This window comes from Tamandua tetradactyla, chromosome 16, assembly GCF_023851605.1.
Source record: "Tamandua tetradactyla isolate mTamTet1 chromosome 16, mTamTet1.pri, whole genome shotgun sequence".
NCBI classification, from domain to species: domain Eukaryota; kingdom Metazoa; phylum Chordata; class Mammalia; order Pilosa; family Myrmecophagidae; genus Tamandua; species Tamandua tetradactyla.
Genome location: NC_135342.1, coordinates 1,070,280 through 1,142,368, shown reverse-complemented (window position 1 = coordinate 1,142,368; position 72,089 = coordinate 1,070,280). Strand labels below are relative to the sequence as shown.

Here is a 72,089-nt window from a genome sequence, read left to right as displayed (position 1 = left end):
CCAACAAAATATGAAGGAATTTATTAACTCTGAACAAACAAAACTTCAGAATGTGCACCTAAAAACATAAGCCATTAAAAAATGAAAATTGAAAGTGGAAACAACAATGACCATCAAAGATGATGGGGTACTTTTAAAGGAAGGGTTCAAGTGTTGTTGTAAAGTTCTTCAGACACTAGTCTTTGAAAAGTTTGCACAATTTCCCCCTTTGCATAGTAAGAAAACAAAGAAACAAACAGACAAACCCCAAACACCCTCACATTACTTGATGAAACACCACACCTCTATGGGATTCGTTCCATAACATGCACCTACACATACTGCTCATTGGCTTGTAGGAACAGCTTTATTTCAGTGGGCTCATGCGGTGTCCCAGAGTCCTCAAGAAAGTCAGCCCAATTCTCCTCATTCAGGTATTAATATTTAATGCAGCAAAAGTATAGCAGGTGAAATGGGAACTTGTTCTCACTTAACACTCTTGTTATGTTAACAACAAGAAATGGTGACATGCTTGTGCTTTGAGCTCAAATGAATAAAAAGGAGTATTCACTCACAAAAATTAGCAAATGAACAGCATGTGCAAGAAAAAATGCCTGAAGAGTTGGAAACTACATAACTTAATGCCACCCAAAATCATTATAACCCATCCTTTGTGATGGCATTATTTTTCATATTCATACTCACATAGTTTAAAGCTTATGTACTTTCCATATGCACACAAATAATTTAACATTGGAGCATAGGTTTGGTTACCTGTGAAACTGCCAGTGTAACAAAAAGCACCACTGACATTTGCCATATATACACAATATTTGGAGACCACTGTGGTCTGATTTAAAACATAACATCGCACACTTACAATGTTGCATGTGAAATGCTCAAAAGCTAGCAATAGAGATTTGACTTTTGTAATCACCATGTGTTGTTTTTTCCTATTATGTCACCATGTTATCTCTGGAATAGTGGTGAAATTAGTCTGGTGTACTGAGCAGCTTAGTATCTACTAGTGAATAGGACCCAGCAACAGGGAGACACTAAACGATACAGCAAAAGGAAGAGATGCTAACTAAGGTGAGTTTCCTCCAAGTTGAAAGAGCCATAGCCAGTACGCAAAGGAATAAAACCTTTATCTTATATAGCCAGGGTAGGCTGGTAAACCTGTAGACAGCCCTGTAATTACAGTATAAACAGCTAGTTCTAGAGAAAGACTACATACTTGTGTAGCACCTATTTCTCAAAAAAAATAGTAAAATTAGGATGTTAGGCATGACATATTGTAACAGAAAAATTAGGGTTTCTGCTTTGAGTGTGATAGTTCCAAATTAAAGATAACTTGGGAGAAAAAGACCCATTGTTTAAGTAGTGTATTTTTAGGAGATAATCTTTTCCAAAGTTAAAGTTGTGAGACTGGAGTCATGACTCCTGCTCAAAAGAGACTTTGAGCTAAAGCTAGCAACTGCTTCAGAGTCATAGGGAAGTGAACAGTACAATTGCATGTCCTATTCTTAAAGGAGGATGGGCTCCTTGGGAGCCTTCGGTAAAGCTCATCTCTAGATGGATACTCACTGCAGTGATCATGTACAAGTCTTAAATTCTAAAACAAAGCTGGTACCAAATTTCTTTATTAACTTATTCACTTGCATGGAAGCTATCTTGACCATAAATAGAAGAAGTCAGTGAAAGTGAAGGAAACTCGGAGGGACTTGGGAACTCAGATTACATCTGAAAATCTGTTTGGAAGGAAAAGAACGTGCTGGGAGCTTTTTTATTGTTCCCATGGAGATGTGACCCAACCCAGTTGTGGATGGTAGCTTTTGATTAGATGGTTTCCATGGAGATCTGTCTCCACCCATCCAAGATGGGGTTGCTTACTGGAACCCTTTAAGAGGGAACCATTTTGGAAAAAGCTTTAGAGCCCACACAGCCAGAGAGCTTTGGAGATGAAGAAGGAAAACATCCCCCGGGGAGCTTCATGAAACAAGAAGCCTGGAGAGAAAGCTAGCAGACATCGCCATGTTCACCATGTGCCTTTCTTATTGAGAGAGAATGCCTGAACATCATCGGCCTTCTGGAACCAAGGTATCTTTCCCTGGATGCTGTAGATTGGACATTTCTATAGCCTTGCTTTGCAGGACATTTTCACGGCCTTAGAATTGTAAACTAGCAACCATTAAATTCCCCCCTTTTTTTAATGCCGTTCCATTCTGGCATATTGTATCCCTAGAACAGGGAGCTTGCTGTGTGTGTTCCTCAATTTTTCCACAGCCAAGACAAAAGGACAGACAGCTTGTGGTTGTCTCCTACATCCAGGGGAGTCTCCATGGAGTAAGCTGATTGCCTGTGGAGGTGAAAAGTTGGAGAGAGTTGACTCTGAAGAAGCCAAGTGTTGTCTCAGGGTCTACATAGACATTCAGTTTCCTTAGATCAGAGAGAAGTTGGAACAGGCTGGCTCTACCTCCATGTACCTGGGGAAGGAAGGCGCCATGGGGTTCTCAAAGCTGACCACAGAAGGGCTTTAGGGAGTGATCATGTGGCTTCCTCACTGCAGCAGGAATCACCAGGCGGAAAGCTTTGAATGAAAAGGTGGAGAGAACGAATAGTTACTGAGACATGCTAGAAGGCTTCTGGCAGAATCTTTAATGTGGGAAATATTTTACCTTTCTTAAATGAAGTGCAAATATGTAACTTCCACAGATTGTGTCTGAAGAACAGAAGCCCATGTGCCTGAAAGAATCAGTGAAACCTCACACATCTAGCAGCATGGAAAGAGGGAGGCACAGCTGTGTCTCTTTCCCCCCACACTTCAGAAGAGATCAGATTTACATGTGTATCAGTTTGTTTGTTTTCCAGAATACATCTTATCTGTGCAATGCCCAGTTTAAAATACAGGTGTCCTTGATTTATCTTTTCATTCTCCTATTATTTTACAAGGTATTCTGCCCATTGATTCTCTCTGGAAAAATAGATGGAGTAAATTCCTTTTAGCATTCCTAAGCAGCTATTGGTTTTCCCAGTAAATCAGTGCATGTGTTAGTGGGAAGGGCTGTTAGTGCACACTGGCAGGACCTGGAACCACCCCTGCCTTACATGCACCAACTGCTTGCACCTCCCCACCCAAGGGTGTACTGGACTCAGGACCATTCCCTGTACCAAGTCCAGGAGTGCCTGAAGCAGCAGGGAATGAACCCCCCAAATTGACCCTCAGACCATCAGGCACAGGTCTGGGTGGGCAAATAGCCAATGCCCATGTCCCTGAATGGAGGGCCTTAGGTGCTGCACATCTCTCACATGTAGCCTGTGTTTGCAAATCCCAGTTTTCCATAGCTTACCCCCGTCACTTATGCCCCCTTAATTGGCTTTCCTCCCTTCCCTGTCCCTCTTCCCACTTTCTCATGGGACTCCCTGGGACTTCCTGCCCAATATTTCATCTCCTCAAATCCTTGTCTTAGTGTCAGCTCTGGAAGAATTTAACTTAAGGCAATTGAACCCTAACGGGGGGTCCCATTAGAGAGAAGAACTGAGTTGTCAGCTAAGACTAGTTGGTTGAGAATCAAGCCTGGGGTCTCAGCACATGCACAGGGAGCAAAGCAGTTCATAAAGGCAAAGGAATGAAGAATTTCTGAGAATTCAACCACCAGTCTGAGGAAGATAATACCCACATTTAAGTTACAAAACAGTCATTTTAGAAGATATTGGGGTTTTAATTCTTTCGAATTAGGGAAATCTAGAGACTGGAAAATAAAATTAGGTTACTCTCACTAATGCAGAAATGTCTTTCATCACAAAACCTCTTATTCCAACTGAATAAGGAAAAGAAAGAGAAAGAGAAGAAAAGAAGAGGCCTCTTGTAATACACACAATGATATATGCAATTCAGAGAAAAGGATAGGTTGCCCCAGTGGAGGATGATGAGGGGAGCTCAAGTGGGTTGAGGCCCCCAGAGACCTCTCAGTGATGACCGTGCAGAAGGCTGGACACCAAGGAGCCTTCCTGCCAGGACGAGGGAGGAGCTCACAGGCGGGACTTCCCCTGGTTCTAAAGGCAGGGTGCGCTTGGCCTGCTGGTTTGGGCAGCCACGCAGTCAGGACCTAGTGAGTTGGTGGGAGGGTGGAGTGATGAAGACACGAAGGAGGCAGTGTCTAGGTCAGGTGGTCTTAGAAGGACAGCTAGTGGAAAGTGGCTTTTGTTCATCTGTGATTAAAAACCTTTTGAAAGAACTTCTGGGCCAAGATGGTGGCTTAACAATGTGCACATTTTAGTTTTTCCTCCAGAACAACTAGTAAATAACCAGAAACGGTACAGAACAGCTCCTGGGGCCACATAAGTGACTGGACACTCAGTGCACCCCAGTCTGGACTAGCTGGACCAGCTGCGAGCCCCCCCAGAACCCAGGGAAAGTCTGCCAAAGTTAAAGGTACTGCATCATCTTATGCTGGTGGGACCTGCAGGCAGACAAGCACCACATACTGGGCAGTATAAGAAAAACAGAGCCCAGAGACTTCAGAGGAAAGTTTTTCAATCTGCTGGGACTTATCCTCAGGGAAAACTGACACAGGTGATTCTTTCCTCCTGATAGGAGGCCAGCTTGGTCTGGGAAAATCCAGCTGGGGTCTATAATACCTAAGTTGACCCTCCTAAGTGTGTGTTGGGGGGAATGGCACCATACAAGCAGGGCAAGAAACAAGAAAACAAGAACTGAAAAATTCTCCTCTGTTAAACAAAACTTAAGCTAGAGGTCTAGAATAAGCTGAACTGAATGTCAAAGAACAGATAGACAACAAATTCATCCAGCAAGAAAACCCTAGGTAAAAGAAGTGAAAGCAATCTCCAGAATAAACTAATTAAGATAATTAAATGCCTAGACGCCAGCAAAAAATAACAAATCACACTAGGAAATTTGAAGATATGGCCCAGTCAAAGGAACAAACCAACAATTCAAATGAGATATAGGAGCTGAAACAATTAATTCAGAATGTACGAACAGACATGGGAAACCTCACCAAAAACCAAATCAATGAATTGAGGGAGGATATAAAGAAAGCAAGGAATGAACAAAAAGAAGAAATCGAAAGTCTGAAAAAACAAATCACAGAACTTATGGGAATGAAAGGCACAGTAGAAGAGATGAAAAAAACAATGGAAACCTACAATGGTAGATTTCGAGAGACAGAACATAGGATTAGCAAACTGGAGGATGGAACATCTGAAATCCGGCAAGAAAAAGAAAATATGGGGAAGAAATGGAAAAATATGAGCAGGGACTCAGGGAATTGAAGGACAATATGAAGCACACGAATATACGTGTTGTGGGTGTCCCAGAAGGAGAAGAGAAGGGAAAAGGAGGAGAAAAACTAATGGAGGAAATTATCACTGAAAATTTCCCAACTCTTATGAAAGACTTAAAATTACAGATCCAAGAAGTGCAGAGTACCCCAAACAGAATAGATCCAAACAGATGTACTCCAAGACATTTACTAATCAGAATGTCAGAGGTCAAAGAGAAAGAGAGAATCTTGAAAGCAGCAAGAGAAAAGCAATCCATCACGTACTAGGGAAGCCCAATAAGGCTATGCATAGATCTCTCTGCAGAAACCATGGAGGCAAGAAGACAGTGGGATGATATATTTAAATTATTAAAAGAGAAAACTGCCAACCAAGGATTCTATATCCAGCAAAATTTTCCCTCAAAAAATGAGGGAGAAATTAAAACATTTTCAGACAAAAAATCACTGAGAGAATTTGTGACCAAGAGACCAGCTCTGCAAGAAATACTAAAGGGAACACTAGAGACAGATATGAAGACAGAAGAGAGAGGTGTGGAGAAGAGTGTAGAAAGGAAGACTATGAGTAAAGGTAAGAAGAAGGAAAATTAGATATGACATATAAAATCCAGAAGGCAAAATAGTAGAAGAAAGTACTACCCGTGCAGTAATAACACTAAATATTAACGGATTTAACTCCCCAATCAAAAGACATAGACTGGCAGAATAGATTAAAAAACAGGATCCATCTATATGGTGTCTCTACTCAAAAGACATGAGGGCAAGGACACAAATGGACATTTGCACACCAATGTTTATAGCAGCATTATTTACAATTACCAAGAGATGGAAACACCCAAAATGTCCATCAACAGACAGGTGGCTAAACAAACTGTGGCATATACATACAATGGAATATTGTGCGGCTGTAAGATAGAATAAAGTTATGAAGTAGGTAACAACATGGATGGACCTTAAGGACATTTTGCTGAGTGTGATTAGCCAAAAACAAAAGGACAAATACTGTATGGTCTCACTGATATGAACTGGCATTAATGAATAAACTTGGAATATTTCGTTGGTAACTGAGACCATCAGGAGATAGAAATAGGGTAAGATATTGGGTAATTGGAGCTGAAGGGATACAGATTGTGCAACAGGACTGAATATAAAAACTCAGAAATGGACAGCACAATACTACTTAACTGTAATACAATTAAGTTAAAACACTGAATGAGGGTGGGCCACGGTGGCTCAGCAGGCAAGAATGCTTGCCTGCCATGCCAGAGGACCCAGGTTCGATTCCCAGTGCCTGCCCATGTTAAAAAAGAAAAAAAAACAAAAACACTGAATGAAGCTGAATGTGAGAATGATAGAGGGAGGAGGGCTGGGGGCATAAATGAAATCACAAAGAAAGATAGACAATAAAGATTGAGATGGTATAATCTAGGAATGTCTACAGTGTATAGTGAAGCGACTAAATGTACAAATTTAAAAAATGTTTTTACATGAGGAAGAATAAAGTAATGTCATTACTGAGGGGTGCTGAACATAGATGGTAATTAATATTTTAAAATTTCAATTTACATGTGAGACTAAAGCAAAAAATGTTTATTTGGTACAAAATTTATATTTTGACTAGTGCATCTCCTAACATAACTTATGTAGGTAGTTGGTTGAACACCATAGGTACGTGGAACCTTGGGTGGGACATGAGATTTTGTTGGTTTGTCCAGAGTGATGCCCCGATGAATCCCAGAGTGATTTGATCAGTGAGTGGAAAAGTATTTGCAAAGTCCCCTTTGGGGAATGGTGAGACAGGGGGAAAATTCAACCTCCCCAAGTTGAATTCTTGATATTCTCACAAGCAGTGTGGACAACCAAAGCTATAGGCTGAGCCCCCAGTCTTGGAGTTTGTTCATATGAAACTTAACCCCACAAAGGATAGGTCAAGCCTACTTAAAATTAGGCCTAAGAGTCACCCCCAAGAGAGTCTCTTTTGTTGCTCAGATGTGGCCTCTCTCTCCAGCCAACACAACCACCACCCTCCCCCTGTCTACATGGAACATGACTCCCAGGGTTGTGGACCTTCCTGGCAATGTGGGACAGAAATCCCAGAATGAGCTGAGACCCAGCATCAAGAGATTGAGAAAACCTTCTTGACGAAAAGGGAGAAGAGTGAAATGAGACAAAGTGTCAATGGCTGAGAGATTCCAAACAGAGTCCAGAGGTTATCCTGGAGGTTATTCTTCTGCATTAAGTAGATATCACCTTGTCATCCAAGATGTAATGGAGAGGCTGGAGGGAACTGCCTGAAAATGTAGCGCTGTGTTCCAGTAGCTATGTTTCTTGATGATGATTGTATAATGATATTGCTTTCACAATGTGACTGTGTGATTGTGGAAACCTTGTGTCTGATGCCCCTTTTATCTATCTTGTCAACAGACGAGTAGAACATATGGAATAAAAATAAATAATAGGGGAACAAATGTTAAAATAAATTTAGTTTGAAATGCTAGTGATCAGTGAAAGGGAGGGGTAAGGGTTATGGTATGTACATTTTTTTTTCTGTTTTCATTTTATTTTTCTGTTGTCTTTTTCTTTTTCTGAATTGATGCAAATGTGCTAAGAAATGATCATGATGATGAATATGCAACTATGTGATGATATTGTAAATTACTGATTATATATGTAGAATGGAATGAGCATATATTAAGAATGTTTGTATTTCTTTCTCATAATTTTTTTAATTAATAAAAAATTAAAAAAATCTTTTGAAGGTTTTCAAGCCATTAACAGTCGTGTACCTTAAAAAGGGTTACTCAGAGGGATGGCACGGTGGCTTTGGTGGAGATGGCAAATCTTCCAGGTCCCTTCAACAAAGGATCAGTGACAATAAAAAGAGACATCATCGGTTCTTATCTAAGTGACCCATTTGCCCCCTGAGCCCCACAGTGGTGAGAAACCAGGGTGGCCAGCAGCTGTGGGGAGCAGTAGAGGGAAGAATGTGGGGAGATGGTCATGCACCAAAGCACTAGTTACCCAAATAGCAAGAGCAAGCACTCATTCCCCAAGGGAACTGTCTGCCTTGGCGTAAGCAGATCTGAGAACAAACAGCAAACCTATGAAGCGCCAAACCTACTCCCCCGTGAGGGTGAGTGCCTGTGAACAGCAGTGACATTGGGGGACAGGGTGGAGATGGATACCAAGATTCAACAATCTTTCCAAATGAACCTGTATTCCACCCAGAAGAAAAACTGGATGGGAGAATTGTCCAAATTGATCAGGGAAAAACTGTGGAGTAAAAGCAGAGAACACATTCATATTACCGTGGTGGGTAAAAAGAGGCAAAGCTAAGAAAGCACTGGGAGATGGCTACAAGAGGTTGTACTTGTGAAACTCTGCGATAAAACCTGGAAACAATACGTCCAACAATTACTGGAAGGCAATGGAAATTAAGGAATAGAGTCCAGACAACAAAGAGTCCTTGACCCAGGAGGGAAGGCCCACCCCAAAGACAGCACATGATGTTGAGAGCAGAGAGAGAAACAGAATCATCAGGCAGACCTGCTGTGGTGGGATGGGATTTAGGAGTCATAGAGGGGCTGTGTTTAGTTTGTTGGCACTGAACGCCTTGGGAATGATCCAGCAGAGAGGAGTAACACAGGATTGCAGTCACCGAGGCAGCAAAATGGGATGGGAAGGTGAGCACAGAGAAGATTTTGCCTTTCCCAGGACCAGGAAGCATTATCAAATCAGACACCTTGGCCTGACCATTTCTCTTATGAAACTCTTGTTAATGTCCAAACGTTCTGGCCCCTTTATGATGAACTATTTTATTCTATTTGGAATAAGGAGGTGTTAAGTACTCAAACAAGAGAATGGTGTGATCTTGTTGATGCCTCACAAGATGGTGTTAGCTATCTGATGGAATGTGGAGCCAACATTTGCAGAAGCATCAACAGGAATGTCAGAGTCTCTATTTCCAATCTAAGGGTGGGGGCTCAATATCTTCCTTCTAACACTGCTAGGGTCACAACCATTCCAATCTCAGTTGCTGCTAATTTCACACTTCCAGTTGCCGAGCCCCTCTCCTACGGGTGATCCATAGCGCATTCTTTTTCTCAAACCCTATGGCAAGACCTTCAGGAACTCCTGTTGGCACAACTTTCAAACCGTATCTAGAATCTGACCTTGTATTTCATCATCCCTGTCCCTGACCTGGCAAGAGCCATCCCGGTCCCCCTTGCCTGGATTTCATCAGGAGTCAGCAAGCTGATCTACCTACTGCCAGCCTTCCTCTTCTGTAGTCCATTCTCCATTCACCAGCCAACATGAACCTCATGACATAGGAGTTAGAAAACATCCACTTTTTTTTATCAAAACCCCTAACGGCTTCCAGTTTTACTTAGAAGAAACAAAATCTTTATGGGGCCTTGTGGAGCCTCACCTATCTTAGTTGCATGTCCCCCTTTGACCTCCTCTCTTTGATTCTCCACCTCAGCCCTAGACTTCCAGGTGCACGGACACCTGGCTTAGCCTGGGACATAACATGACACAGACTACTTCCTGTTCTTGGATCATAAGCCCAAAATATTCAAGTGGATTATTCCTTCAACTCTTTCCAAAGCTTGTCTGAAATACCCTTTGTCAATGAGATCTTCACATTTCTAGCACATTTAGCATTGCATCCTGCCTGCCCTTCCCTGCCCATCTGCCCCACTCAGCTTCCCAATCCACTTTCACCACCACCATCACCACCACCATTATTACCTAATGTCAGTCTTTCTCAACTACATAGTCGTATCCTGTAGGAAAGTTCTCTCCTAGTTGCATTCCTTGATAAATCTCATACATTGAGAATAATGCATGGCACACTTTAGGGGCTGAAACGTGTTTATTGAAGCAATGAACAATTCTTCTCTTTCCCCATGTTCATCTCTAATGCTAAGGTGATTTTTACTGAAGTAATTCTTTCTTTTTCTCTCCTTCACAGGCTCCAATTTTCAAGGTTCTCAGAAATGAAAACTAAGCACATGTGGGAGTCAAAGCCTTCCGAGAGGTCAGAGGTGCAGCCCCGCCTTCTGCTCAGCTGACATCTCTCACTTCTTAGATGCCAGTGTCCCCATCTCCGCCAGTCACCTGGTCCCTTCCAGGCATCCCATGCTGGCAGTATCTTGCACTGTGGTCTTATTTCTGAACAATTCGCATGTGCTATTCATTTTTAACTACTCTACTACCAAAACAACCACTTTTTTTTTTTTTTAACTCTGTAATATTGTAAAAAAGAAAAGTTACCATGGGATGCCATCCCCTTAATACTCTGTGTCTTTACCCACGACTAAGATCAAGACTTGGAAGTCCGTACCACTCTAAGCAATAGAGATATCTGGTATATTTCCATAATGTTTAAACAAAAACAAAAAATTATTTTAATTGTGGGTCCTTTCCATAACAGCCTAGATCTGATGACCCGGTAACACAAGGCAAGCCATGGTCAGGGCTGGGAAACAACTTGATCAGCAGTCTTCCCTTCTGATTCACAGTTCAGCAGGCAAGGCTGGCTACACACCACTGCCTTCCCTCTTCTGATAGTGAAGGCATTTAATATTTTTAACCTTGTTTAGGAAATCTGCTGAGAAATATGGTTAATATCAAGAGAATCCAATGTAGCAGTATCTAAACATGACACATCGTGAGATACAACAATTAAAAGCATAGCACTCTACAGAATAAAAGAATGACACTGTAGCAAGTGGAAAAGAACTCTGAACATAATGGCTATTAGTACAGGGGTTTCTGTAAATAATATTAGTTTTGTTTTGCAGGGACCCCACCCATTTATCTTGTAAGAGTTTCTAACCCTCTTGAAATTTCTCTTCAAAGTTTAACTTCCACTTTTCGTAATTGTTGACTTTTGGTCTCCAACAGGCATCAATTCAAGTGGAAACCAGCGCCAGTGGGCAGACGTGTCGGGGCAGCGAGTCCTCCGGGCGGGTTCCTCCCTGCTCCGCCGGGCCGCGGGCGGCTCTGAGGTCGCCCCTCCGAAGGGACGGCGAGGCGCGGGGGCACTAGGGGCCCTTGGCGACTGGGGTGCAGGGCCCGGGACAGGGGCCCTAGGGGCGGCGGAGCCCTCCGAGGAGCGTCTGGTCCTGAACCCCCACCGCTGGCCCCCGGGGCTGAGGCCCGACCCCGCTTCACGCTCGGAACCCCAAAATCTGACCTGGAAGGCCGCGGCCCCCTCCTCACCGCCGCGGCCGAACCCTGACCTGGCGCCCGGGATTCTCCCCGCCACCCTGCCCGGAGCGGCGGGGCCCGGCGGGGAGGCCTGGACCGCGCCCGGGGCGCCGTGTCCTTCCCTGGGTCCTTCCCGGGTCGCGGGGCTCCAGGGCCGAGTCCTCACCGCCCCACGCGCTCCGGGGCCAGGGGAGCCGCCCCGCGCCCCCTCCCAGGCAGAGACTGGACCCTATTTCCCCCCGACGGCGAGTCCCCGCGGCCGCTGCGGTGGGGAGACCCGAAACGCTGTCGCCTGGCGCTCTCTGCGCGGGGACCCAGGCTGGGGCCGAACGTCCTGAAGGCGCGAAAGCGGCCCGAGGGCTCCAGGCCCCGCGCGGGCTGAGGAGAGGAGAAGGCGACTCGCTCCCGGCGGCGGCCGAGGGCCCGTGGGGACGGCCCGGGCGCCTCCCGGAGACTGCGTGGCTCGGGGTGCAGGCCGAGTTCCGCGGAGGCCGAAACAAGATCTTACATGCTTTAGCGATCGACCGCAGACAACACTCCGCAGGAATTTGCGTGCGGCCCCTTTAAGAAGGTGCGAAGGCGCAAAGCAGGGTCGTCCCTTTCCGCGTGGACTGTGGAGGTCGCTTCCCAGAGGGCCCCGCGGGGCGCCCAGCCAATCCCCAGCCGTTTCCCAGAGGGCCCCGCGGGGCGTCCAGCCAGTCCCCGGCCGTTTCCCAGAGGGCCCTGCCGCGGGGCGCCTCCCCAGTTATCCTGGCAGTCGGCTGTGCCGCTGCCGGAACTACGTTACCCAGAGTGCGCCGCGCCTAGCGATTCCGGGGCTGAGCCAAGGAAGCCCAGGAGGACCGTTACCTGCGCGCCCTCCCCGCGGCGGTCACTTTGGCTGCACCCTGTCGTGCACCCTGTCGGAGGCTGCTGGGGTGCTGGGTTGAGGCTGAGTGTGACGGGACCGAGTCGGCGCAAGAGGAGTCATTGTCACCACTTTCTGAGGCTCGGCGGCACTGTCGCCCGTGGGCACCCGCGGCCGTGCCCACCCAGGGACGGCGGTGCCCGGCTCCCCGCTGCCCAATCGCTCGCCAGTCACGACCCCACTTCGCCGATGGGTCCCGCCCAGGTAAGTGGTGTCCTCAGAGTTTCTCACCTTAATTTCCAATTCCTTCAGGACCTACTGAAGGGTACCTGCTCTCAGGCCTCTGGGTCTTAGATACTGAGACGCCCGGGTAGGGGCCCAAGTTCTGACAGCCAGTGCTGTGATGAGCTTGCGACAGTGTTACAGGCTAACGGCCAGCCATGCAAAGGATCGAAGGTGTGACTGAGACTGGGACATTGGGGAAACATGGGGTCCATCTTGTGTCTGCAGGTGACAGGCAGTGTGAGCTGTAGTCGCCTGGAATGATAGGCTGAGGAGTTGTATTTTCTTCTGGAGATCGTGGGAGCCATGGTGAGGGTGGCGGTGGGGGTGGTGTTGAACAGAGGAGGAATACGATCTAACTTAGGGTTTAAAAATTTTACCCAAGGCTAATGAGAGGAAGAACAGACTGTAGGGGGGATGCGGATATTGAGACACAAGGAGGCTGAGTATTTGTCTGAGATCACATAGCTGGTGAGAAGCAACACTGAAAACTAGCGGACAGAAGATGAAGAGTCATCCCAAGATCACCTGGCTCGATGGCTGGGTAGGTGTACAGGGGAGGCCTGAGTTCATTGAGCGCCACAATAGCCACTGGCCTCTGTTGCCTATCTCTTTCCACAGGTCCCTACAGGTCCTGCAGTGTTTAGCTGCAGAAACACTTACGAAATGTACACAGAGAACTGGTGGGCATCCATGGCCCTCACTGATCCCATCCACCCATGTATTCTCTGGGATAGTGGTGTCTTCAAACTCTTCACCTGCCCTTTTTCCAGGCCCTTTGATACACTACAGGAATTCAAGCTCAACCTTGACTCAAGAAAGCCCCATGTGACATGGGAAGGCACTTGCTGGCATCTGCTGGTATTTGTTCCTGGTTCCGTTGCTTCCAGCTTCTGATGCCAGTGGTTTCCTCTCTAAGCATCTGTGGGTCTTCATTTGGCTCCTCCAGGATACAACTCTGAGTTCTGGCTTGCTTAGCATCTCATGAGAAGACATATAGTGACGTCTGCTGGGGCTCTGCATCTCCAAATGTCTACATATCTGTCAGCTCTGAAGCAACTTTCAACTTTGTCTTCTAGGACTTCTGCATTTTCAAATGTCTGCGTCTACATCTGAGCTCTCTCCCAAATTTTTCCTTTTTTTAAGGGACTCCAGTAAACTAATTAAACCCACCTTGAATGGGCGAAGTCACATCTCCATCTAAACAAAAGGTCACACCCACAATTGGGTGTTTCATATCTCCATGAAAACAATCCAAAGGTCTCAGCAACAATTGGGTGTGTTACATCTCTATGGAAACAATCCAATAAAAGTTACCACCACACATTATTGAATCAGAATTAAAAGATACGTGGCGGCCCCCACAAAACTGGATCAGGAAAAAGGATTTGGCTTTTCTCGGGTACATAACAGCTTCAAATTGGTACAGCGATCTTAACCAGGTCTTAATGGGCTGCATCCTGTTAAGGTGGAAAGACCAGAGAGGTGACTATGGCCATGGTCCAAGTGAGTGTGGATAGAACAAAATTGTAAACATGGAGGTAGGAAGTATGTTTGGATTTTGGATCCATTACTAAGAAGGGCAAACTAGAGTTTGTGGTTTGGGGAGGTGGGGGACAGAAAGGAGGCAGTCAAGACTAGCCCAAATGTTGTTGGTCCTGGCAGCTGGAGGAGTAGAAGCTATGCCGACTGAGATGAGGAAGTCAGTACTGGGAGTAATTTTTAGTGGGGAAATACGGAATTTTGTTTTGGCCATGTTGAGTCTGAGATGTTTCAGAGAACTGAGTGGCTGTGTCAAGTGACCAATTGGACATGCAGATCGGGAACCCTGGGAAAGGATTCAGAAAGGAAACAAAAGTGGTGCCTGTTGTGTGGACCACAGTGGAGCTGTGGGTTACATTTAGCAATGGGCATCTTCAGGCTAGAATAATAATGCTATTGGTGGATCAGGAATAAGGGTGGGTGCTGAGGCCTGTATTTCTTGCTTGGACACCTGTTTGGAGATAATGGGCATCACAAACCCATATGAGGAAGAGAAGTGTCCATGCAGGAGAGTGGGCATGATGGTCTGACAGTTGGCCAAGGCTTCCAAGGAAAGAATGTACATGACTTGGATGCAGAGGCAAAGGAATAATTGAGGTGAGATGACCCTGCGGTTGGTGCTGCTTCTTATTTACCACTCTTTGTTCTCCCTAGAATTTTTTCGGTGAGCTTTGGTGGGGTCTAGAGTGTTTCAGCCTTGCTTGTAGTTGAGCTAAGGAATAAATGTGGTCATCTGTGGGAATCACTGTCTGGTCAGGGGGTCAGTGGGGCTGGATTTTGAATGAGGGTTTTGTTTTAGTTTGGTAATGCTTACAGAATGCAATAAACCAGAAATGGGTTGGCTTTTATAAAAGAAGATTTATTAAGTTACAAGTTTACAGTTCTAAGGCCATAAAAATGCCCAAACTAAGGCATCCAGAGAAATATATCTTGAAAGGCCAGTGGTGTCTGGAATATCTCTCTGTCAGCTGGGAAGTCAGGTGGCTGGCATCTGCTGGTCCTTTGGCTTCTGGTTTCAGACAGCTTCCCTGGGGGTGATTTCTTTCTGCATCTCCAAATGTCTCTGTCTGTGTTGGCTCTGAGCTTTTTCCAAAATGGTTCTCTCTTAAGGGACCCCAGTAAGCAGATTATGATCTATCTTGAATGAGTGGAGACACATTTCCATGGAAACCACCTAATCAAAAGGTCCCACCCACAATTAGGTGGATCACATCTCCATGGAAATGACTTAAAAAGATCCTACTCAACAATAGATGTGCCCCTACAAGATTGGATTAGAATAAAGAACATGGCTTTTTTGGGGTATATACCAGTTTAAAACCAACAGGTTTGGTGGAGAGGATTGAAGGGCAGTTAGTGCAACACAGAAGTAGAAGAGGGCATTCATGTCTGAGATCTGCATGTGCTTCTAGGTGGCAAATGTTGAAGCAAAGATCAGAGGCAGACAGAGAAGGCTTCCAGGCGAATATGGGGTTGTCCCTGGCAGTGGGAGCCATTGGAGGTGTGGGATATGGGATTCTGTTTGAATTTGCCAAGCACTTTCTTGATGCCATGTACCAAGTAATATGTAGCAAGTCCAAGGAGATGCCTATGGTATGGGACACAAAGGTGGAGTGGGCTTTGGGAGCGTAGACTGTGGAATCTGAAGATGCAAGAGAGGTGCAGTGTTATGAATCCTGTGCACGTGGAGACAGAGTATTAACTGATGGCCCATTGGCTCTCTTATTGGGAACATAAGGGTTAAGGGTGAGCCCAAATTTTATGGTGTTGGAGAGGCATAATGTAGAGACCCCAGGGAAATGCCTGGTAGGACAGAGCTTAGAGGTTGATTGTCCTGCCCATCTGCCTGTTGTTGCTAAGGTCTGTACACATTGCTCAAGAGAAAAAGAAGGACAGGACATGGGCACACCAAGGACATCAGGGCCTTGAACTCCTCTGAGGATGGGAGTGGGGAGATGATCTGTGGATCCTTGGGGAGAGGTTCTTGGTTTCACCTCTGCTTATTGTGGCAGGGAGTGCAACTTTTGATGAGGTGGCTGGGAAGAATGGGGCCTCCTTGATGAGTCTCAGAGATGCTTGTACCATCATGTGATGATGGAAAACTTTGTACTTAAAACTTCACTAGGTAAAGTAAGGCACTCATGCTCATCTAGGCTAGTCTATGTTTTTCTTCCTTTCCCCAGGGCATGCTCTGTCCTTCTCACATAGGGACTATGAGTACTCACTGCTTCCTTCCACAGTTCCCTGGTAGGTGCTGTCATTCTAGACCTGGATTGTTTGTACCACCCTCTTCTTTCCCCTGCAGCTCCGACACTGCTGACCCAAAGCCTCCTAGGGAAGATTCAAAGTTAGTAGTCTTGCCATTAGCTAAATGGATCTTGCCTTGCTTGCCTTCTCCCTGGCAGAGTGATTTGGTCTAGATCCATGGCATTTCTGTGCTACAAGTTCTGACTCTTTCTATTACCAGTTTCTCATGGCTGCTTCTGCCAGGAATTGTAGTCACTAACATGGTCAGTACTTACAGGGATCATGGGCTGTTCTTGCAAGACCCACCTCCTGTTTTCTTTTTTGTAATGGTTTTCTTCTTTGTTTGTTGTATGCTGAGTTGCACTTGACTTAGTGCTGGCCACTCATCTCTCTCATCTTTCCCTTAGACTTGCATCGTGCAGGACTTGCTCAGCTGCAAATGGGGAGAGACTTGGTGCTTTACAGAATGGACCTGACTACATCCCTGGGAAGATAGGCTCAGAGGGGACCTGACCCTGATGAGTGGAAGATGAGGAAAGGCACAATGTCAGGGCTGTTTTCAAGTCATACCAGGAAGCTTTTCCTATGTCTACAGTGTTTTGGTGTCAATGCCAGTGGCCACAGCTAATTTTTGCCTTTTCCCCTTTCTTGATACTTGGCCAATTTGTCATTTCTACGCTAATTTCTGACCTTTGATCTGCCCCCACTCTCCTGTGTCATCCCATAATGCCTTCCACTACACAACTCCTATGTAATATTATCCAACATTGACTACATGTAATACATCATGTGTTGTTCTCCATTTCTGTCATCCTGAAAATCCCATATAATCATTCACTTGTGTGTCAGACTCACATTTTGTTATGGGGCTGCCCTGTCCCCAGACAACATGCACTTCACTCACATTTCTTTCCAGTCAGGTTTATGGTATGGCAGGAAGACTAAGGAAGCACCTTCTGGGAAGAGTGTTTCAGTGAAAAGAGTTAAGAGTAAAGACTACAAAGCCAGATCCATCAACCCAGCAGGCTCATCTCTTTGAGATGTATGTCCCTGTCGTGGAAGATATTTTTCTGACTGAGTACCACACATCCTGGGCAGAAATGGTATACATGTGGGGTATGTGGGAAACAGTTCTGGTTTGGTGCAAATCTTTACCAACACCATAAGGAGCACAGCAGTGAGAAATCTTTCAGCAAGAACATGGAAAGGTCCTCCTTTGTGAAGAGCTGCATAATCCCATGTATTGGGGAAGCCTTTCACTTGAGGGGAGGTTAGGAAGGATTTCCCAGCCAATGTGGGCCTTCTCCATAACCAGGTTAGTCCCACAGGCACAAAGCCCACAGTGGTACTGAGCATATAGAGGTTTTTCACAGTGGAAAAAGGCTTTACATGTGTGGTAAATGCAGAAAAAACCTTCAGCTACCAACGCACACATGCCTGACACAGAGAGTCTACACTGGAGAAGGGCTTTATGAGTGTAATGAATGTGGGAAAACCTTCAGCTACATATACTCTTGTTCAGCATAAGACAGTCCATACTGGAGAAGAGCCTTATGAGTGCAGTGAACAAATACAGGATTGTTCAGCACCAGCAGATTCACACTGGTAAAACTTATGAGTGTGGTGAATGTGGGAAACCATTGAGACAAAGCTCTAGCCTCATTCAATACTGGATAATTTACACTGGAGCATTCCTTATGAATGCACCAAATGTGGGACATCCTGAGCTTCTACCTCAATCTCCATCAGCAAATTCACACTGGAGAAAGGCCTTATCAATGTACTGAATGTGGGAAACCTTTTAGCCAAAACTGCACCCTCATTGGGCACCAAAAGCTTCACACCAAATAAAGACCTCATGAATGCAGCCAATGTGTAGAAGCCCTCATCACTTAAACTGAGGAAGCCAGTTTGCTGTGATTGAGTGCCAAAAAATTCACCACTCAGATAGGTTTTATGATGCCGGGAATGTGGGAAGGCCTTCAGCCAATGATTTTATCTCATTCAGCACCAGAAATTCCAGAAAGGAGAAGGGCCTTAGACCTAAAGGGTACATACTATCAAGTTGTTCAGTGTAGCAGCAATAAAGAAACTTTGTAAGATGGCCTGCTGACTGAAGTTGAACCTCATGCATCTGAACATCCACATAGGAAGATGTCCTCATGAGTTCCGTATATGTGAGCAGCTATCAGAAGCTGCATTGCATATTCTAATTTTCTCAGGGCCCTTTCAGATTTACATCACTGCCAGGTTCTGTGGCAGAAGCTATCTCACCTCTCCATCTGGCAGATTACCACAATGTACATCAGTCCCCTTCACATGCTCAGGAAAGACAAACATCCATGCTTTCCCATTCCCTGGTGGGAATCATGAATACTCTCAGTCCTTAAGGAGATCTCATTCTCTGACTGGTTGGGACATGAACCTAACCCAATTGTCCAGAAACAATCAGATGGAATACTGTGGGTTGCTTGTGAAGAACGTTTCTTTGTTGCCTTGTTCTCATGTGGTACTCCTGATGGGTTTTCTAGCCTCCCAGTGACTTGGGAATATCAGCTTTGCATTGCTCTGATTTGTGCAATAATAAGTGTCCTTCTGTGGGAGCCTCCATCATTGTGTTCCTCAGAAGAGAGAGTATGATAGAAGAGAGTACCTCTCATTACAGTTTTGTCTTAACTTACATTCTGCCCAAAGCCTTCTAGGAAAGACCACAGGATCCTAATTTGTGGCCAGGATGCCAGCGTTTTTGTGGATCTAGAAGTCAGCTGAAGGACGGTGCATTTATGACAACCATCAGTTCTTCTAGGAGAAACATGAATTGATTATCTTGTTCCAGGGGTTTGCACATTATGCCCAGCATTGTTGAATTGGAAGCTGTTCTCAGTGTCCCAAAGTAGCTGTGGGGACTGATGTGTAGAGTTCAACTGGCTGCTGTTATTGTATATAAGATTGTACAATATTAATATTGTAATCAATATTAATTAATATTAATATTAATATATTAATTTCTGTACCTCCTCTAAAATGCATCCACAATTGTTCCAGTGATGTGGATTTGTACAGAAATTCTCAAAATCTCCAAATCTGTATATTTCCTTTAACTGAGGTTGTTGTCATAGGAAATAATCTAAAGGCTTTATGGGTCTCGGTAGCCTTTCTGTGCTGCTGTTCATCTCAAGGCCATTGATGCACAGTCAAGAAAATAGACTTCCTGTCTATTGGGATTGTGCCTGTGACCCAGCTGTCATTCCCACTGATAAAAAAATGGTCTTCACTCTTTGTCAGTATTCCTTCCCTGGGTGCAGGGCTGCTCTTCCTGGGGCATAAGGATAGAAATGGTGGAGTCAATATAGGGTTGCCAAACCTTTTGGTTTTCCGTAAAGAGTGGAAGATTTCAGTCTACTTCTAAATCATCTTTTAAAGTTTTATTGAAGTACTACTGACATGTAAACTGCATTAATTAAAGCTTATAATTTGACATATAAAACCCATGAAACCATCATAATCATAACATATCCCCATATTTACCTTCTGCTGTTTTATTATCTCCCCTCCTGCACTCCCTGACCCTCCAAGGATCCATTTTTTACTTTCTTTTACAATAGCTTGATTTGCATTTTTTTTCCATTCTACATATGCAATCAGTAATTCTTAAGCTTGATTTGCATTTTATAGAATATGTGATTGAAATCCTAAAGTGTTTATACTTTTTTTGTATTATTAGCTTCATCCAGTATAATTGTACTGAGATTCATCAATGTTAGATATGTGAATGGTTTATTCTTTTAATTAGCTGTGTAATGTTTTATGTTGTATGGACATAATTATTTTGGAATACCTCTTGTTTTGAACATACATTGTAATGCCACCATACACTTTTGTTTAATCTGTGTTTTTGGTATAGTTTCCTTCACTTTCCTATGTCTAGATATTCAATGGTACAATAATTCAAGCTCTGCTTTTACTATTTTCCATGTTTCCTGGTATAAATACCCCAACCATGGCTAATTTCAAGCTGCCAACATGATGTGAATTGATATGACAGGGAAGATTTCATAGTAGTACACCATTGTATTCTATTTCCACCATACTGATAATTAGCTTCAAATAATCTCTGGAACCTCGATAATAAAAAAACATAGTAAAATGATTCAGAAATGACAAATTTTTAATAAAATTAAAAAGTTAATTGACATATAATTAACAAAATGGACTACATAATGAATATGTACATTTTGATCTTTTATCCATGCTTACGCCTCTAAACCAAAGTTTTCTCCTGCTCTTTTAAATGTATCCTTCTCAACATACAAAATTTCTGATACAAGAACATATTTTACCTTCTGGAATTGTTACTTTCAACTACATACAAAAGAGGGGGAGAAAAACCTTATTAAGTCCATAAATCCTCTCCTGTCTTCCACAATTTTTTCCCATTTCATGACCTTTCTTGTTTCAATATCCCCAGGCAAATTTTAAAAATTATTTTAATAACAAATCCCAGACATCATACCATTTGATGGAAAATCTGTTAAAATGCATTTCTAAAATGTAAAGGTCATTCATCACTCCAATAACTTAATGATACGAAATGAAATATTTAAAAACATAAATATCTTATGTTTTGTGAATTTTATCAATTGTCTCCAACTTGTGCATTCTTTCAGCTAGATTGATTGCAATAAAGATACAAAATATATCCTTATGGCTTTTGGTAGGTGTGTCTTATAAGTCAGTATTAACTTATTTGTACTACTTATTTCTCTTTAATTCTTATTGTTTACTTGTTGATATTGAGGTTTGTCATGGTCAGGTTCATGTGACAACTTGGCCAAATGGTGGTACCTGTTTGTCTGGTTGGGCAAGTGCTGGCCTGTCTGTTGCAATGAGGACATTTCATAGAATTAAATCATGATCACGTCAGCTGCATCCACAGATGATTCCATTTGTAATCAGCCAATGGGAGTATCTTCTGCAGTGAGTGATGCTTAATCTAATCACTGGAAGCCTTTTAAGGAGGATTCAGAAGAGAATCTCAATGTTGCATGGTGAGTATCCCAAAGGAAAATCTTGTTTCCTGTAGCCGTAGACTTGAGATCTCTGACAATCAGACTCAACAAAAGAATCTTATTGTTAGAGTAGCAACTTTACAATGTAAACTGAAATCTCAGTGTTGCATGGTGACTGCCATTAAAGTGAGGGCATTGATTGGAAAAGAGTGGGACCCTGAAAAATGGGATGGTGACATATGGATTGATAATGATGTCGGGGGTGAGGTTGAGACCCTAGGTCATGCTGAGTCTTCTCTAGATGACCCTGTAATAGTCTGCCATTAGCCGCCCCACCTCCAGCCTGCCTTAAGGAGTTGGCCACCCAACCTCCTCCTGAAGGGATTAGCCATAGAGTGATTAATCCTGTTTCACCAGATAAAACTGCAAATGAATGCCTTGAAGCAAATGGCTTGGAAGATATTTCTAATTCTTTTCATGACCCACCCCCACCACCCCTCATTTTTTCCAGACCTATAACTAGACTAAAGTCCCAACAGGCCCCTAAAGGTGAGGTACAAAGTATCATACATGAGTAGGTATGTTATACTCCAAAACACCTGTGTAAGTTTTCCAATTTATATAGACAGAAATCAGGGGAACGTGTGGCAATGGATTTCAAGGGTGTGGGATAATGGTGGGAGGAATATAAGGCTGGATCAGCTTGAATTTATTGATATGGGCTCACTAATCAGAGATTCTGCATTCAACATTATAACTTCAGGGGTTAGAAAAGGTATTAACAGTTTGTTTGGATGGTTGGTTGAAACATGGATCAAAAGGTGGCCAACATTACCTAAGGTTGAAATGTCAGAACTGCCCTGGTATAATGTAGATGAGGGGATCCAGAGGCTTAGAGAGATTGGAATATTAGAGTGTATTTATTTAAGCCTGCTCTTACACCCCAGGAATGTCCGGAGGATGCCCCTTTTACCAGAACAGTGAGAAATAAATTTGTGAGACTAGCGCCATCATCCCTGAAGAGCTCTGTAGTTGCACTTCTCTGTAGGTCAGATATTACGGTAGGAACTACTGTCACTGAGCTGGAATCCTTAAACACAATGGGGGTGACCAGATTCCAAGTTGGCAGAAGCCAGGTGGCAGCACTTAATCGCCAAAAACAGGATAAATGTGGCTATTATAATAGACGGCAAACTCAAAACAGGAGTCAAAATTATATGACTCTCAAACATTTGTGGCATTGGCTAGTAAATCATGGAGTATCTAGAAATACAATAGAAGAGCAGTCTACTAAATTCTTGTTTGAGCTGTATAAACAAAAGAGTTCTAGGTCAAGTGAACAGAAGTCTAACCTGAGTTACAAAACACACTGTCACGGCCCCTTAATCAATTTCCAAATGAGACAGTTTACAGGCCCAGAGCCCCTTGAATGAAGGGGAGGCCAGGTCCCTTTGGAGGAGAACCCTGTTACACTGTCAGAAATTTATACTGTTAATCTTCCTCCAAGCCTTCCCCAAGGGGACTGATGACCTTTTACTAGGGTAACTGTGCATTGTGTAAAAGGAAATGATCAGATATTTTGGGGATTATTAGATACTGATTCAGAAGTGACATTAATTCCAGGGGACCCAAAATGTCACTCTGGTCCACCAGTCAGAGTGGGGGCTTATGGAAGCCAGGTGATCACTGGAGTTTTAGCTCAGGTCCGTCTCACAGTGGGTCCAGTGGGACCCTGGAACTATTCTGTAGTTATTTCCTCAGTTCCAGAATGTATAATTGGAATAGCCATATTGAGCAACTGGCAGAATCCCTACATTTCTCTAACTCGTGCAGTGAGAGTTGTATTGGTGGAAAAGGCCAGGTGGAAGCCACTAGAACTGCCCCTACCAAGCAAAATAGTAAATCAGAAGCAATATCGGATTCCTGGAGGGATTGCAGAGATTAGTGCCACTCTTAAGGACTTGAAGGATGCAGGGGTGGTGATTCCCACCACATCCCCATTCAACTCTCCTATTTGGCCTGTGCAGAAAACAGATGGGTCTTGGAGGAGGACAGTGGATTATTGTAAACTCAACCAGGTGGTAACTCCAATTGCAGCTGCTCTTCCAGATGCGGTATCATTGCTTGAGCAACTCAGTACATCCCCTGGTGCCTGGTATGCAGCTATTGATCTGGCAAATGCTTTTTTCTCAATAGCTGTTAGTAAGGACCACCAGAAACAGTTTGCTTTCAGCTGTCAATGTCAGCAATATACTTTCACTATCCTTCCTCGGGGGTATGTCAACTCTCCAGCCCTATGTCATAATTTTGTCCGCAGGGAGCTTGATTGTTTCTCCTCCCATGAGACATCACACTGGTCCGTTATGGTGATGATATCATGTTGATTTGACCTGGTGAGCAAGAATTAGCAACTACTCTAGACTTACTGGTGAGGCATTTGCATGTCAGAGGATGGGAGATAAATCCAACAAAAATACAGGGGCCTTCTACCTCAATGAAATTTCTAGGTGCCCAGTGGTGTGGGGCATGTTGAGATATTGCTTCTAAGGTGACGGATATGTTGCTGCATCTGGCCTCTCCTATGACCATAAAAGAGGCACAACGCCTAGTTGGTCTTTTTGGATTTTGGCAACATATTCCTCATTTGTGTGTGCTACTCCAGCCCATTTATTGAGTGCCCAGAAAAACTGCTAATTTTGAGTGAAGACCTGAATAAGAGGAGGCTCTGTGACAGATCCAGGCTGCTGTACAAGCTGCTCTGCCACTTGGGCCCTATGATCCAGCAGATCCAATGGTGCTAGAGGTGTCAGTGGCAAACAGAGATGCTGTTGGGAGCCTTTGGTAGTCCCCTATAGGAGAATCACAACACCGACCCTTAGGATTTGGGAGCAAAACCTTACCATCTGCGGCAGATAACTACTCTCCTTTTGAGAAACAGCTTTTAGCCTGCTACTGGGCCTTAGTAAAGACTGAACGCTTAACCATGGGCCACCAAGTTATCATGACAACTGAGTTGCCTATTATGAGCTAGGTGTTGTCTGACCCACCAAGCCATAATGTGCTTATAGAGTACACAAGCCATAATGTACAATAGAGTGCACAGCAGCACTCTACTGTAAAATGGAAATGGTATATATGAGATAGGGCCAAAGAAGGTCCTGAAGGCACAAGTAAGTTACATGAAGAAGTCGCCCAAATGCCCATGGTCTCCACTGCAACCAGAATACCTTTTTCCCCGACCTGAGCTATGGCCTCTTGGGGAGTTCCTTACAGTGAATTGACTGAGGAAGAGAAAACTCGGGCCTGGTTTACAGATGGTTCAGCACAATATGCAGGTACCACTCAAAAGTGGACAAATGCAGCACTACAGCCCCTTTCTGGGGTGTCCTTGAAGGGCAGTGGTGAGGGGAAATCCTCCCAGTGGGCAGAATTTTGAGCAGTGCACGTGGTTGTTCATTTTGCTTGGAAGGAGAACTGGCCAGAGGTGCATTTGTATACTGACTCATGGGCTGCTACTAATGGTTTGGCTGGATGGTCAGGGACTTGGAAAGACCATAATTGGAAAATTGGTCTTTGGTGACAAAGAGGTCTGCAGAAGAAGTATGTGGATAAACCTTTCTGAGTGGGCTAAAAACATAAACATATTTGCATCCCATGTGAATGCACACCAGAGGGTGACTTCAGCAGAGGAAGGTTTTAGTAACCAAGTGGGTAAGATGACCCATTCTGTGGATACCAGTCAGCCTCTTACCCCAGCAACTCCTGTCATTGCCCAATGGGCTCATGAAAATGTGGTCATGGAGTAGGGGTGGAGATTATGCATGGGCTCAGCAACATGGACTTCCACTCACCAAGGCTGACCTGGCTATAGCCAGTGCTGAGTGCCCAATATGCCAGCAGCAGAGACCCACACTCAGCCCCCAATATAGCACCATTCCCCGAGGTGACCAGCCAGCTACATGGTGGTAGGTTGATTACATTGGACTACTCCCTTCATGGAAGGGGCAGCAATTTGTTCTAACTGGAATAGACACATACTCCAGATATGGGTTTGCTTTCCCTGCATGCAATGCTTCTGCCAAAACTACCATCCGTGGGCTTACAGAATGCCTTATCCATAGTCATGGTATTCCACACAGCATTGCTTCTGATCAAGGAACACACTTCACAGCAAATGAAGTGCGGGAATTGGCACATGCTCATGGAATTCTCTGGTCTTACCATGTTCCCCATCATCCAGAAGCAGCTGGATTGATAGAATGGTGGAATGGCCTTTTGAAAACTCATTACAGTGCCAACTAGGTAGCAGTACCTTGAAGGGCTGGGGTAATGTTCCCCAGGAAGCTGTATATGCTCTGAATTAGTGTCTGCTGTGTGGTGCTGTTTCTCCCATAGCCAGGATCCATGTGTCCAGGAACCAAGGGTGGAAATGGGAGTGTTACCACTCACTGTTACCCATAGTGATCCACTAGGAAAAATTTTGCTTCCTGTCCCTGCGACCCTGAGCTCTGCTGGTCTACAGGTTTTAGTTCCAAAAGGGGGAGTGCTTCCACCAGAAGAAACAACAATGATTCCATTGAACTGGAATCTAAGACTTCCACCTGCTTACTTTGGGCTACTCATGCCCTTGGATCAACAAGCCAAGAAGGGGATTACATTATTGTCTGGAGTGATTGACCCTGACTATCAGGGGGAAATAGGACTTCAACTACACAATGGAGGTAAAGAACAGTTTTCTTGGCCTGTAAGAGATCCCCTAGGGCATCTTTTAGTACTACCATGCCCTGTGATTAAAATCAATGGAAAACTGCAACAACCCAATCCAGGCAGGACTACCAATGGCTTTGAAACTTCAGGAATGAAGGTTTTGGTCACCCCACCCCACCAGGGAGAGAATCATGGCCAGCTGAAGTGCTTGCTGAGGGTAAAGGGAACAAGGAATGGGTAGTGGAAGAAGGTAGTGATAAATATGAACTACAACCACGTAATCAGTTACAGAAATGAGGATGTAATGCTGTTTCGTTCCTGTTATACTATTTAAGTTGTAAGATATCAAGTTTAAGAATGAATATTACCCAAGGACTTGCACCCAAGGACTTGCACCCTATTCTGGAGAGATTTAATGTGTTTCCAGTTATTTGCAGGACAGTTGAGTATTGTTAGGTGAAAATTAAATAATGTGTTTTATTGTTTTTTATATAGAAATTAGATATGGTTTAAGGTGATATGTCTAGCTGGCAAGTTGACAAGGGGTGAACTGTCATGGTCAGGTTCATGTGTCAACTTGGCCAAGTGGTGGTACCTGTTTGTCTGGTTGGGCAAGTGCTGGTCTATCTGTTGCAATGAGGACATTTCCTAGAATTAAATCATGATCACATCAGCTGCATCCACAGCTGATTCCATTTGTAATCAGCCAATGATAGTGTCTTCTGCAGTGAGTGATGCTTAATCTAATCACTGGAAGCCTTTTAAGGAGGATTCAGAAGAGACAGGCTCTGTTCCTGCTTTGGCTGGCGTGCCTCTCCTGTGGAGTTCATCCAGACCCTCCATCGGAATCGTGAGCTTCACAGCCTGCCCTGCAGATTTTGGACTCTGCGTTCCCACGGTGACGTAAAACATTTTTATATTTGTGAGTGTTCCCTGTTAGTTCTGTTTCTCTAGCAAACCCTAACTAATACAGTGTTGTTCATTAGATTTTTTTAAAATATATTTTTATTGATACATCGTCACACACATACAGTCCATATATGACATGCGATCAGTGGTTGACAATATCATCACATAGTTGTGTATTCATCACCATGATTGTTTTTTAGAACATTTGCAACCTTCCAGAAAAAGACATAAAAAGAAAAAACTCAAACATATCATACCCTTTACCCCCCCCCCGACTAACCATTGGTATTTCCATCTAACCAATTTGTTTTACCCTTCATCCCCCCATTATGTATTTTTTATCCTTTTTTTTTTTACTCATCTGTCCATACCCTGGATAAAAGGAGCAACAGACACAAGGTTTTCACAATCCCATAGTCATATTATAAATATTTATACAAATTGTGCATCTTTATACATTCATCTTCAAGAATTAAGTCTACTGGAACACAGCTCAGCAGTTTCAGGTACTTCCCTCCAGCCACTCCAATACATGTAAACTAAAAAAGGGATCTTCTACATAAAGCATAAGAACAAGATCCAGGATAACCTCTCCACTCTGTTTGAAGTCTCTCAGCCACTGAAACTTTATTTTTTTCCATTTCTCTCTTCCCTTTTTTGGTGAAGAAGGCTTTCTCAATCTCTTGATGCTGGGTCCCAGTTCATCCTGGGCTTTCTTTCCATGTTTCTAGGGAGATTTACACCCCTGGGAGTCAGTCCCATGTAGGAGGGAAGGCAGTGTGTTCACATGCTCAGTTGGATTAGAGAGAGAGAGGCCACATCTGAGCAACAAAAGAGGTTCTCTAGGGTTGACTCTTAGGCCTAATTTTAAGTAGGTTTAGCCTACCTTTGCAGGGATAAGTTTCATAGGGGTGAGCCTCAAGATTGAGCACTCAGCTTATTGATCTGGTTGTCCCTACTGCTTGTGAGAATATCAGCAATTCTCCAAATGGGGAAGTTGAATATTTCCTCCTTTCTCCCCAGTCCCCTAAAGGGACCTTGCAAATACTTCTTTATTTACTGTCCACACTAACCTGGACAAACCAACAAAATCTCATGCCCTGTTCAAGATGTCATATTTATAGTGTTTAGCGAAGCTGACCATAAATGTTAAATTAGGAAATGCACAACCCAAAATATAAGTTTTGCACCAAATAAATATCTCTCTGTATGGTCTCACTTAGAAGTTGAAGTTTTAAAATATGGACGATATTATCCTTTACCCTGTCTTCTGATTTACCTTCATTCATATCTTTACTCAAAGTCTGATCACTTTTTCAACTTTTTAAACCCTTCCTATATGGGTACTGCTAACTTTCATAGCTTCAGTCCTCCAACTCTCAGTCTCAGGTGTCACATAAATACCTGAAGTTTCTCCCCGCCCTAGGGCCTGCAGGCCGACGATGCCCATTTCTCGGCCTCAGTTTCCTTTCAGAGGATGGGAAGAGCTAGAGCACTGCAGGTGCCGGTCAGGGAAGGGCATCTGCGTGGCCGCGGGCATAGGGGTCATAATCCCCCCCAGGCCAGCACAGGGTCATCCTCGTGGGGTAGGGCTGGGGTGTGCGCTCTGGGCTGGGGGACCTGCAGTTATGCGCAACTGGCCTCAGGACACCTCTTCGCCTTCGGGAGATCCCTCCCCTTTACTGAGAGGCAGCGGCTCCCAGGTCCATGGGCATGGGGACCTGTGGACTCCACCTGCAGGTGATGCGCCCCTGATGACCCCAGTCACCCCATCTCACCTGTTCCAGATGCTTGTGAGGAAGAAATGCGTCTCCTCAAAACCCCCTGATGAGTCAGAGTCCCTATTGGTCTTACATTTCAGTATGAATTTTAGGATCAGTATTTCCATTTCTTAATGGTATATTTCACCTAAGTTAGCTAACTATATCCCCAAGTTCTGTGGCAGAACTACTTTTTGTGTTTGCTTTAGCATCTGTGATGGTAAGGTTCTGGTGTCAACTTGGTGGAGTGATGAGCGTGACCACTGCTGCAAGGATATTTTGTGGCTGAATGATAAACCCAAAGGCTGGTGTATTAGATCATCAGACTGGTTTATTGCATCTGGGGCTGATGACATCTGCGATCAACTAAGGTGTGCCTCCCACCAATGAGATAATTCAATCAGTTGAAGACTTTTAAGGAAGAAGAGAGATTCTTTCACTGCTTCTTCAGCAGTGAGACTCTCCTGTGGGGTTCGTCTACACCCTTCATTACAGCTGCCAGCTTCACACCTTGCCCGGCAGATTTTGGACTCTGCCATACCCATGGTTGGTGAGACCCCTTTATAAATCTCATATTTACAGATCTCTCCTGTTGGTTCTGTTTCTCTAGAGAACCCTGACTAACACAGAGTCCTTTATATTTCATTTCTTATTCTAGTAATTTGAATCTTATTCTTACTCTTCTTCTCTTCTCTTTCCCCCTCCCTCTTCTTTGTCCACTAGCTAAACATTTGTCAGTTTTGTTGATCTTTACAGAGGACCACCTTTTGGTTTGACCTTTTTTCTTTGGTTTTTCTCTTCTCTATTTAATTATTTTCTGTTCTAATTTATATTATTTCCTTCCTTCTGCTTGCATTAGGTTTAGTTTGTTCTTCTTTTTCCAGCATTTTCAAGTGGAAAGCTACTTATTGATTTGATATCTCTTTTCTTTCTTAAAATAGGCATTTAAAACTATAAGTTTCCTGAGCACTCTTTCAGATTCAGCCTCTTCAAAATCATCTGATTTAAGCCAGTGAAATGTTAAATGATCAAAACTATTAGGCTGTATTATTCTGCACACCAGATCTTCTGAATCCATAATTGTGATTTCAACTCAACAATTTTTTTTACATATTTTAAGAAAATAAACAATACACTTTGAACCACCAATAATGGACATTAATTAGCTCAATCATACATATATTTAAATAAAATATCCACATAATCATTGTAAAGTCTGAGTTTCCACAGTAAGTTTCATAAATCAATTTAAGATTAAGGTAACAAGGAAGAAATCTACATATCCAAATAGCAAAGTTCTTAAATCCTAAGTATTAAAAACTAATGAAGATAGCATTTTGATCAGCTGTCACAATTGTGAGTGTTCTCAAAATATCAAGTAGAAAGGTCTTACAAATATCTGTACTGCTATAGTAAAGACCGATAAAAATTCAAATATTTTTACAATTAACATATGGAAATCTTAATCACCTAAATGGATATGTTAGCTTATCCACAGGCATATTAAAAAAAATCTAAGTAATAATCACAAAACCTGTTTTACAATATATTTCATAAACCAATTTAAAATTAAAGGAAAAAATTTATAAATACAGATATCAGAGTTACTTGAATTCTAAATATTAAACAGTATCTTAAGTAACATCTATCAAAACTGTCATTCTCTATTTTGTTCATAACAGAGACCATCAGGAGATAAAAATAGGGTAAGATATTGGGTAATTGGAGCTGAAGGGATACAGACTGTGCAACAGGACTGGATACAAAAACTCAGAAATGGACAGCACAATACTACCTAACTGTAATATAATTATGTTAAAACACTGAATGAAGCTCATGTGAGAATGACAGAGGGAGGAGGGCTGGGGTCATATTGAAATCAGAAAGATAAATGTTAAAGATTGAGATGCTATAATATAGGAATGCCTAGAGTGTATAATAACAGTGAAATGTACAAGGTACAATTTTAAAAATGTTTTTGCACGAGGAAGAACAAAGGAATGTCATTATTGCAGGGTACTGAAAATAGATGGTAATTAATATTTTAAAATGTCACCTTCTGTGTGAGACTAAAGCAAAAAATGTTTATCTGTTACAAAATATTTTACTAGTGCATTTCCTAATATAACTTATGTAGATAGTTTGATTGAATGCCATAAGTACTTGGAATCTCAGGTAGGACATGAGATTTTGTTGGTTTGTCCAGAGTGATGCCCCCATGAATCCCAGAGTGATTCGATCAGTGAGTGGAAAAGTATCTGCAAAGCCCCCTTCGGGGAGTGGTGAGAATGGGGAGAAATTCAATTTCCCCAAGTTGAATTCTTGATATTCTCACAAACAGTGTGGACAACCAAAGCTATAGGCAGAGCCCCCAGTCTTGCGGTTTGTTCATATGAAACTTAACCCTGCAAAGGATAGGTCAAGTCTACTTAAAATTTAGGCCTAAGAGTCACCCCCAAGAGAGCCTCTTTTGTTGCTCAGATGTGGCCCCTCTCTCCAGCCAACACATTGAGCAGTCTCACCACCCTACCCCTCTCTACGTGGGACATGACTCCCAGGGGTATGGACCTTCCTGGCAACGTGGGACAGAGATCTTGAAATGAGCAGAGACTCAGCATCAAGGGATTGAGAAAAACCCTAGAATGAGCTGAGACTTAGCATCAAGGGATTGAGAAAAACTTCTCGACCAAAAGGGGGAAGAGGGAAATGAGACAAAGTGTCAATGGCTGAGAGATTCCAAACAGAGTCGAGAGGTTATCTTGGAGGTTATTCTTATGCATCAAGTAGATATCATCTTGTTATTCAAGATGTAATGGAGAGGCTGGAGGGAACTGCCTGAAAATGTAGAGCTGTGTTCCAGTAGCCATGTTTCTTGATGATGATTGTATAATGATATAGCTTTCACAATGTGATGTGTGATTGTGAAAACCTTGTGTCTGATGCTCCTTTTATCTACCTTGTCAACAGATGAGTAGAATATATGGAATAAAAATAAATAATAGGGGGAACAAATGTTAAAATAAATTTAGTTTGAAATGCTAGTGATCAATGAAAGCGAGGGGTAAGGGGTATGGTATGTAAAATTTTTTTTTCCTGTTTTTGTTTTATTTTTCTGTTGTCTTTTTATGTCTTTTTCTGAATTGATGCAAATGTGTGGGAAATGATCATCATGATGAATATGCAACTATGTGATGATATTGTGAATTGCTGAGTGTATGTGTTGGGAATGTTTGTGCTTCTTGTAATTTTTTTAATTAATAAAAAATTAAAAAAACTGTCATTCTCAAAAAATCAAGTAAAAAGGTATTACAAATATTAACTTTGCTATAGTAGTATGCTATGCTACTAAATATTTTGAAATTTTTTATTTCAGGAATTTATTATTTTATCTAATATCACTATGAGTACTGTGCTGGTTTGAAAGGATGTATGTCCCCTAGAAAAGCCACATTTTAATCTAAATCCCATTTCATAAAGGCAGAATAATCCCTATTCAATACTGTATGTTTGAAACTGCAATCAGATCATCCACCTGGAAATGTGATTTAATCAAGAGTGGTTGTTAAGCTGGATTAGGTGATGACATGTCTCCACCCATTTGGGTGGTCTTGATAAGTTTCTGGAGTCCTATAAAAGAGGAAACATTTTGGAGAATGAAGGAGATTTGGGGAGAGCAGAGCAGAATGACATAGCCATGAGAAGCAGAGTCCACTAGCCAGCAACCTTTGGAGATGAAGAATGAAAATGTCTCCCGGGGAGCTTTGTGAAAAAGGAAGCCAGGAGAAGAAGCTAGCAGGTGATGCCATGTTTGCCATGTGCCATTCCAGATAACAGAAGAACCCTGACTGTGTTCACCATGTGCCATTCCATATGGGAGAGAAACTTTGACTGTGTTTGCCATGTGCCTGCTCACTTGAGAGAGAAATCCTGAAATTTCATCGGCCTTCTTGAACCAAGGTATCTTTCCCTGGATGCCTTAGATTGGACATTTCTATAGACTTGTTGTAATTGGGATATTTTCTTAGCCTTAGAACTGTAAACTAGCAACTTATTAAATTCCTCTTTTTAAAAGCCATTGTTTCTGGTATATTGCATTCCAGCAGCTAGCAAACTAGAACAACTACCTATAGATTTTTGTAAACTGTTTTTTAGTTGTAAAATGTAACCTATATAAACACAAAGAAAAGAAAGAAGAAAAGCAATAACTTTCAAAACAAACTTCAACAAGCAGCTACAAACCAGTTCCCAGAGTTTGTCATGGGATACCATGACCTCAACTCAGATTTTTCTTTCTAGTTACTCCAAAACACTGGTGTCTTCATCAGAGTCATAATAGTGGAGTCATACAGCATCTGTCCTCATGTGTCTGACTTATTTCACTCAGCATTATGTCCTCAAGTTTCAACCATGTTGTGATTTGTTCCAGAACATCATTTTGTCTAAATGCTGCCTAATATTCTAGATAGATAGATAGATAGATAGATAGATGATAAATAGATAGATAGATAGATAGATAGATAGATAGATAGATAGATAGATAGATAGATAGATAGATAGATACCACATTTTGTTATCCACTTGTTTTTTGATGGGCACCTGGCTTATTTCCATCTCTTGGCAATTGTGAATAGTGCTGCTACGGCTATCAGTGTGCAAATGTCTGTTCATGTCACTGCCCTCAACTCTTCTTGGTATATACTGAATATTTGTATTGCCAGGTCATAGGGCAACTCAATATTTAAGTTTCTGAGGAATCGCCAGAGTGATTTCCTCAGCAGCTGAACCATTTTACATTCCCACCAACAGTGAATAAGTGTCCCAATTTCTCCGCATCCTCTCCAACACTTATACTTTCCTGTTTAGCAGCCATTCCTATAGGTGTGAGGTGGAGCTCATTGTTGTCTTAATTTGCATTTCTTTTATAGCCAATGAAGATGAGCAGCTCTCCATATACTTTTTAGCCATCTGTATTTGCTCTGCATTTTGAAAAGTGCCTATTAATTTCTCTGCCCATTTTATAATTGGGTTGTTTGTTCTTTTGTTGGTGAGCTGTATAATTTCTTTATGTACACAGGAGATCAAGCCTTTATCTGATATGTGGTTTCCAATTATTTTCTCCCTTTGAGTTGGCTGCCTCTTCACGTTTTTTTTTAAAATTTACTTTATTTAATAAATATACCACATACAAACACAACATTCTTACCGTATGATCATTCCATTCTACATATATAAACAGTAATTCACAATATCATCACATAGTTGTATATTCATCATCATGATCATTTCTTAGAACATTTGCATCACTTCAGAAAAAGAAAAACAGAAAAAAATTCATACATACCATACCCCTTATGCCTCCCTTTCATTGATCACTAGCATTTCAATCTACTAAATTTATTTTAACATTTTTTCCCATTATTTAATTATTTTTAATTCTTATGTTTTACTCATCTGTCCAAAAGGTAGATAAAAGGAGCATCAGACACAAGGTTTTCACAATCACACAGTCACACTGTTAAAGCTATATCATTATACAATCATCTTCAAGAAACATGCCTACTGGAACACAGCTCTACATTTTCAGGCAATTCCCTCCAGCATCTCCATTACACCTTAACTAAGAAAGTGATATCTATTAAATGCATAAGAATAATCTCCAGGATAACCTCTCGGTTCTGTTTGGAATCTCTCAGCCATTGATACTTTATTGTGTCTCATTTCTCTCTTCCCCCTTTCAGTCAAGAAGGTTTTCTCAATCCCTTGTCGCTGAGTCTCAGATCATTCTCGGATTTCTGTCCCACGTTGCCAGGAAGGCCCACACTCCTGGGAGTCATGTCCCACATAGAGAGGGGGAGGGCAGTGAGTTTGCTTGTCATGTTGACTGAGAGAGAGAGGTCATATCTGAGCAACAAAAGAGGTTCTCTTGGGGGTGACTCTGTCCTAATTTTAAGTAGGCTTGACCTATCCTTTGTGGGGTTAAGTTTCATGTGAGCAAATCCAAAAATTGGGGGCTCAGCCTACTGCTTTTGTTGTCCTCACTGCTTGTGAGAATATCAAGAATTCTTTGCTTGGGGAAACTGAATTTCCCACCTTTCTCACTATTCCCCCAAGGGAACTTTGTAAATACTTTTCTGTTCACTGTTCAAATCACTCTGGGATTTATTGGGGCATCACTCTGGACAAACCTACAAAATCTCATACCGTACTCAAGGTTCCATGTACTTATAGTGTTCAATTAAGCTGTCCACATAAGTTATATTAGGAAATGCACTAATCAAAATATAAATTTTGTACCAAGTAAACATTTTTTGCTTTAGTCTTACACATAAGTTAAAGTTTTAAAATATTAATTACCATTTATTTTCAACCCCCTGCAGTATTGACATTCCTTTGTTCCTCCTCATGGAAAAACATTTTTAAATTTGCACATTTAGTCACTGTCATTATACCCTCTAGGCATTCCTATATTATACCATCTCAGTCTTTATCATATATCTTTCCTTCTGATTTCATATGTGAACCCAGGCCTCCTCCCTCTATCATGCTCACATTCAGCTTCATTCAGTGTTCTAACATTATTGTATTACAGTTAGGTAGTATTGTGCTATCCAATTTCTACAATCTGTCCTGTAGCACAATCTGTATCCCTTCAGTTCCAATTACCCAATATCTACCCTATTTCTATCTCCTGATGACCTCTGCTCTTAATTGAAATTCTCCAAGTTCATTCATTAATGTTAGTTCATATCAGTGAGACCATACAATATTTGTTCTTTGGTTTATGGCTAATCTCACTCAGCATAATGTCATTAAGGTCCATCCATTTGTTACATATTTCATAACTTTATTCTGCCTTACATCTGTGTAATATTCCATTGTATGTACATACCACAGCTTGTTTAGTCACTCGTCTGTTGATGGACATTTTGGCTATTTCCATCTCTTCACAACTGTAAATAATGTTGCTATAAAGATTGGTGTCAAATGTCTGTGTCCTTGCCCTCATGTCCTCTGAGTGGATGGCAATTCTATACTTAACTTCCTGGGGAATCACGAAACTGCCTTCCACAGTGGTTGTACCATTTGACATTCCCACCAACAGTAGATAAGTGTGCCTCTTTCTCCATGTGCTGGTTTGAAAGGAAGTATGCCCCCTAAGAAAAGCCATGTTTTAATATAAATCCACTTCTTAAAGGTAGAATAATCCCTATTCAATACTGTAGATTTGAAACTGTAATGAGATCATCTCCCTGGTTGATGTGATTTAGTTAAGAATGGTTGTTAAACTGGATTAGGGGATGACATGTCTCCACCCATTTGAGTGGGCCTTGATTAATTTCTGAAGTCCTATAAAAGAGGAAACATTTTGGAGAATGAGAGATTCAGAGAGATTCAGAGAGAGCAACACTACAAAGAGAGAGTCCACCAAACAGCGACTTTTGGAAATGAAGAAGGAAGACACTTCCCAGGGAGCTTCATGAAATAGGAAGCCAGGAGAGAAAGCTAGCAGATGATGCCGTGTTTGCCATGTGCCCTTCCAGCTGAGAGAGAAGCCCTGACTGTGTTCGCCATGTGCCTTCTCACTTGAGAGAGAAACCCTGAACTTCATCGGCCTTCTTGAACCAAGGTATCTTTCCCTAGATGCCTTTGATTGGACATTTCTTTAGACTTGTTTTAATTGGGACATTTTCTCGGCCTTAGAACTGTAAACTAGCAACTCATTAAATTCCCCCTTTTAAAAGCCATTCTGTTTCTGGTATACTGCATTCCGACAGCTAGCAAACTAGAACACTCCACATCCTCTCCAACACTTGCCATTTTCTGTTTGATTGATAATGGCCATTCTGGTGGGTGTGAGATGATATCACATTGTGGTTTTGATTTGCATTTCCCTAATAGCCAGGGAAGTTAAGCATCTTTTCATGTGCCTTTTGGCCATTTGCATTTCTTCTTCTGAGAAGTGTCTGTTCAAGTCTTTTGCCCATTTTGTAATTGAGTTGTCTGTCTTTTTGTTGTTGAGTTGAACAATCTCTTTATATATTCTGGATACTAGATTTTTATCTGATATATCATTTCCAAATATTGTCTCCCATTGTGTAAGCTGTCTTTTTACTTTCTTGATGAAATTCTTTGATGCAAAAGTGTTTAATTTTGAGGAATTCCCAGTTTATTTCTTTCTTCAATGTTCGTGCTTTGGTTGTGAGGTCTAGGAAACTGCCTCCTATTATAAGATTTATAAAATACTTCTGCACATTTTCTTCTAATAGTTTTATGGTCTTAAATCTAATGTTTATGTCTTTGATCCATCCTGAGTTAATTTTTATATAGGGTGTGAGATATAGATCCTCTTTCATTCTTTTGCATGTGGATATCCAGTTCTCTAGGCACCATTTATTGAAGAAACTGTTCTGTTACAGGTGAGTTGACTTGACTACCTTATCAAAGATCAATTGTCCACAAATGAGATGGTCTATAACTGAACACTCTATTTGATTCCATTGGTTAGTATATCTATCTTTATGCCAGTACCATGCTGTTTTGACCACTGTAGCTTCATAATACGCCTTAAAGTCAGGTAGTGTGAGACCTCCAATTTCATTTTTCTTTCTTAGGATACTTTTACCCATTCGGGGCACCCAACCCTTCCAGATAAATTTGGTTATTGGTTTTTCTATTTCTGAAAATTAAGTTCTGGGGATTTTAATTGGTACTGCATTGAATCTGTAAATCAATTTAGGTAGAACTGACATCTTAACTATATTTAGTCTTCCAATCCATGAACATGGTATGCCCTTCCACTTATTCATGTCTTCTATGATTTCTTGTAACAATTTCTTGTAGTTTTCTTTGTATAGGTCTTTTGTATCTTTAGTTAAATTTATTCCTAAATAGTTTGTTCTTTTGGGTGCAATTGTAAATGGAATGTTTTTCTTGATTTCCCTCTCAGATTGTTTATTACTAGTGTATAGAAACACTACAGATTTTTGTGTGTTGATCTTGTAACCTGCCACTTTGCTGTATTCATTTATTAGCTCTAGTAGTTTTGCTGTGGATTTTTCGGGGATTTTGACATATAGTATTATATCATCTGCAAACAGTGAGAGTTTTACTTCTTTTTTTCCAATTTTGATGCCTTGTGTTTCTTTTTCTTGTCTACTTGCTCTGGCTAGAACTTCCAACACAGTGTTGAGTGACAATGGTGATAATCAACATCCTTGTCTTGTTCCTGATCTTAGGGGGATAGTTTTCAGTTTTCCCCCATTGAGGATGATGTTAGCCATAGGTTTTTCATATATTCCCTTTATCATGTTGAGGAAAGTTCCCTTCTATTCCTGTCCTTTGATGTGTTTTCAACAGGAAAGGATGTTGAATTTTGTCAAATGCCTTTTCTGCATCAATCGAGATGATATGTCATTTTCTGCTTTGATTTGTTGATATGGTATATTATATTGATTTTCTTATGTTGAACCATCCTTGCATACCTGGGATGAATCCTGCCTGGTCATGGGGCATAATTCTTTTAATGCACTGCTGGATTTGATTTGCAAGAATTTTGTGGAGTATTTTTGCATCTTTATTCATTAGACAGAGTGGTCTGTAGTTTTTTGTTTTGTTTTGTTTTGTTTTGGTCTGGCTTTGGTATGAGGGTGATGTTGGCTTCGTAGAATGAGTTAGGTAGCTTTCCCTCCTCTTCAATTTTTTTTGAAGAGTTTGAGCAGGATTGGTTCTAATTCTTTCTTGAATGTTTGGTAGAATTCACATGTGAAGCCATCTGGTCCTGGACTTTTCTTTTGGGGGAGCGTCTTAATGACTGATTCAATTTCTTTACTTGTCATTGGTTTGTTGTGGTCGTCTGTTTCTTCTTGAGTCAATGTTGATTGTTAATGCCTTTCTAGGAAGTTGTCCATTTAATCTACATTGCATGTTTATTAGCATAAAGTTGTTCATAGTATCTTCTCATTACTTCTTTTATTTCTGTGTGTTCAGTGGTTATGTCTACTCTTCCATTTCTGATTTTATTTATTTGCATCCTCTCTCTTCTTCTTTTTGTCAACCTCACTAAGGGTCCATCAATTTCATTGATTTTCTCTTAGAACCAACTTCTGGTTTTGTTGATTTTTCTTGTTTCCATATTCTCAATTTAATTTATTTCTGCTCTAATCATTATTTCTTTCCTTATCCTTGCTTTGGGGTTTGTTTGCTGTTCTTTCTTTAGTTCTTCCAAATGGACAGTTAATTCCTCGATTTTTGCTCTTTCTTCTTTTTTGATATAAGCATTTAGGGCAATAAATTTCCCTCTTAGCACTGCCTTTGCTGCATCCCATAAATTTTGATATGTTGTGTTTTCATTTTCATTTGCCTCGAAATATTTACTGATTTCTCTTGTAATTTCTTCCTTGACCCACTGGTTGGTTGATTGTGTTGATGAGCCTCCACATATTTGTGAATTTTCTGGCACTCTGCCTATTATTGATTTCCTACTTCATTCCTTTATAATGTGAGAAAGTGTTTTGCATGATTTCAATCTTTTAAAATTTATTGGGGTGTAATGTTCTATAAATGTCTGTTAAGTCTAGCTCATTTATTGCATTATTCAAATTCTGTTCCTTTATTGATCCTCTGTCTAGATGTTCTGTCCATTGATGGGAGTGGGGAATTGAAGTTTCCAACTATTATGGTAGATGTGTCTGTTTCTCTTTTCAATGTTTGCCTCCTGTATTTGGGAGCATTCTGGTTCGGTGCATAAATATTTATAATTGTTACATCTTCTTGTTGAATTGCTCCTTTTATTAATACATAGTGTCCTTCTTTGTCTCTTTTAACTGTTTTACATTTGTAGTCTAATTTGTTGGATATTAGTATACTACTCCTGCTCTTTTCTGGTTGTTATTTGAATGAAATATCTTTTCCCAACCTTTTGCTTTCAACCTATGTTTATTCTTGGGTCTAAGATGTGTTTCCTGTAGACAGCATATAGATGGGTCCTGTTTTTTAACCCATTCTGCCAGTGTATGGGTTTTCATTGAGGAGCTTAACCATTAACATTTAGTGTTATTACTGTATGGGCAGTATTTTCTTCTATTGTTTTGCCTTTTGGATTATATATATCTAATTTTTCTTCTTTTTACCTTTGCTGATAGTCTTCATTTCTACACTCTTCTCCACACCTCTCTCTTCTGTCTTTTCATATTTTTCTCTAGTGCTCCCTTTCGTATTTCTTCCAGAGTTGGTCTCTTGGTCACAAATTGTCTCAGTGATTTTTTTGCCTGAAAATGTTTTAATTTCCCCCTCATTCTTGAAGGACAATTCTGCTAGATATAGAATTCCTGGTTGGCAGTTTTTTGCTTTTAGTTATTTAAATATGTCATCCCATTGTCTTCTCTCCTCCATGGTTTCTGCTGAGAAATCTATGCATAGTCTTATTGGCCTTCCCTTATATGTGATGGATTGCTTTTCTGTTGCTGCTTTCAAGAGTCTCTCTTTCTCTTTGACATCTGACATTCTGATTAGTACGTGTCTTGGAGTATGCCTATTTGGATCTATTCTGTGGGGCATGCTGTACTTCTTGGATCTGTAATTTTAAGTCTTTTATAATAGTTGGGAAATTTTCAGTAATAATTTCCTCCATTACTTTTTCTCCTTTTCCCTTCTCTTCTCCTTCTGGGACTCCCACAATACATAAATTCATGCTCTTAATGTTGTCATTCAATTCCGAGTCCCTGTTCATATTTTCCCATTCTTTTCCCTATATTGTCTTTTGCTTTTCGGATTTCAGATGTTCCATCCTCCAGTCCACTAATCCTATCTTCTGCCTCTTGAAATCTGACATTGTAGTCTTCTATTGTTTTTTTCATCTCTTCTACTGTGCCTTTCATTCCCATAAGTTTCGTGATTTGTTTTTTGAGACTTTTGATTTCTTCTGTTCATTCCTTGCCTTCTTTATATCCTCCCTCAATTCATTGATTTGATTTTTGATGAGGTTTTCCATTCTATTTGTATATTCTGAATTAATTGTTTCAACTCCTGTATCTCCTTTGAGTTGTTGGTTTGTTCCATTGACTGGGCCATACCTCAATTTTCCTAATATGATTCATTATTTTCTGTTAGCGTCTAGGCATTTAATTACCTTAATTAGTTCATTCTGGATATTGCTTTCACTTCTTTTATCTAGGATTTTCTTGCTGGCTGACTTTGTTGTCTATCTGTTCTTTGACATTCAGTTCAGCTTATTCTGGACCTCTAGCTTAGGTTTTGTTGAACAGATCAGAATTTTTCAGTTCTTGTTTTCTTGTTTCTTGCCCTGCCTGTATGGTGACTTTTTCCCCCCTTACCAGGTTCTACTTAGGTATTATAGACCGCAGTCATATTTTCCCAGACCAAACTGGCCTTCTGTCCAGAGGAAAGAGTCACCTGCATCAGTTTTCCCTGAGGGTGAGACCCCACAGGTTGAAAGGCTTTCCTATGAAACCTCTGGACTCTGAGTTTTTCCTATCCTGCCCAGTATGTGGCACTTTTCTGCCTGCAGGTCCCACTAGCAGAATTGTATGTGGTACTTTTAGCTTCAGCAGACTCTTTCTGCTGGGGACGTGGTTGAAACAGAGGTGAGGCTGTAGGCTGGCTTTAATAACTTCATTTTTCCAGACCCTGGGGTCTGAATTCCTTGAGGAAGAGATTCCACCTGAGCTGAGCCCCACCCCTGTCCTGGGGAAGGCACAGGCTTCACAGATATGCAAACAAGCTTAATTCTGCCCATTCCTGGGGCAGTTGGAGCCTGAGAAGCCTTGCAGCTGTATCTAAAGAGTAGTCAATCCAGAGAAACACAGGCAAAAAAAGGAAAGAGAAAAATCCTTTTCAAGAGCAGGACCCCCATTCCTCAGGTTTGCCAATCAAGAGCTTAAGTTGGTATGTTGCTCTGTGTATCTCTAGGTCCTATGTGCCCCCTCCTTTCCTTCAGGGCCCAGAATTTTCAAATCCAAATAAACCTGTTTTTTTTTTTTTTTTTTTCATCAGCACTTGCCCCGTCTGCACCAGGGCAAAACCCAGCAACCTCCGGTTTTACTCCAAGTTCAGCTGAGTTGGGGGCCTATTTTTAGTACTCAGAATTTGTTAATTAATTCCACAACTGTAGGTCGGTTGCATTCAGCCCCTGCTGCTCATAAAGTCCCTTTCCTTTCCCCTCTGGGAAGCAGCCTGTGGGGAAGGGGCGCCAGCTCCGTGGCTTGGGGAACTCACGGTTCTGGGGGGCCTAGCAGCCGATCCAACTAGTCCAGACTGGGGTATGCTGTGTGTCCAGTTACTGATGTGGCCCCAGCAGTTCTGTACTGGTCTTGGCTATTTAGTAGCTGCTCTGGAAGATGAACGAAATCTCATTCCTCACTAAGCCGCAATCTTGGTCTTCTCAAAGAAGTTTTTAGTTTTTTTCCTTTGCACCAAAAATTTAATGATGTTCTGTTCTACACTTAATTAAATTATTTAATATAAACATAGACATGCTTGCAAGAAGAAATAATATTTTTAATTCATCGAGCCTCATTTGATACATTGGGAAACTTCTATTTTTACATATAACATCCCTCAAATATATTTTGACTTTTAACTTGAGGTTTGTTCTGGAATGACTTCCATGCATTGATGTGTTTTACACTGGCCTTGTGAAAAACTCCCTCAGCTTTTGTTTACCTGAGGTTGTCTTAATCTCTCCCTCATTGTTGAATATGGGATTCTTAGTTGTCAGTGTTTTGCTTTCAGTGCTTTAAATATGTCATCCAACTGCCTTCTTGCCACCATGGTTTCTGAAGAGATTTGGCACTTCTTGTTGAGGTTCCTTTGTGACAGGTTGCTTCTCTTTTGCAGCTTAGAATTCCCTCTTTATCTACAGCACTCAACAGTTTGCTTATAATATGCCATGGTATATTATAATTCCACATATATATAATATTCTACGTGAAGTTTGATGGGTTTTGGGATGTGTATATTCATGCCTTTTGTTAAATTTGGTTAGTTTTCGATTACCAGTTCTTTGAGTATTCCCTCTGCCCCTTTCTCTTTCTTTTCCTTCCACCACTTGACATGTATAATTGGTGTACTTGATGGTGTCCCATAGGTTCCTCAGGTTCTGTTCGCTTTTCTTCACTGTGTCTGCTCCTCCAACTAAGTGGTATCAATTATTTTCTCAGTTAACTGAATCTTTCTTCTGCCAGCTCCAATCTACGGTTTAACCCGTGGGCTTCAGCTCTGTTTGGTGCCTTTTCATAATTTATATCTATTGATATTCTCTGTGCTCATTTGTTTCCTGATTTCCTTTAGTTCTTTGCCCATGTTTTCCTTTAGCTCTTTGAACAGATGTATGATCATTTTTAGTCTTTTTCTAGAATGCTTCCGGTCTGTTCCTCCTAGCTGATGCTTTCTAATGCTTTAATCTTGTCCTTTGCCAGGACATTGCTTCCTGTTTCTTTGTATGTTCTGTAATATTGTTGAAATTTGGACATTTTGCTATTTTAGTATGTTATCACTGGAATTTAGACTCAGACTTCTGTTCCTTAAGCTTATATCCAGCTAGTATTATGACAGCACTTTGAGCGCCAGAAGTGAAACTTAAAGAAAAAGGGGGAAGAGAAGAAAGCCTTTCCTGGTCTTTGCAGATTGACCTGTGTGAGTGCTCTCATTCAGGGCTTACCCTTATAGTAAGCTTGGATAATAGGTTCAAGCCAAAACACAGGCACCTCCGTGATTCTTCCATGCACTTGCATCTTGTGTTCAGCATGTGCATGTAGAACTATGAATTCCCCTTTTTACAATTCAAGTTTCCCCTCTCCCCTAGGAAAGTTTTCTCAAGGTCCTGGTCACACTGTATGCCTCATAAGCAGCAATCCTTAGCTCCAATCAGTACAACTTGACTTGTTTCCCATAGCTTTCTGCAGGAGAGCTGTTAACTGCCTTCTACATTCAGGGAAAGTTTTGGCACACAAACCCCTCAGGCCAACTCCAGTCAGATTAGACCATCTCTAGATGCCCCAAACATGTGCCTAAGAGCCACTCTGCTCCCTCTGAAACCAAGACCAGGGATCCATACTAGAAGTGTGAGGAGTGGGTAAGGGGTCAGCTATAGCACCTCAATATTCTCGTTTTTAAGTAGCCTTTGTTTTTAGCTGGTGCTCTCCCTGTTACTGCAATCCTGTTTTCTGGTGCTTTGAGATGTTTCTGCAAGTTCTTGCTGGCTGTTCAAAGCTTCTGTTGGAGAGCAGAGCACCTCTCTACCATGTTGATCAGGGAGGGGCTCAAAATCAAGTATCCTTAAATCTAGAATGTTTGGTTAACATGTGAGTTTGATCAAATTATTTTTCCATTTGCTATGATGTAGAAGTTGGGCTTTTTTCCAACTCAAATGGCAGTCTCTCATAGATTGAACTGTGTACTCCAGTTTGGACTTGTTCTTGGTCTTGTCCCAAATTCTGATGTGTCTGAACTCATGTGAAATAGGATCTCTGAAGTGGTTAGTTTACTTCAACCTGAAGGTTGGGCTTTAATCTGGATTTCATGGGTTTTCTATTAGCAGAATAAAATTCAGACATAGAGGAAGAGCACTGGAAGAAACCAGAAATCAAGGGAAACCTGAGGAGAAAGGAGATGCTGTGATGTGCCTTGTCATGTAACAGAAAAGCCAAGGTCCAATGGTCACTTGACAGCCAGCCCCAGAACGCCACGGTCTTCAGGAAGAAAACACTGCCTTGTTACACTTTGATTTTTTTTTACCTTTCTTAGCCTCAAAACTATGAGCCAATACATTTTGTTGTTTGGTCCAACCCATACTACAGTATTTGTTTTAGCAGCTGGGAAACTACAACACAATCTACTTTAATATTTTATTGAATAATCTTTCTCTACTAATTTGATCATGAGTGTTCCTATAAATGTTCCTGTAATCAAAGCTTCTATAAATGTATTCAGTGTGCACAGGTAGATAAATTATGTATTCCAGATTCTGGTCTGTACCTTTAGCCCAATTAGTTTTCTTCACCAGAGATATACGTGCACACACACACACGTTCTTTATGCATGCATATATATTTTTTATAACTCATTTGATGGTATTCAGTCCTTTGTACTTACCTTTCTCCTGCTCCATATGTGCCATCCTTTGTGAGGTGGGAACCAATTCAGTTTGAATCCTTTAATCCTAAAATGTCCCTCACAACTTTAATAGCTTACTAGCTCTATTGTGATATGAGATCCTATAGCCATCTTGAAAATTTCCTGCCCTTGATATGAAATCATCCAATTTTTTTTAAAGCTCTCTGTTTAGTAAGAAATTCTATTTAGAAACTAGACTTTATCTTATGAGTTGTGTTAGTGTGAAGCTGTTACGTATCCCAGAAAAGGTCATGTTCTGTTAATCCATTCCTGTGGGTGCAGACTTACTGAGAGTTTTGGGTTAGGTTAATTTGAGACATGACCCAGCCCATTCAAGGTGTTTTTTAATCCTTCTACTGTAATCCTTTATGAGAGGAAAAAGACAGAAAAAGCCCCCAGAGAAGTTGAGGGGGGAAGCCTCTGAAGCCAGAAGAAAGCAACAACACCCAGAACAAGACCAGCAGACGCCAGCCATGTGCCTTCCCATGTGACAGAGGTGTTGCAGATACCAGCGGCCTTTCTTTAGAGAAAGCTTATTTGTAAGCTGATAAATGCCCATTGTTAAAAGGCAGTCCATTTCTGGTATATTGCATTCTAACAGCTTTAGCAAACCAAAACAAGAGTACTATGCTACTGAAGAGTTAATATCTAAACATCTTACGTTAAAAAAGTAAAAATATGTACATTTTGAAGCATCTGTCGTGAGAAAATTGTTATTCTGAATCACTGATGCATTTTTGTATCATTAGTAACATGTGGGTTTTATAACTCAATTGACGGGATTCAGTCCTTTGCAGTTACCATTCGATGTGTTTTTTACTTCTTTAATTGCATATTTGTATTTTTTCTCCTGTAGTTGTACGTTTGTTTCCCACTTGCACTGATAAAGTCATTTGTCTCAAAATAAAAACACCATTATATAATATGATATGGAAAACTTTGAATATTTTCAGGTATTTTTATCCTTAATTCGAGGGATATAGAGTCAAAATTCTATTATTTGAAAACTACTTTAATAAATTTTTCTTTCTTTGGACATGTTACTAACTTAACACTCAGAATCTTTATTTAAATATTGCTTTCAATTTTTATTTTTAAAATATTTTCTATATAGGACTATTTTATAATTAACAAAATATTTAAATTTGTTGAATGGTCAAAACAATACCACTAGATTTATTCAGATAAATATTACTTGCCCTGCCATTTTGGTCACTGTCTTTCCTATTGGAAATTATTTTTAGTATCTTATCAGTTCTTTCCTCCACTGCTTATAAGAAAATGCAAATACATGTTTTAAATTCCTCTGTTATTTTTTTGGGGAAAAAACTGTTAGCAACATATGTACAGTGTTCTTCATTACCATTTCCTCCCCCACCCCTTTCTTTTTTTTAATTTAATAACTTATCTAAGGCATAACCCTATCTTAAGAAATAGAAACTGTGGCCATTCATACACAACCATTAAATAAATACCTTGTATAATTGTGCCTTTGTTAATTCAACCTGCCCCCTTTAGATAGACATTACAGTTGTTCTCAGTGTAAACACTTTATTAAATAAGTACATGTTCTTTTTAGTGGGGGTGGGGCATGGGCAGGCTCTGGGAATCGAACCCAGGTCTCCAGCTCAGCAGGCAAGAATTCTTGCCAATGAGCCACCACTGCCCATCCAGTACATGTTCTTGGTGCCCACTTAAGGTGGGAAAAGATGTGCCAGTTTAAGCACAGAATATTACCATACACTGTCATGGCAACTCTTTTTTTCTCTATGCATTCTTCTAATCCAATTAAAATCAACATAATCTAGATGTTGATATGGTGGTATCTGTCAACTTGGAATTGGGATACCTTCTCCTCAGATAAAAGCTAGAATCACTGGGAATTCCTTCTTGCTTTGTCTTCTTTATTCCCCTCATGCAAAAACATTTTTAAATTTGTACATTTAATCAACATCACTGTATACTCTAGGCATTCCTAAATTATACCATCTCAGTTTAATCATCTATCTTTCCTTCAGAGCTCCTCCCTCTATCATTCTCACATTCAGCTTCATTCAATGTACTTATATTATTGTGCTACAATCAGGTAGTATTGTGCTATCCATTTCCGAATTTTCAGTCAGTTGTGTTGCACAACCAGGATCCCTTCAGCAGCAATACCCAATCTCTACCCTATTTCTATCTCTTGATAACCTGTGTTCTTAACTGAAATTCACCATGTTCACTCATTAATGTTAGTTTGTATCAGTGAGACCATACAGTATCTGTCTTTCTAACTTCATTTTGCTCACTGGACATAAGGTGAAATCCACAGACTTGATTCTCAACCACCTGGTCTTTGTCAACTCCTTAGAGCTTTTATCTAAAAGGTTCCCTCACAGAGTAACAGGTTTCAAACTGAAATATTTCCTGGATGAGGTTGAGGATTTACTTGTCTTCTATTTGCAAAGAGTAGTTGGGGGTGTTTTTGTTAACACCACTTATCTTTCAGTCCATTAAGCTTTGCCTGAATTTCTCTAGGTGGTTGGGTCAGAATTATATCTGCAAAGTACAAGGTATTCTATTGTCTCCTCTTCTGGATCCTGCACGTTTTGTTAAATAACTTAGTTCTTTTGCAAGTGGCTGGACTATGAAATAGCAAAAACATAAGTTTGATAATAATAAATTCTGGATAGTCTGACCTCATTATAGAGATATGTATAGATAAACTACATGTGGTCATGTTCTCTTCTATTGAGTAACAGGTTAGTGTCTCATGGTCTGGGCAGCAGGCTCTATGGCCTCTGTCCTGCACAGGCACAAGCAGTGAGTCCAACAAATTCACAGTAGCAGTCTTCTCTCCAGATCTTCCCCTCAGGACAGAGGCACACACACCATCCAGATACAGATGAACTCTTTGTTTCCTTTTACTCACTCTCTCTTCCACATGCACTTTCCATGTTTCTTTATTGTAAATTATATGTGAAATTCTCATTGTGTTTAATTCATTACCTTTGTGATAAATTTACACTAAATAAATTTTTTATAAAATAATCTTTCATGAAAAAATGTTTCATAAAATATTATTTCTTTTAAATAATGATAATTTATTTTTATGAAATAAAATTGTTTGGATTGGGTCATGCATATTTTCCTCAATCAAAAATAAAAATATATTCCAATGTTTTACCTGGGAGAATTGTCAACTTTATGTTTGGATAACAGTTTTATTTCTCAGATGAGAGGTGTAAATCTATCTTTCAAGTATAAATATTCAAATATTTAATATTATTATTAATTTTTAATACCAACTGTAAGTAATTGATAATTGGTTTTTACTGGATAAAGCACCTTGACCTAGTTGTCTCTCCATTGGTTTATTTAATTATTTATTTAACTTTTCTTTACAAGTAACAAGCAGTTCTTATATACTTTGTAGTGTATCTGTAGGGGAATTTTTTAGTGGAACTTAATTTTTTTTTTTTTAATTTTTTGGTCTTTTGTAGTTACTGGAAAGATTTTAGAAATATTACCCTTCTCAATAGAATTACAATAAATAAGGCATGTATGCTGTGAATTTTCTTGGGGTTCCTATTTTGTATCTGATCATTATTTAGAAATAATGAGTCTAATATGATCTTAGTTTTGATTCAATATTTTCCTAATATTTTTAAATTTTGGTGACTTTGTGACTTTTATTTTTATTCTAATAATATAGTAATATTTTCTTGCTTTAAAAAAGATTAAGGTAAATTTACATATAGTTCACTAATTGTTATATAGAAACAGTAAACAAATGGAACATGTCATACAAATGTTATCTTTATAGTTTTTTAAAAAGAATTCTGCCTATCAGCAATATTCTTTTTAAAATTTGTTAGTTTATTTTACATATCTGTTTACTCTAAACTATATTATTAATTCTACCAAATATACTTTTCCTTTTAATTTTATGGACTTCTCAAATTTCATTTTGATTTCATACTGTCTGATAAACAAGCAATATATTATATTGGTCAAAAGCCAAAACTGTAACACAATATATAACTAAATAAGCCCAGTTTCCATCATACCCCTCCATCTTGGTCACTCAACCCATAGGTGGTATAATTTTTGTCAGTTTTTGGTTCATTCTTCTATAGCCCTACCTAGTGAGAGATGAAGTCATCGTTAGGCCTTTGGGACCCTGTGAGGCACATATATAACAAAGTAGCACTTGAAAGTTTAGTTCTTACAGTACAAAATGCAATTTCATATTTCCCTAGGTGGGAAACCAAATTTTTTAGCTCCATTTATTAAACAGCCCCTCCTTTCTCAAGTGATCTATTATGGTACCACTGTCATATATCAAAGCTCCATATATGCATAAGTCTACCTCTGAGCACTATTACTGATCATTGCCAATTTTTCTTATATCTGTGAAACTATCATACTGTCTTAATGTCTGTAATTTTATAACAACTCTAATAAAAGGGAAAGGCAAATGCCATCTTTATTTTTTTTGTATGTTATTATTAGCCCTCTGATCTTTCATGTAAATTCTAGAATCAACTTGTTGAGTTGCATGAAAAACCTGTTGGGATAGGCTCTGAAATGGAAATGAACTTACAAGTTGATTTGGGAAGAATCAATATGTTATTGATTTCTCCATTTGTATAAATTTTCTTTATTATCTTGAAGTAGCATTTAAAATTTAATCCATCTAATCTTGTCCCTTTTGCTAGTCTTCTCACTGAGCTTTTCTTCTGATCCTATAGATTTTATATGTCCCCTCAGATCATACTCACCCTTAGCCTTATAAGTTCCAGAGTTAAGGAATCCTAAGACCACACTCATTTTTGACACCAACTGCAAGTTTGGGATCCCCGAGAACACTGGGTGACTTTGGTCATGTCACTTCTGCCAAGGCCTCAGTACTCCTGCCTGTATAGGATGGAAGATGGACATTAAACCATAAAGTACAGGAAGGGGAGCAGATTGTAAACAATGGGTAATAACATGAATTCCCCTGAACTTTGAAGTAGCCCAAGCATATTCAAAGATAGGGAAGAGATTTCCTGGCAGTGTGGACTGCATGTGCCAAAATCCTGAAGTGGGCAGGAACTTGGCACATAGCCAGAAGAAGTGAGTGGCAAACAGTGGAATGGAGGAAGGTTCAGTAACTGATGCACAGAAATTTGTAGGCCCCTATAATTTGGATTCTATGTTAACTTCTGTGGAAGGCTAGTAGGACAATGACATGATCTAATTTCTTATTAAATTTTTCTCTGGCTTCTCTGTGGAGAACAAACTGAGGCAGGGCAAAACTGATATGGAAGTAGGCAGAGGCTGTTGTGGAGTCTAGGAGTGCATTGATGGATTAATTCAGGGTGGTGGTGGTGGGGTGGTGTAGAAATGACTTGGTATGTTTCAAGAGGCAGAACCAACAGGTCATGTGGATGGTAAGGATAATGGGGAATGGGGAGGTCACAGATAAAGACGATTCCTCCCTGAGGTAAGTTGAATATGAACCCCAGAAATATAAAGAAAAATGTTCTTAATCTGTTCCTGTGGGTGTGAACCCATTTTAAATAGGACCTTTTGAAGATGTTATTTTTAGTTAGAATGTAGTTCAACTGTGTATGATCGAACTGTGGTTCAATCTTATTACTGCAGGCTTTAAGAAGAAGCCACATGAAGGGGGGAGTTGGAAGTCAATGGAACCAGAACAGAAAGGAGAAAACACTGCCATGCTGTGAGAAAAGTCAAGAACCCAAGGATTGCCAGCAGCCAGCCCCACAACACCACAGTGTTTTGGGAGAAAGTACTGCCTTGCTGATGACTTTATTTTTCTTCTAGCTTCAAAACCATGAGCCAATGAATTCCTATTGTTCAGGACAACCCATCGTGTGGTATTTGTCTTAGCAGCCAGGAAACTAAGACACTCCTTCATATCTCAAGAAGATAGCCCTCACCACAGGGCTGGGCCCAGTTTCCTGTTCAAATTTCTTACTCTAGGTTAACATGCATGTATAGGTGGATTGAATGAAGCCAAAGGCTCACATATCTGTGATAACGATGCCAAAGTCTGTTTCATGTCCCTATTAAAGTAGTAACACAGTTGAATTTGCCATAGTCTTGTTTCTTTCACACAAAAGAGGCCCTACACTGCCCATATTTGATGACAGTGGTCATGAATCTGTGTGGGGCAGTGGTTAGAGGTACAGCTCTCTCACCTTCATTCCCAGCTGTGCCACTTATGAGCCATGGCCTTGGCAGCTGAGTGGCCTTTCGGATCCTGGTTTCCTCCCTTATAAACTAGGCAAGTAAATAATCATTGAAAACATCAACTTTCTTCTCAATAAAACAGGAGAACGTTGACAGATCAACTCTCAGGGCTGCTGTACATGTTGAAGAACACAGCATCTTTAAGGTGCTTGATTTGGTGCTTGGCACATGGACCTACTTCATAAATGTTATTGTAATGAACATCACTTGTTGTTATCCCTCTGTACAGTCCTTAACCCTTTCTGCTCCCACTTCCTCAGCATAGGATGCTGCTGAGGTAGGATTTTTTTTTTTTGAGTAAAATCAGACTGCAGGATTGCCGTAACATTTCCACTTGGGGACTTAATTGGTCTTGTGCCTCAATGACCTTCAAGTATACGATCTTGGTTCCCTACAAGCAAAATCCAAAGCAGCCTTGAATGTTGCCTGCTAGCCCTCCTCAAAACTGTTTCCCATGGCCTTTCTCCTCCTCCTCTCCTAGTACACCTAAAAGCTCCTAATATTGGGCCATATAGAACCACTTGCCAGTCCAAGCACTCCCACCTCTAACACTTGTCTCTTCCCTGGGTATTGCCTTCACCTGCGCATTCTTCAGCCATATAAGGGCAGCACAAATGCCCCTCCAGGAGACCCTCTGGGTTTCCCCATGGCTTCTTCAAAATTACTGACCCACACAGACAACCTAGAGTAGGGCAAGTGCTGTCATCTTTCAGAACTACGCCATCTCCCTTTGTACCAAAACCTCTGCTCAGAGCAACAGCAACATAAAGGAGGAATCATTTAACTACTTGATGTTGCTTACTATGTATGTATTTAATGACTGCTGTGAGTAATTTAAGGACATGTGCTTTAGAAGTAATGCTACAAAGATAGCTGGTTAAGTGGAAACACTGAAGGTGGAAAGAGAAAGGTTGAAGTTTGTAACAGTGCCTTAAGAGTACAAGCAAAGGTTGGGGACATGCCCAGACAGACTTACCACTAATTATTCTGGTAATTTAGCTTGCTCCTGACAGTCTTGGTTTTTCATCTATAGAGTGGGAATGATTCCAACCTCACTTCATCCTGCTGTGGCCATAAGTGAATAGGATGATGCCTATGAAATGCTTTTCAGGCTGTAGCTTTTAATGATTGATTATCTCTGTCTAGCACCCATGGACACACAGAGACCAACACAAAATTACATCTTGGGAAACAAGCATTCAGAAGGAGAGTATAGAGACATACACACAAAAAAACTTTTGGACACAGAGATGAATAGACACAGTGACACATAGAAAAACAGGGACAGACTTATTGAGAGAGAGGTATAAACACACATATTCATAGACAGGTACATTCACAAAAGGTCATATGCCAATGCAGATGTACAAACACATCCAACCCATCCATGCAGAAAGAGAGGTACACACAACTGCACACACATATGTACTGGTAAGACATGACCCAAAGCCAAAGATCAAGGATATAAATATGTGCAACTTATTTTAAAGTCAATTAGACTGCAATTAAACTGTTTAAAAAACAAATATCAAAAGTTGTCACTGAGGTTATTTGCAAATACTGTATTAGTATGGTGAAAACAGAGTATTACAGTGTGCTATTGTAACTTTCCAACTCCATGTTCAGTGACATAATTTATTTACACTAAGAAACTAGGCAAACACTACAAATCAGTGCTTGTTTTATTACTGAATGTCTAGAGTTAAGAAAATAATGGAGAATGTGTTAATAATGCAGATTAAACTGCAGTACCTTTTGAGGTGGGTAGTATCTTTTGAGTAGCACAAAAAGGTGAGGGAAAAAATTAAGGAAATCTTCTTCTATTCATAAAATATATTCCACAGAGCTAAGATAATACTCATATCACTGATGAATGAGTGAAATTCCACCAAATATCTTTGTTGTTTCACTGTCTTACTGCTTAAGAAAAACAGAAATAAATAACCAAATTTCATAAAAATGGAACTAGGCAAAAGATATGAAGACACATTTAACAAGACATACAAGTGACAAACACAGGAAAAAGCACTCAACATCCTGAACCCTTAGGGAAATGCAATTAAAACCAAAGTGAAACACAGCTACACACACCCTAAATTGGCTAACACCAAGTACTGACAAGGACATGGAAGCACTGGGACTCTCACACAGTCCTGATGGAAATGCAAAAGGGAACAATTTTAGGTCACATTTTGTTAGTTTCATAAAAAGTTAGACATCTACCTTCCTTGTGACTTAAAAATTTTCTTACTAATTGACATAAGAGAAATGAAACCTATATCCACATAAGAATTATATGAAAATGCTCATGGCAGCTTTATTTGCAATAGCCCCAAATGGAAATAAACCAAGTGACCATAAACACATGAAACAAATGAATGGATAAAAAACTGTGGCACACCCATAGAACAAAATACTACTCACCAATAAAATAATGAACTAATCACATAAGCATCACTGATGATTCTCAATAAGTTATACAGCATAAGGGAACAATAAAAATGAGTGAACAGTTCAGGATTCTAATTATATGAAATTCTAGAAAAAACGAACTAAAAAAAACGTGTCAATAATCGCCTAGAGGGCCAGGGGACAGCAAGAGCACAAAGTAAATATGCAGGTGACAGATAGGTTCATTATGATTGTGATGATGGTTTCGTGGCTTTTCATCAATGTTGAAACACCAAATTTTACACTTAAGGTATGAAGTTTATGGCACATCATTTACACCCAAAAAACTTATTAAATGGTTCAAAATTAAAATCTACATCTCCCACTCTTCTAAGAAAATCAGGTTTGCATCCCCATCTATCCTGACCCAACCATCTCTCCTCAAAGTGCAGGCTTGCCTCAGTGGCACCAAATATTGGTAAAGCAACAAAAGCATTTTCTACCTGAGTCAACAGGTATGCGGACTGGGTCACAAAAGCCACATCCTGGTCTAGGGAATCATTCTTGTCTCTATCATTGTGACCTGCTAGTGCAGCAACAGCATTAAGTGGACAGCCCAAAGAGGAAAAAATATCCACAAAACCTTTAGATTATTTTCTCTGACAATGACATTTGCTACAAAAAAGAGAAGGTCTTGAGAATTTCTGTACACACTGATCCCACCCAGTCATACTGACAGAAACAGTCACGGATGCATTCTTGGAGGTAGTCCATTCCACGCCTTTGAGGCAGTCTCATCCATGCTATTAATCCAGAATTTCTTTATCAATTATGGTTTTCCCTGGCCTCTGTCATTTCACAACTAGTGATACTTGCTTACTGCATTCTGGACATCAGGGCACAGAGTTCCTTTGCTGACCTGGGGAAGGGATTCTCCTCAATAGTGCTGGGCATTATATGAAATCCCCTATGAACAAGTATTCATACTGTTCTCAAAAATACTAGAGATTGTCACAACTGCCCATCTTCAGGATGACCTCTGAGCCTGCAAAAATCCTGGCACCCAAGTGACAAATTAGGAACACAAAGCCTTGCAGTCTTTCCTAGGAAGACCTAGGTGGCAATGCCAATTAGGACAAACCTGGGGAGCTATTTTCTGCCTTTATACTGCCACAGCTCAGAACCAAAAAGTCTGGAATTCCCGGAAAGTTACTTACCCCTTCATGACAGCAAAGTTCAATTCTGTTTTCAAACCACTCCACACAGAGAATAGAGAACAGATTAAGGGAGGCTTAAAAATGAAGGCCTTTCTTATTGCACAAACCAAAGCAATTATAGGAAGGCGGTTTCTGGGTTGGTGGCTTGGAGGCTGAAAAAATCCATTATGAGCATTATACAAGATCAACAATGTCCCTAAAAAAAAGTTTTCTCTGCAAGCTGAAAGTGGATAGCACGTGTTCTCAGCCAAAACTGGATCAAGTCTACGCCCTAATTAGTTCAGAGAAGAGAATGAGAACCCCATAAGGCTCAGACCACTCCAGATTTCCTCCAAGCACAGAAATCTGCTTCCCTGGAAACGTTGAATGGTGACTGTTGCATGCTGTGTAGACCTGCCAGGGTGTAGTAGTGAAATGGCTTATCCACAAAACTGGAAATGATAAATCTGGCAAGGACCCAGGGTAGGTAAGAGTGTTTAATGTAGTTCCTTGAAGTTTCCCACATATCTGGAAATCACGGGAAATTTCCCCAATGTGGGCGATTTGAGGTGGAAGTTCAAATCCCTCACAAGGGACTCTCCAGTGTCACTACATTGAGCATGGAAATAGCATTCTATGCACATCTAGACCTTCCTCCATCATGGCCACTCTAGTGTTGAACCAGGTTGGTTTTGTGGGTGAAAGATTTGCCGCATTCACTGGGTTCATGAGGAATTTCTCCACTGTGACCTCTCCAATGTCGAATGAGGTTAGAGCTTTTTCTAAAGGATTTCCCATATCCACTGCATTCATAAGTCCTTGTACCAGTATGAATTCTGTGATGTTCAGTGAGGTTTGGTTTGTGGCTAAAGGATTTCTCATAATCACCACACTCATACGGCCTTTCTCCACTGTGAACTCTCCAATGTTGAATAAGGTCATAACTTTTCCTAAAGGATTTCCCACACCTGTAAGGCCTTGCACCAGTGTGAATTCTGTAATGTCGAGTGAGGACAGATTTGCGGCTAAAGGATTTCCCACAATCACTGCACTTGTAAGGCTTTTCTCCAGTGTGAACTCTCTGGTGTTGAAAGAGCTCATATTTTTGGCTAAAGGATTTCCCACATTCACCACAGTTATAAGGCCTTGCACCAATGTGAATTCTGTGATGTCGAGTGAGGACAGATTTGCGGCTAAAGGATTTCCCACAATCAGTGCACTTATAAAGCCTTTCTCCAGTATGACCTTTCCAGTGTCGAAAGACATTATCTTTGCAGCTAAAGGATTTCCCACATTCACTGCACTCATAAGGCCTTTCGCCAGTGTGAACTTTCCGATGTCGAATAAGGGTAGAGCTTTGTCTAAAGGACTTCCCACATTCGCTGCAGTCATAAGGCCTTGCATCAGTGTGAATTCTGTGATGTTCAATGAGCTCAGATTTGCGCCTAAAGGATTTCCCACAATCACTGCACTCATAAGGCCTTTCCCCAGTGTGAACTCTCTGGTGTTGAGAGAGGCCAGATCTGTGACTAAAGGATTTTCCACATTCGCTACAGTCATACATCCTTGTGCCAGTGTGGATTCTGTGATGTTCAGTGAGGTCAGATTTACGTTTATAGGATTTCCCACATTCTCTGCACTCATAAGGCCTTTCTTCGGTATGAACTCTCTGGTGTTGAACAAGGACATATCTGTGGCTAAAGGATTTCCCACATTTGCTGCACTCATAAGGCTTTTCTCCAATGTGTACTCTCCAGCACTTAGTGAGAGTAGATTTGCAGGTAATGGATTTCCCACGTAAGCAATACGTGTGATCTCTCTGGTAGTGAACGAGTTCAGATTTATAACTAAAGGGTTTTCCACATTCACTGCACTCATTAGCCCTTTCTCCAGAGTGCACTCTCCAGTGTCTTTTAAGACTCGAATTGTGAGTAAAGAATTTTCCACATTTATTACATGTATAAGGCCTTGCACCTGTGTGAATTCTCTGGTGTTCAATAAGGCCAGAGATTTGGCTAATATCTTTCAGGAATGAGACACAGAACTCACAGTGGTGGGTCTTCTGTGTAGATGGAACTGCTTTTGAAGTCCTGACCTGTGACACTCCTACAGAAACAGTTTGCTCAGAAGGTATCTCCTTATTTTCTGTTCCATGCCAACAACCTGGAAACAGGAAATTCTGATGAAATGCATGTTGACTGTGGTGGGAGGGGGAAGCCCCACTACAAATGTGCATCAAACACACCAAAGAGTGAGTCCATGAGATTGTTCTGAAAACAAGGGAAGTGGGGGCAGGTTGAGAAAGGGGTTGCTTTGTAGTACTGGGTCAATGGAAGTTAGGGAATGGAGAAAGCCTCACCAGACAAGCGACACAAGACATGCAGCATATGAAAGAGGGGCATAATCTCCAATTCACTCCTCAGCCAAAAGACTTCAGCAGGACTTGACATCTGTGTTGTGCAGGTTAGTTCTGTTCAGGCCTAGGAAAACTCAACTGGATCTGAGTAGCTGGTGTTCCAATATTAATTTAAGGATATATGAGCATCCTGACACATACTTTGCATGGGTCAGTATTGGAGAAAATTACAGACGGAGCAGGAAGGAAGAATAGGTGATGCATGGAGGTCAGAAAGGTAAGGACAGTCAGGGACCAAAAGTCACAGATGTAGTAACAAGCTGTAAAGTGTCAAGTATGGGAAAGAAAAAGTAGAAATGAGGTGTGGCCAGTGGCATTTGCACCAAAACATTGGACATAGGACAGATTCTTGGCATAAAGTAAACACAGCCCTGATGTCATGCTGTGTTCCAGGGTCAGGCCTTCTCTGAGGCCATCTTGCCATGTCCACCCTGTGAAGTAAACAGGATTCTCCCACCACTCCCAGTTGTGCAATTACATTGGACTTGCAGGATGCAAGTCCTAAAGGAAAGACAGGATGGGTGACTGGCAGTACTGGGCCAAGCAATTCCATACAAAACAGACCACAGGAAGGAAAACTGATACCATGACAAGTGTGCAATTCCTGGGACAAGCAGCCATGAGGAAAGGTCAGTTAGAGGAAGGAGCAGAACCTAGAGGAAGGAGCAGAACCTGGGACTTAGGGATGCCATGGATCTAGTAGCAGATGTCCTGCCAGGGACAGGGTAAACCAGATGAGATCTGTTAGGCTAACTGTAAGACTCCTTCCTGCATACTCTGTAGTAGCAGACATTAGGGCTGCTCAGGGTAGTGCACACAGTTTGGCCCTGGCACCCACAGCTTATATGCCAAGAATGTGGTGGAAAGTTAGCAGAGCCCTTGATCTCACTGTGAAAAGAACAGAGCTGCTTCTTGGGGAAAACTGGAATGGCAGAAACCAGCTCAGGACACGGATGGGTGTAAGGGCCTTACCCAATGATGTTATAATTGCAAAGTTCTCCAGCATCACATCATGGTACAGGAGCCTCTGAGTCTCATCAAGGAGCCCCCATTCCTCCTGGGAGAAGTAAATGGCCACGTCCTCAAAAGCCACACATCCCTGTCATGATGGGGAGAGTTCATTCCATGATTAGATTCTCTCATAGAAACCAAGTTCATACCCACCACACATCCAACCCCTGCTCACCCTACTCCCCAGCTCCCTATCTCAGAGGACATACCAGGTCCTGGTACCCCTGATGTCCTCTCTCCTCATAGTCCCACAGATCACTGTATCAGCCTATAGCCACAACAGGCAAGTCAGTAGGCAGACAACATCTAAGTTCTTAGCCTGGCCTGGATGGCTGCACCCCCTCTAGTCAGACAATATCCCTAGGAGACTGAATCATGACCCCAGACACAAATAAATCTGTGTTCACCTTTCACCTTTAAATCCCTACAGGGTCCTTGTGACCACATTTGATCACATTCTCTCTCCATGTGCATATCACTGTACAAAACCTTTCTCATGGTTGTACCCTACACCTCCCTGTCCCATGCTGCAGGCATGTCCCTGCCCCACCCCCAATCTGTTACTCAGAACATGGCATCTGGAGATTGTGGCACATTCAAATAGGATTCTGTACCAACCCAGACCTACAACAGTCCCCACTGCCAGAGGAGGCTCCAAATTCAGCTATGAAGGTCTTTCTCCCTGACTCTTCCTTGTTTCAACCTCAGCCACCCAAAACCATCTGCACATCTCATCAATACATGGCCTCTTCCACTTGTACTGTATTTGCTGCCTCCTTTCCCATCACAGCCTTCTCTCCACCTAAACCTTATTCAAAGCCCAGCCCCAGTGTCCTTACCCAGGCCCACAGACTCTGTCTTCGGTGCCCCCAAACTAATTCACCAGCGTGAATGAAACATACCAGGCCACAACAAGAATCACAAAATCCTAGTGAGTACATGGAGCAGGGAATAAGCACCAGCCCCAAATCCAGCATCATCTTGCCTCAACTGCTCGGATGCCTCCACATTCATCTCACTCCCACTCATTCCTCAGCAGTCTTGGTTACATGCAAAATCACTATCTCTCCCATACTCTTCCCACGGCTACTTCTCTATCTAACCTGTATTTGTGATGTCTACCACCCCTACCCAAGAGCCCATATAAAGGACCCAGTCCTTGACCCCCACATTTCCTTCCCTGGTCAGTTATAAGCATTATCACTATGACCAGAATTCTCTAAGTAAATGTCACTCACAGCTCCACCCAAGTTCACTGTACACCACACCATTATGGAGATGCCTCCATCCTGAACCCCTCCCAGAGTTACAGAACTGTTTCAGCTATGCACTCATTGTTCTTGCAAACATCTCATAACTCTTCTAATGGCCCAAAACAAATCTCCTGAAATCTCCAATGAAAGAGTCCTTCTATGTACTCCATTCTCCGTGGATAGAGTTTCTTTCCTTCCAGCTGCTAAAACCAAAAATCTTAAGAGTCCTCCTTGATTCCTCTTAGTCTCTTTCTGACCTTCAAAATCAGAACATCCAGACAGCTCTACTTAAAAAACACATCTTGATGCAACCATCATGCCTTCCCCTTTCACAGCCACCACACGGGTCCAGACACCATCAACACTCACCTGGATTGTTGCAGGAGCCTCTTCCCTGGTCTTTCTACTATCTCCTTCCCACCTATAATCTGTTCTCTATGATTCAGACACAAGGAGACTGATGAGATCCAGTCATGTTACCTTCCTCCTATGTTTGAAACCTCCCAATGTTTCAACACCTCCGGAATAGACACACAACTTCTCAGGGAGTCCTTCCAGGCCTAACTCTATGTTCCCATAAGGAAAAAAGGAGACCTGCAGAACTTTAACCCTCACCTCCAAGCATTTGGGCATTCACGTGAGACAACCCACCACACCTTATTCTATTTGTCAGCATTGGAATCATTCCATTTAACACCTGGTCTGGACTTAAGAGTCTGGGTTTGTTCTGGGTCCCCAAATCCAAGGGCTGGAAGAGTGTCAAGTGAAGCATCCCAAGACACCACCATTCCATTTGGGTGGAGTCAGGGTGAGTAAGGCTCTGGGTCACCCTCTTCTTACTAGTACGAGGTCAATAAACAACTTTGCAGTCATTAGAATCAGTGGGAAGAGGTTGATCTTGAGAGTCAAGCAAACATGTTCAGACAACAAGGACTCAGACAGCTCCCTGGAACCAGGTATCATAGGGATGATTGTTATCTGTGGGTCTTAATTCCATATGCGGACTCTTACAGCTATGTAGCCCTGTACAAGAACCAATGCTCCCTTGGGCCCACAGCCATAATTCCTTTCTCAGTCTGTTCTTCCTTTGAAAAGCCTCTAAAGAACTTTTAAAAGCTTACTCCTTTGTTCACAACTCTCCATGTCTCCAAGGGAACGTACAACGTCTCAGCCTGCCAATCCTGGCGTGACTCCGCTTCAAAACGATATCGACCCCGAGTTTTTCGAATGCGTACCTAAAAGGTCTTTGTTCACGCCAGTTTCTCTGCCTACAACCCTTTCCCACACCTCATCACACCAGCTGTCAGAAATGGAGACTCATCCACTGGTGCCTCGGATAGCGCCTCGACTGCCGTGCGGGGAGCAGACGCCCCTCCGCGGGGCTTCGGGGCTCGGAGGAGGGAATGGGGGGCGAGCGCCTGAGGACGCGGCTCACCTGGGCCCCGGCCAGGGCCGGGAGCGCAGCCGCCGCCATCGCAGGCTGTGGGCGCAGCGGGCCGGGGTCGGCGGCCGGCCGCTGGGGTTGGAGCAGGAGCACCGGGGTCGCTAATCCAGGCTCCGGTGGGGGCCTCTCCGGATGACGGCGAGCCCCGCCTCTGCGTTGTGGGGACAACGTCCCCCTCGAGCCTCCGCGGCTCCGTCGCGACCCTGGGCTCGGGGCTCTGGACCCAAAGGCAGAACGAACTCCAGGGTAACAGGAACAGATGACCGCCCCGAACTGGTACCCGCACGGAACTGCTCCCCTACTAAGCTGTCATTGGCTTCAGGCCCGGACGTCGCGTTGGGAACCCGCCTCCCGGAAGAAGGCCCAGCGGTGCAGCGGGAAAAGCTGGGGGCGGTTTCCTGGGCTCCGAGGGCGTGGGCGGGGGTGCGCGCTCTTAAAGGGACCGTTCCCCGAGTTCTGCGGAGAGTTGTTTGCACCACATACCAGAGTGTTTGGAGACATATTTCGTAACCCATGAAGCTTGGCATGCTCCCAGAGGCTAAAAATATTATTTCAGATGTCTCCAAAGACTACAAATCCAAATGGGCCTTCCATCTGAAACACAAAACGTGACCACTCTTAGCAGTGGTATCTTACTGCAGTTGAAATCCACACACTCCGAAGAGTTCGAGTCAGTGCTGTGCGTCTCTGTATGTTCCATCAGGCACAAGAAAATAAGGAATCCAGGAGAGGGCCATTTTGCGAAGACAGAAGGGATATTGGGTGGCCCTGAGGCCACCTGCAGAAAACCTCTCTCCTGCCTGTACAATCCGTGACTGTGTCCACTTTGCAAACAACCCTGTTTTATTCATTTGCTATTGTACCTTTTTGATATCCTGAGGTATATTCAATTCCTTTTAGGGGTCTGACTATCTTAAACCGATAACTTATCAAATGCTATTTTGGCAACAGGCCTGTGCTGGTAGTGGCCACTGAGCATGTGTGCAGAGGGTAGCTCTGAGCCCCAGATCTCATCTCTCTGCTGGGAAGTGATTATCACTTCTGTGATTGCAGTGCCTTCTGCATGGGGAATTGAGCTTATCTTATTATTTTTTTAAAGTGAAATACAAACCCCAGAAAAATTATGTAGTTATTAAAAGATAGTGGCAGAAACAATTCTATTCTGACCAAAAGGGGGGAAAGAGTGTAGTTAATAAAATATCAGTGGCAGAGAGAGTTCAAATAGAGTTGAGAGGCTACTCTTAGGAGTTGCTCTTATGCAAGCTTCACTTAGACCTTGCTGCTTATCATAACCTGCCAGCCCACAACCAGGACCATTCCAGCCAATCCAAAAGAACACCTCAGGCAATATATAAGATTTCACAAGGGTTCCATGCACTAGAGTAACTTTCCAGAAACCTACAACCTCCAGATGCGTCCCAGGTCCACATAAGTCCTGAAACCTAGCCCAGCCTCTCCAGAACATCAGATAATTCCATCTCCCTACCCCATATTAGTGACAGGCCCTTCCAATATGAAAAATTTAGAATTGCCATAGCCAAAATATCCCTAAGGAGAGATATGGAAAGACCAAAGGTGATGGTGGAGTTATGCATAGAAGATAGGGGCTTAACAAATGAATATGAGTGCTGAATCATTAAATTGATAAATTTTAGTCTCCAGTATTTTAGAGTGGCTAGGAGTAAAAACCTAAAATTGTGGAATTGTAACCCATGCCAAAGTCTGAAATGTGTCCTACAACTAATTGTGGTGCTGTGTTTTGAAATGTATAGCTTTTTTGTATATATGTTATTTTTCACAAAAAAAAGGGGAAAAAGTTGATTGTAATGATAAAAAAAAATGTAAGCCCTCTAGCCTCCTAAATTCTGATGCAGCTAGAAGGAAAAATATGAGAAGATTGTATGGTAACCCATGACAAACTCTAGGATCTGTCCTTTAACCACCCACTTGTTGAAGAGTGCCTTGAAAATTATTGCCTTTTTATTTCTTTGCTTTGTATATATGTTAAACTACACAATAAAAAATGTTTAAAAAAAAAAAGAAGAAGCCACTGGAATTAGAAGCTGAAAACCATGCAAACTGGGAACAAAGGACCAGGAGATGCCAACCATGTGTCTTCCCAACTGACAGAGAAACCCAGGACATGACCAGCCTTTCGTAAGTGAAGGTGCTTTCTTGTTGATGCCTTAATTTGGACATTGTTATGGACTTAGAACTGTAAACTTGTAACTTAATAAATCCCCTTTATAAAAGCCAAAAAAAAAAAAAGATAACGGCAGAAATACCTCTGTGCATTCATGAGTAGATGGCAAAAGAAAGTTAAGACTTCAGAGAGTTTTTAGCAGGAAACAGATCTGAGAAGAAACAAAATTAATATGGGTATATGACTATAATGGTCATTCTGAAGGTTTTGTCCCCAAAATGAGATTCTTTTTTATTCTTGAAAACATTGGGCAATACCAGCTTGGAGAGAGATTTACAAGGAAATTTAGAGTAGCCAGACTCATGAAAATGAACTTGGTAGCTGAAAAGAGCGAATACTCAGTTTTTGGCACTATTACCATGGAATATGTTTGTCAGAGAGAAAGCCATACCTGAAAGAGAATAAAGGCTCACCCAATTGTGGAGAAGAAAGGAATTTATTGACGATCTTGCAACAATTGGCATGTAACCAAAATGTGGTGGCTGGCACACCAGGCAACAGAAGGCAGTCTAGCATGAAGATCCCACCCCTGTTTCCTCATTGGCTGGGTACTCCAGAGGTTACAGCCTATCCTAGAGGTCTAACTCACAATTTTTTCCCACATAAGAAAAAGGCAAGGAAGCTCATGTCAGAGGACCCCTCCTCCCCTCCCCTCCTGACCACGGAACTGGTCTGGGCTAGTTTTGAAGCTTTTTATTTAGCAAGTTTCACTTTCCCCACTCTGCACCAATTTGTCTGAAAACTAAATTTTATTCTTACAAATTCCCCCTATCTTCTAAGCCTTTGTAGTTTTCACATTCTAGTTCCTTTTCAAACTTGCTAAGAGCTTTTACATATTCCTCATCATAGGGATCTTCCTCTTTAAGGAAGTACACATCATTTTGTCTGTGCTGACCAGGCATTTGCTTGGTTAGGGCAGTCTCCATGAGTCTCTGAGTACCCCAGGCACATGGGATGATGCAACACCCAATCAAGTATGTTAAGCATACCAGCTAGGTGATAAAGAAGTTAAAAGTGACAGTGCCACCCTTTTCCATTTTCCCAACCAGCTTTCTAACCATTCCATGAAGAGGGTTACCAATGCCTGAATTCTCCACCAATTCTTCATATAAGGATGTTAAGCATTGTAAAGCTTTGGTGATAGATTTCATTTATCAATTCACCACTGTTGATTCAGCCCTTACCCAAGTTGAAGGCTGAGATGGAAATGTAAGGCATTAGCGCCTCTGTAGGAGCCAAGGGTTAAAACAAGACCTGCAGAATTTGTTGGGAGCAGCTGAGGTCAGGGTGGCTGCAGGAAACTGTGGAGATTGTTATCTGCTTTATTTAGAACAGTCTGGGAGGAAGAGAATGCTTGTTTACCCCAAATGGTTACATTAAGTGTGAAGAAAGATAAGCACTCTGTTTCCTCAGGAAATGCTGCATGCCTTTTGTTAACCTGCAGTACATAAGCAGGATCTGGTTTAGAATAAAGTTGTCTGTTGTTTGTTATGGCTGATCTTCAGACCCCCTGATCCTGTCTCTTTCTTTCTTTCTCATCATTCCTTAATATTCTTCGAGCTCCATTTCATAGGAAGCAGCACGCCTCTCTCAGTACCATCTGCCTGATCTAGATGGCTCTTGTAGGTGACGAGCTCTAGGTTACAGATGTCAAGGGGTTGGTCATTTTTATTTTGAAATTCTGTCATTCTAGTTGGAGAGACACCATCTGGTGACATGGCTGGGTCAACCTTTTAAAACTTTTGACAGGGTACAGTACACCAGGGAGACTATTATTATTACTATAAATAATAAAATGCCCAATGTTTTCTGTATTCTTTTGAGGACCCAAACTAACTGAAGTCAAAGAGATCAAAAAAACAGTCCCAAGGATGGGTTTTACTTGTTTGAGCCATGTGTCTTGTTTGACTATTTCACATAATTGCATTTCACCCTCCCCAGAAGTGTTTCTCCAAGCACATCACATGGTGTTGATGAGAGAACAAGTTCCTCCCTACTCATCCAGCAAGTACTCAAATGCAATTTTATTATCTAAAACAACTTTAGCTAAAGAATCTGAAGATTTTTTGTTGCACAGAAATCACTTTTGCGGTGGGATCAGCAATTCTCCTACTGTTACAGATAAATTTCGAATCATGTTTCCATTGATCTTAACTCCTAATCAAGGTACTAAGAGTCTAATGAAAAAGGCCCATTCTTCATCAGTAAAACCCCAGGCAATTTGCATTTGGCTCAGCAATGTAAATTAAGTGGGGTAGTCCAGTGTGAACCTTCAGATTTGTTATGAATTTCTAAGGGGCTCAAAAGGCATCTGAGGGTGCATTACCAGATTAATGTCCAATGGCCTATGCAGGAAGTGGTGCAACCAGTAGAGATGTTATTTTCTTCACCAAGAAAAATAAACTCTGGAGGGGTGCAGCCCACCCCTAGAGGTGTTGAGGTCAGCTTGAGGACCCATCTGGATATATGAGTGAGCCATTTGCCATTTCTGTTATATTAGGAAATGTATCTTGCCAGGTTGCCCAGGGGGTAGACAAGAAGGGCACACAACTAATGAGTCTGCCATTATCTTTGCCATAGGGCATAAATGAAGGCCTTTTTGAGGTTTGTACAAACGTGAGACAAGAGAAATCAGCTCTTGTTGTAACAATCCTGACTCAATAGGAGAGAGAGCTTGAGAAAGAGTGAAATCTTTAAAGGTGGCATTTGGTAAAACAATTGGGTCTCTGACATCATGCATGGATTGTGGTTTGTGATGCTGTGCTGATTTGAAGTTCTAATGTACCCCCAGAAGAGCCATGTTTTAATCTTGACTCACTCTTGTGGGGACAGCCATTTCTTTTAACCCTGATTCAATACTATAGATTGGAATTTTTAATTAGATTGTCGCCACAGAGATGTGACGCCCAATTGTGGGTGTGGCCTTTTGATTAGATGGAGCTGTAACTTCATCCATTTCAGGTGGGTCTTGATTAGTTTACTGAAATCCTTTAAAAGAGGAAACATATTGGTGAGAGTTAGTAACAACAGAGCCAACAGAGCAGAGCCAACAAAAACTTCAGAGCAGAGCTGACACAGATGCCCACACTAGGAGAACAGAGGCAGAGAAGTTGGAGATTCTTGGAGCCCAGCACATGTCTTCATGAGATGTTAAGCAAGCCAGAACTGGAGAGAGCCAAGGTAAGCCAAGAGATGAAAGCCAACCCCAGAGAAGCAAAGTGAAGAACCCCCACAGGCACAGAGGCTGAAAGTAATGGTGCTCAGGAGCAAGGGACTAGCAGATGCCAGTACATGACTTCCCAGCTGTCAGAGGTGTTCCTAATCCATAGGCCCTCTTTGAATTAAAGATCTTTACCTGGATGCTTTAGTTTGGACATTTTTATTGGCTTAGAACTGTAAACTTGCAACTTAATAAATTCCCATTTTTAAAAGCCATTCCAGTTCTGGTATATTGAATTCTGGCAGCTTACAAACTAATACAGACAGCAATAAATCCAACCATCAGTTAGATTCCCTCATTTTGCAATGGTCTGGGGAAAAAAACAATGATAACATTGTCTTTCCAGGACATAGCAAGGAAGTTAAAGGTAAGCGAGAAGAATTTGAATATTTTTGGTGCTAACTTTCTCTCCAGGCTTCTTGTTTCATAACACTCCCTGGGGGGGGGGGGCATTTTCCTTCTTGGTCTCTAAAGGTCTCTAGCTGCATAGCCTCTTGTGATTTTCATGGTTGTTTCCTAAATGGTTCCCTCTTAGAGGGCTCTAGTAAGCAATCTCACCTTGAATAGGTGGAGACACATCTCCATGGAAACCATTTAATCAAAAGTTACCACCCACAATTGAGTGGGTCACATCTCCATGGATAATCATAAAGCTCCCATCATGCAATATTAAATGAGAATTAAAGAACTTGGCTTTTCTGGAGTACACAACAGATTCAAACCTGCACACCATATAATCATCCAAATTGTACAATCAATGATTTACAGTATCACCATATGGCTATGCATTCATCATTGCAACAGGTTTTTGAACATTTTCATTGCTCCAAAAAATTAAATTAAGAATAAAAGTAAAAATTAAGGTGAAAAAGAACATACAAACATCCCATACTCCCACACCCTCTATTAATTTTTTTGACTTTTTATTTTCTTACTCATCTGTTCATACACTGGATAAAGGGAGTTTCAGTCACAAAGTTTTCACAATCATGTGGTCACACCTTAAAAGCTCTTTTCCTGTTTCATGAAGCTCCCCTGGTGGCATTTTCCTTCTTCATCTCCAAATGTCTCTGCCCGTATAAGCTCTCAAGCTTTTAAGTTATTCAATCATCTTCAAGAATCAAGACCTTCAGATTACAGTCAAAATTTCAGGCATTTTCCTCTAGTTACTCCAATACAGCAAAAAATGAAGGGGATATCTATATACTGCATAAGAATAAACTCCAGAATAGCTTCTTGACTCTATATAAAACCTCTCAGTCACTGAAACTTAATTTTGTTTCATTACTCTTCCCCTTTTTGGCCAAGAAGGCTTTCTCACTCCCACAATGCCAGGGTCAGGCTCATCTCCTGGAGTCATGTACCACATTGTCAGGGAGATTTACAGTCCTGGGAATCATGTCCCACATAAAGAGAGGGCAGTGAGCTCACCTGCAGAGTTGGCTAAGAGAGACAGGTTCTCAAGGGATGTATTAGGTATGATCATAAGTAGGCTTAGCTTATCCTTTGCAGGAGTAAGTTTCAAAAGGGGAAAAACCAAGATCGAGTGTCTGGCCCATCAAATTTGCAGTGCACAATGATTGTGAGAATATCAGGTTTTCTCCAGGTGGGGAAGTTTAATATTTACACTTTTTTTCCACAGTCCATCAAGGGGACTTTGCAAATAGTCTTTAATTTTCTGTGAAGATTACTCTGGAATGTATGGGGGTAGCACACTAACATATACAAACCAAAAAAGATCTCACTCACTCTTCAAAGTTCCATGTTACTATGGTGTTCAAATAAGATGACAATACAAACTAGATTGGATTGTGTGCTATCAAAAAATATAAATTTTGAACCAAGTAAATATCTCTTCCTTTGGCCTCACACAGAAGTTGAAGTTTTAAATTTTTTGTGTCTTTAAATCTGGTAGAAAAACAAAATGTTCAGAAGTAGTTTTACCTGAGTAATGACTTACATATAACTAATGAACAAGAAGTCTTATGGACATGTTCAATTTCTTTTTAAAGTCAACCTCATGCAATCTAAACAAATAAAGAAATTAGGGCAAATAAAGGGAAATTTTAGTTTAAAATATACTAGGAAAGGAAGCTATTAGATAAGGAGACAAGACCACCTCCTACATCTTTCAGTAATGGGTATATCTTCTTCCTCAAGGTGATAGAAAGCTTGGCTTTTAAAATAGTTCCTTAATCTGTTCTCACCTTTTGAAATTCTACTTTATGAAACTACTAGGTGATCCTCAAATACAGTGATTGCCTGTGTGGTGAAATTGGGCCAGGAGGCTCAAGCTTATCTCTTCGTCCAGCAAAGAATCCACCTTGTATGAGGTGCTTACTTTTCTCACTCTTCTCCACCCCTCACACTGCACACAGGCCACTGTTTAAATGCATCTGATGTATATCATTTTATGTGTGTGTGTGTGCTCTGATAAGAGGTGACCTTTATTTTCTGCGAAATGATTTGAAACTTACCATGTTTATATATTGTATATATATTCACCTCTTCTCACTCAAAATACATCTTAATTTTTGTTTATTTGTATTCCTGTGAATGCTTCAGTCAATTGCTTCTAACTGCCATTGTACTTGTAGTGTGGACTTAGGATCTATTGCTTCCATTCTTATGATCAAGTACAGTTATATTCATGTCTCCCTTGAATCATGGAAAAACATTTGATGAACATTTTGTATATGTACAGGTTTGTTTGGGATGTGTACCCAGGAGCTGGATGCACAGCTAAGGTGGTGACCCAACATATCATTAGGAAACCCTTAGGAAACTAAGGGTTCCTTATCGTTCTATGAAATAGCTACAGTGTTCCACTCTCCAATGGGGTAGACATAGTTAATATACTATCTCATCCATGCCAAGAATTAAAATTTTTTCAGCTTTCCATTTATTTCTGACTTTGATGGGTTTAGAATAATATTTAATTGTATTTGACATGCATTTCTCAAACACAGATGATTTTGACCATTGCTTCATGTGCTTGAGGGGCTCAGACTTTACCACACCTATTGATTGTCTGCTCGTTTTGGCTCATGTGTAGGGGTCCCCAATTTTTGGTTAATAAGATTTTTTTCACAAAGTCTATGTGTAATTTCCTTAATAGATTTGTTTTTGTTTGTTTTTTTATTTTATTTTGGTAACATTGACTATTTTTACCTGAGGGTAATGAGGCTTCATGTGTGGTCAGTTTTTTCCCCCCTGATTTTAAAGTTTGTTATAAAGCCACCATCTCCCCTCACAGCGTGGGAAGAAAGTATACTCATGCCAGCATCCACCCCTACCCACACTGGGAACAACGGTGTAAGCTTATCAGTATCCAATCCTCCTTTCCCACCCCATGGGAAAAATATTGTACAGCATCCTCCCTTACCCTATCTTCCCAGAATTCACTAGAAAAGCAGAAGAATCTACCTAACTGAAAATCTATGTTGGTCCCTTTTGCCGGTTTGAAACTATTATGTACCCAGAAAAGTCATGTTTTAAAACTGACCCAATCTCATTGGAAAAGCTGTTTCTTTGAATCCTAATTCAATACTGTAGGGCAGAAAATTTGATTAGATTACCTCTGTGGAGATGTGGCACTCCAAATTGTGGGTGTGACTTTTTGATTAGGTGAAACTGTGACTCCATTAATTCAGGGTGGGTCTTGGTTAGTTTACTAGAGTCCTTTAAAAGAAGAAATATTTTGGAGAAAGCTCAGAGCAGATGCAGACACTTGGAGAACAGTTTCTTCAGAGCTGACAGAGACACAGATGTTTGGAGATGCTTTGAGTGCTGATAGAATAGCACTCAAAGCATCTCTACATGGGTAGAGTCCAGAGACCTTGCCATGTGCCTTCCCATGCTAAGCAAGCCAGAACCCAGAATTAGGTCCCGGAGCGCCTAAATGAATGCCCAGATGATTAAAAACCACAGGCATCAGAAGCTGGAAGCAACGGAACCAGGAACAAAGACCAATAGATGCCAGCCATGTGCTTTCCCAGCTGACAGAGGTGGTCTGGATAGCATCAGCCTTTCTTCAATGAAGGTAACCTCTTGTTGGTTTCTTAATTTGGACATTTTCATGGCCTTCAAACTATAAACGTGTAGCTTATTAAATTCCCTTCATAAAAGCCATTCGATTGGGCAGGCCACGGTGGCTCAGCACGCAAGAATGCTTGCCTGCCATGCCAGAGGATCTGGGTTCGATTCCCAGTGCCTGCCTGTGTAAAAAAAAAGCCATTCCAATTCTGGTATATTGCATTCTAGCAGCTTTAACAAACTAATACAGCCCCCCTCTTGTTGAGTGTGAGCACATACTCACAAAGGTGTGTAAGCCACCCTTCTTGCTTCTGACTCCCGTCATTTTAGACAGTACATGTTTCAATTGTCCATTCCAATTCTCTATCAAGCCATTACTCAGAGGACGATATCTCTTTGTCCATTGCTGTGTGTTAGGAGCTGTAAAATGTGTTCTTTAGTCTAAAGAACTTTTGACTCGGTGATCCAAATTGTATCTTCTGTTTCTGTCTGTTTCTAGTATTTTGACCAGTTGCATCTAACACCAGGTATGCAAAACTCAGCCCAGAGTAAATGCCTATTCCTGTTAGGACCCAATTGCATCCTCCAAGGGCTAACAGCATCAGTCTGATTTGCCTTTATGGGTGGGGGACCTCTCCCCTATCTCCCCTGGTATTTGCTCCATACAAAACTCTGTTGAGTTCAAATCTCAGTGATGCAACATATTAGCTGTATGAGCTTGGGTAAGGTATTTATCCACTCTCAGTTTCCTCATCTGTAAAATGAAGATAACAGAGATTACTTCATACAGTGGTTGTGAGAACTAAATGTTTTAATTTATTTAGTATTATATAAAATGCTAGAACTTAGAGCAGTGTCTATAGAGGAAGGCTTACATAATGGCCTGTGCAAAAGCAAGAAGGGACAAGGCATCATGTGTGTTCACAGCACCTGAAGATGGCTTAGTACTACTGGGTTTTAGAGTACAGGATGGTGGTACATTTGAGGGAGAAGCTGTGGGATACAAGCCTGGAGGAGAGATAAGGGTCAGAACATGAAGGATTATGCTTGGAAATTTGGATTGTGTCCTAAGGATTATATGTAAAGAACCGCAGAAGATTTTAAAGCAGGAGTGTGGCATGATACAATTCACATTTTTTATTATTAATTTTTTAAATTTAAAATATATATATATTACTAAAAAGAAACACAAATATTCTTAACATATAATCATTCCATTCTATATATATAATCAGTAATTCACAATATCATCACATAGTTGCATATTCATCATCATGATCATTTCTTAGAACACTTGCATCAATTCAGAAAAAGAAATAAAAAGACAACAGAAAAATAAAATGAAAACAGAAAAAAAATTACACATACCATATCCCTTACCCCTCCCTTTCATTGATCACTAGCATTTCAAACTAAATTTATTTTAACATATGTTCCCCTTATTATTTATTTTTATTCCATATGTTCTACTCGTCTGTTGAAAGGTAGATAAAAGGAGCATCAGACACAAGGTTTTCACAATCACACATCACATTGTGAAAGCTATATCATTATACAATCATCATCAAGAAACATGGCTACTGGAACACAGCTCTACATTTTCAGGCAGTTCCCTCCAGCCTCTCCATTACATCTTGAGTAACAAGGTGATATCTACTTAATGCATAAGAATAACCTCCAGGATAACCTCTGGACTCTGCTTGGAATCTCTCAGGAATTGAGAATTCATTTTGTCTCATTTC

General features: G+C 41.3%; 1 protein-coding gene across 2 annotated transcripts; it reads right to left on the bottom strand.

Moving 5' to 3' along the window:
- Positions 1 to 47,794: 47,794 nt before the first annotated feature.
- On the bottom strand, positions 47,795 to 61,230 carry LOC143658525 (zinc finger protein interacting with ribonucleoprotein K-like). Of its 2 annotated transcripts, XM_077130555.1 has the most exons (4): positions 60,881 to 61,230; positions 58,154 to 58,280; positions 56,815 to 56,928; positions 47,795 to 49,834 (listed from the first exon to the last, which is right to left on the bottom strand). In XM_077130555.1, exons 1-4 carry the CDS (start codon positions 60,917 to 60,919, stop codon positions 49,800 to 49,802), a joined length of 315 nt encoding a protein of 104 aa, XP_076986670.1. In that variant the 5' UTR covers positions 60,920 to 61,230; the 3' UTR covers positions 47,795 to 49,799. The 2 variants fall into 2 exon arrangements, with proteins under 2 accessions (XP_076986670.1, XP_076986669.1); XM_077130554.1 differs by lacking the exon at positions 47,795 to 49,834 and having other exon boundaries at positions 54,570 to 56,928.
- Between the last annotated feature and the right edge of the window lie 10,859 nt (positions 61,231 to 72,089).

Coding starts and splice junctions, on each gene's coding strand:
- LOC143658525 (XM_077130554.1), bottom strand. CDS start 60,919: ATGGCGGCGGCTGCGCTCCCGGCCCTGGCCGGGGCCCAG. Junction 58,281..60,880: donor CGGCCCTGGCCGGGGCCCAG/GTGAGCCGCGTC, acceptor CCATCATGACAG/GGATGTGTGGCTTTTGAGGA. Junction 56,929..58,153: donor TGCAATTATAACATCATTGG/GTAAGGCCCTTA, acceptor TCCTGTTTCCAG/GTTGTTGGCATGGAACAGAA.